The sequence below is a fragment of the Podarcis bocagei genome, assembly GCF_964188305.1.
Source record: "Podarcis bocagei genome assembly, chromosome: 7".
NCBI lineage: Eukaryota > Metazoa > Chordata > Lepidosauria > Squamata > Lacertidae > Podarcis > Podarcis bocagei.
In genome coordinates, this window is record NC_138132.1 from 74962637 (window position 1) to 75033783 (window position 71147).

Sequence of the window (71147 nt, forward strand, 5' to 3'; positions counted from 1 at the left end):
GGTTGGATGAACATCTGTCCTGGGTGATCTAGTTGAGATTCCTGCATTGCTGGGAGTTGGGCCATGGAGAGCCCGCTCCTTCACAATTTTATCCCATCCTCTTTTAAAGCCATCCAATTTGGTGGCTGCCTCCTGTGGGAGAGAGTTCCACAGTCTCAGAATATTTCTGCCTCCTTCATGCCACCGCTGTGGCATGGTCTTCCTGCTATTGCCCCCCTATGAACTTCTGCTCTGAAGCCCCACGGCACTGGCAGGCAACTCTCTGAGGAGGGATGCGGTATGTTGTCCGCTTATTTTTTTAAAAAATAAAAGTCAAAACCCTGAGGTATAGTCTCAGGAAGACTCAGGAGAGAGGCAGCCAGCTCCCTGAGGGAAAAGCTCCGAAAGATATACAAAGGGCCCTGCGTTTTTGCGCAAACCCCCTCATATGAGCTGACGATCATTCCAGGAAATTTGTTTTCATTCACCGGAGAACTTAATTAGCCACGGAAGGAGCTCTAATTACTCTTTTTTAAAAGCCCCCCCCCCAACACTAACGTGACCCCCGGCCAAATTCTTGCTCTGTTGTTTCTTAAGTAAACAGCAGAGGCTGAGGTAATTTTTACCCCCTCAGAAAAAGGATCTTTTTTTTAAAAAAAAAAGATCAAACGGCCTAGGAAAAGAGAATGACAAAGATGTATTAAGTTGATCAAAATATTGCCGCATTTCTCCCTCCCGATTTTGATGAGCCGTTTCCCAAGAGGGCAGCGGCTAAACGCTCCCAGCTTCGAACAAGCACGCACTTGCTGCCTTAGTTCTGAAACAAGACAGAGGCGAAGGGTTGCCTAGCCAAGCTTAGTCCTACTCAGAGTAGACCCACTGAGGACAATAGGCATGGTCCATTCATCTCGATGTGTCGTCTCTTAGCAGGGCTGAGATGGATGCAACCCCAAGTTTCCACTCACCTCCAGATTGGTTGGCTCCAGATGAAGGCAGCATTCCCTACATACACCTCCTGGGAACTGGAAGCCCCATACAGAAAGGAGGAGTTTCCCTGCCCTGCCTCTGCATGAGTGTCTGCTCGGGTTTTTTACAGATTAACACAGGGAGGGACAACCTTTGGCCATATGGATGCTGCTGGACTGCAAGAACCAGGTTCCCAGCACCATAGCAGGGCCCACTCCCTACTTATAGCTTTCGTGCTGCTTTGGCACTCACAGCCTGGGCATTGGAAATACAGTGGTACCTCGGGTTAAGTACTTAATTCATTCCGGAGGTCCATTCTTAACCTGAAACTGTTCTTAACCTGAGGTACCACTTTAGCTAATGGGGCCTCCCGCTGCTGCTGCTGCGCGATTTCTGTTCTCATCCTGAAGCAAAGTTCTTAACCCGAGGTATTATTTCTGGATTAGTGGAGTCTGTAACCTGAAGCGTCTGTAACCTGAAGTGTATGTAACCTGAGGTGCCACTGTAACAGGGATGGAGGTGAGGAAGGAGGATGGAAAACAACTTTAAGAACTCAGAATCACAGGGGGGTGGACTAGGTGGCCCTTTGGGCCTCTACCAACTCCACACTGGATGCTACAACAGCAAACTGTGCAGGCCCCAATTCTGGGATTTTAGATCAGAACTCGAGGGTTTGAAAAGCAGAGATCAAGCACTGAAAACTATAAAGTAAGGTTAAATTGAGGGTGTGTGTGTGGATTATCTTTATCTTTAACTATGTCCCTGTATGGACATGCACCGTGCGCACAGAAGGAGGCGAAAAGGTGCTTCGCATGATTCCCCCCCCCAGCCGGTCACCGAGGGAGCGTGCCGCGGATCGCAGCCTCCCTTGCGAAAGGCCGGTGCTTCTCCTGGAGCCGTGCGATAGAGGAGCCCCTTGCGCCTCCCAGCCTAAACAAGGGATAAATATTTAGAGTGATTTAAAAGCAATAGCCCGGGGGAGATTTAACTTGTCATGTCCAGCCAAGAAAGGAAAGCCGTCCAGGACGCGGCTCAGTGCAAGAATCAAATAAACAAAGGAGGGCTTGGAAGGAGGAGGCGGCTGAGCATCCGCCAAGCCCCTCACTCAGCCTCCTCTCGCAGGGACATCTTCCAAACGAAAGGGTGGGGGCTCCCCCCCCCCGACAAGGACCACATGCAGGTAGTGGACAGGGCCTGAGCTTGCAGTGGGTGGGGCCACCCCCCTCAGTCACTCATTTACCTCTCACAGAACTACAACTCCCAGCACCCGCAACAAACTAAAGTTCCCAGGATTCTTTTTTCGGATGGGGAATGGGCTTCAAATGTGTGTGTGTGTGTGTGCAGCTTCCCTCTCCTCCTTTCTTCTTCTTAGAAACAGATGAATCTGCCTTACACTGAGACAGACCATTGGTCCATTTAACTCAATATTGCCTACTCTGGCTGGCAGTGGTTCTCCAAAGGCTCAGGCAGGGGACAGCCCCACTCCTACTTGGAGATACCATTTTGAGATTTAAACTGGGACCCTCTGCATGCAAAGCAGATGCTCTATCGCTGTGTTTATGCTCCCCCTCCTCCGAAGTTTCTGAAATGCCAAGGGTTCCATACAAGGTGCATCTTAATGCAGATGTAGACAGTAGGAGATACAGCCGTCATCATTAAATATTGGTCCTAATGTCCTCCTTTTGCAGATTCAACCACAACTGCAGCCGCACAAGCAAGTTGTGATTGTTTTAAAAGGTAAAGGTAAAGGGACCCCTGACCATTAGGTCCAGTCGTGGCCGACTCTGGGGTTGCGGCGCTCATCTTGCTTTACTGGCCGGGGGAGCTGGCATACAGTTTCCGGGTCATGTGGCCAGCATGATGAAGCCACTTCTGGCAAACCAGAGTAGCGCACGGAAATGCCGTTAACCTTCCTGCCGGAGCGGTACCTATTTATCTACTTGCACTTTGATGTGCTTTTGAACTGCTAGGCAGGCAGGAGCTGGGACCGAGCAATGGGAGCTCACCCCGTCGCGGGGATTCGAACCGCTGACCTTCTGATCGGCAAGTCATAGGCTCTGTGGTTTAACCCACAGCGCCACCCACGTCCCTGATTGTTTTAGAAGTGCATAAATAAACAGTAAAACACACACACATTTGGGCCAGGCTTTTAGATTCTCCAAAACAGATAACAATACGAAAGAGCAGGAAGAAAGAAAAAGAGCAGGAAAGAAATATTTTTTGTTTGTCTGAGACTTGGGAGAAGAAACAATTGAGGAGGACTGGAAAAAATTTAAGGACTATTTGCAAAAGCTTTATAAGCTATATGAACTATAAAAATTTGCATGATTTGGAAGGTTAGCTCCAGCGATGAGAGCTGACGATATATGAAATTAGGTAACACCAATGGAAGGATTAAATGTTTGAATGTCTAAAATGATATTATACTTGTTATTAAAGTAAATGGATAATAAGTAATTTAAACTTAAAATGCAATGATTTGAAAGTATAAAAGAAACACATGAAACAAGGTTACAATTTGCTGATAATTTTATTGTTAAGAATGCATTGTGCGGGAGATGTGGGGAAGTCCGATAGATGATTGAAATAAGCTTTGAAACGATTCATTATTTTTTTTCTTTTATTTTCTTGCTGTTCTTGTTTCTTTGTATATCTGACTGGTTTCTTTATCTGGAAAAAATGCAATAAAAATTTTATTAAAAAAAAAAAAGAAATATTTTTTGTTTGTTTTCCGTTCTTTTTCACCCTTCTCTCTTTAGATCAAGCCCCGCTCTCTCTGCCACCCTTCTCTATCTCTCTCTCTCTCACTCTCAAATGGCCCTGCAGATTGCTGTTGGACTCCAACACCCATCGTCCACAGCCAACGTGGCTAACAATCAGGACTGCGAGAACCGGCGGCTGGACAAGATGGGCCTCCTGTTATGTTCTCATACTATTCCCAGAGACATCTGGCTTCCTGGTCCTGTCTAACGGAAGATACCAAGACTGAACCTGGGAACCCTTTTGTGTGCAAAGCAGAGGTTGTACCACTGAGCCCTTCACTAGACTGAGTCAGACCACTGGCCCATCTAGCGCAGTACTGCCAACACAGACCGGCAGCAGCTCTCCAGGGTTGGGGCCATTCTGAGCCCTAAGTGGAAAAGCCTGAGCTCCAACCTGGGGCTTTCTGCATGCAAAGCAGATGTTCTGCCACCGATCAACATTCCTCCCCCAAAATGCACAGATCTTCTGCACTGTTTCCAAAAGATGTTGCGGGAGAACTTCACTCGTATTTCCTTCCCTGCACAAGCAAGCTATCAAGTTTGCAAATGCACGGGCACCCTCTGCTGTTCAACGTGAGCCTGGCAATGCGTATGCCTTTCTGCTTCCCCACTTCTATATTCTCTCAACACACAGAATAACAGAATCACAGAATTTTAGAATGGGAAGGGGCCACGAGGGCCAACCCCCAGCAATGCGGGAATCTTCTTGCCCAACATGGGGCTCAAACCCTTGACCTTGAGATCTTAAGGGTCTCAGGCTCTACCAACTGAGCTATCCCACAGGCCAGACACGCCTAAAGGTAAAGATAAAGGGACCCCTGACCATTAGGTCCAGTCGTGACCGACTCTGGGGTTGTGATTCTCATCTCGCTTTATTGGCCGAGGGAGCCGGCGCACAGCTTCCGAGTCATGTGGCCAGGATGACTAAGCCACTTCTGGAGAGCCAGAGCAGCGCACGGAAATGCCGTTTACCTTCCCGCCGGAGTGGTACCTATTTATCTACTTGCACTTTGACGTGCTTTCGAACTGCTAGGTTGGCAGGAGTAGGGACTGAGCAACGGGAGCTCACGCCGTCGTGGGGATTTGAACCGCCGACCTTCAGATCGGCAAGTCCTAGGCTCTGTGGTTTAACCCACAGCACCACCCGCAACACATGCTTCAATTCCACACACAAACAAACACAATTGATCCTCCACACTTCAGTCGGGGCTGTGGTGGGCCTCCTGATATTGCTGGCCTCCAGATCCCGTCAGCCACAGCCATCATGCCCAGTGGTCAATGTTGTGATGCTGCTCTCCGACTAAATAATGTGCAGGGGAAGGGGCGTGAGAATGCATACGTATATGAAAGCAATGTGTAAAATGAATTATGTTAGGGGAAACCCCAGAGGCAGAGACATACTAGAGGAGAAGGCTTTCAACATCTGCTAGCCACAATGGCTACAAATGTCCTACTTCCTCAGCAAACCCTTCAAATATCCCTATTTTCCAGGGACAGCCCCGGATTTACAGAAGCTGCCCCGGTTTTTGATTTGATGCTGGAATGTCCTGCTTTTCTTTAGGACATCCCCATTTTCATTGGAGAAATGTTGGAGGGTCTGGAGTGATGCGACCCCTGAGCCAAGGAGATAAATAACTCTACAACCTTTAGAAGACATCTGAAGGAAGCCCTGTATAGGGAAGGGTGTTTTTTTAAAAAAACAACAACAACAACAACACACATGTTTGATGTATTATTATTGATGTTTTTATATATGTTGGAAGCTGCCCAGAGTGGCTGGGGCAAACCAGTCAGTCAGATGGATGGGGGTATAAACAACAAAATTATTATTATGGAATAAAGTAAAGGTAAAGGGACCCCGACCATTAGGTCCAGTCGTGACCGACTCTGGGGTTGCGGTGCTCATCTCACTTTATTGGCCAAGGGAGCTGGCATACAGCTTCCGGGTCATGTGGCCAGCATGACTAAGCCGCTTCTGGCGAACCAGAGCAGCGCACGAAAACTCTGTTTACCTTCCCGCTGGAGTGGTACCTATTTATCTACTTGCACTTTGACGTGCTTTTGAACTGCTAGGTTGGCAGGAGCAGGGGCCGAGCAACGGGAGCTCACCCCGTCACAGGGATTCGAACCACCAACCTTCTGATCGGCAAGTCCTAGGCTCTGTGGTTTAACCCACAGCACCACCCACATCCCTTTTATTATGGAATAGGACATGCCTATTTCCATCAGAGGAATGTTGGAGGGTATGCAGTTGCCAAGAATTGCAAGTCAGGAGAAAGCAGTGGTACCAAAGTCCTGCCTTTGGGCTTCCCATAATGGGCATCTGGTTGGCCGCTCTGAGAACGGGAGGCTGGACTGGATGGGCCTGATCCAGCGGGGTGCTCCTGGTGTTTTTCCCAGAGGCATCTGGCCAGCTGCTTATTCCAAAGAGATGGCTAGACGAGTTGGCCCTTTGGCCTGACCTCGGGCAGCCAGCCTTCCCCTCATTCCCATCTTTCTCAAGGCGTGCGCCTTGCTCTAATTTTCCTAATGATACGTTCTAACTTAGCCGTGGAGCCAGGCTGGAGCCACAAGACAGAGCAGGCGCTGGCACGAGGCACAGCTTGTCTCCCGGCTGCTGGCTTCCGAATGGCCTTGCGGCCGGATGGTTGATGTTTTTTCCTTTAATGCTTCTCAGCGATGGGATGGGAACGGACTGTGGGAACTTTGCGTGCGTGTGAAATAGCCCCCGCGAGATCACCGGAGATAAGTCAAAGGGAGAGAGGAACTGATGGGAAGGGAAGTCTGTGTAGCCACTTTTGTGCTGCTCGCAGCCAGGAACCTAGAACTTAGATGCTGGAGACTGGCAACACTTGCAATTTATGAACGGGCTGCTTATAGATGTAGACTTTGTTTGGATAAATAGGACAACATTTGGAATGAGTTCACACAGAATGTAGCAGGCTATTAACATCTATATCTGTATTAGGTTAATAACACCATATCCATTTATGTAAGAATGTTTGGGAGTATATTACATTGCATTTTTTTCCTTTCTTTTTTTATGCGCATCTTTGTTCTCCCCCCCTCACTTCCCCCCTCCCCCCTTTGTATCACTTTATTTCTTTATGATTGAAATTCTTTCAATAAAAATATTAATATATATATATTTTTAAAAGACATCTGAAGGACCAAAGGTTCCCCATGCCTAACATTTGATATCAAGAGGCACATTGCCTCTGAACCTGGAGGGTCTGCTTGTGAGCACATAGCTCCTTTATTGATCAAAGGCGACAATATCCCCCCCTCCCTTCCCCACAGGTGGGCAGGGTTTGTGGCACCAAGCGGGGCTCACCTGGGTGGGTGCCACCCACCTGCTTGAGCCGGCCTTTGACCTGCCCTCGGCCAGGGAGGACAATGGACGGCCGGCCGGGGGTGGGCCCAAGGCCAAAAGAAAAGAGGCTGACTCCTTGGCTCAAGCCTCTTTTGGTGTTTTTCCTTCCAGGAGGAAGGCGACAAAGTCATCCATCGCCTCTGAAATAACTAAGGCAGAGCAAAACCGCAACATCTGAAAACCACATCTGGGTTTCTCCCAGTGATAAAATGGCACAGGAGGCAGTCAGAGGCGAAGGTGAAAACATCACAGGTGCCCTGAAAATCAGCCCAGACGTCACCCATTTCCTTTGCTTGCAAATCTCTGTTACAACCCATTTAGCTGACAAAACACACACACACACACACACACAAAATGGGAAAGGGGTTGCAAATTGGTATTTGATGGCCTTAAGGGTTTGTTTGTTTGTTTGTTTGTTTGTTTCTTTGTTTGTTTGTTTAAGGCAGAGGCCCGAGGCATAAACAGAACTCTTGATTACATGTAAAGCAAAAGGGGGTCACATATTTGCTCAGGGAGAAAGGGGTGAATCACAAATTGGCTCCAATCAGCAGGAAAGGAGCAGGTCCAGAGAACAAGTTCATCACAGGGGAAATGCTGGCATCCTCCGTGGAGCTGACTACGGGCCGAATCACCCAAGGAGTGAGCTGGAAGAGGGGTGACTGATGTTTCCGTAGTCTTAGCTCGGGGGTGGGGGCAGAAATTTGATTCAACTTGCATATCAAAGGGAATAGGCCCGATTCACATTTCCCGAAACAATCCGCGGAAACGAAATGCAGTTGTCCCTTGAAATTTCGCGCTTTCCGCAAGCCCTGCAATGCCGTTCTCCGGCCAAGGTTTGGAAAAGGACAGCCAAAATGATCAAGGGCATGGAACGGCTTCCCGGGAAGAAAGCTTTGCTGCATTTGAGACTTTTTAGCTTAGAGAGAAGGCGAGTAAGAGGTGACATGATAGGAATTTATAACATTCTGCATGGCACAGAGAGAGGAAAGGTTTTCTCCCTCTCTCATAATGCCAGAACTCCTGGACATCCAATGAAGCTGAACATTGGAAGATTTGGGACAGAGAAAAGAAAGGAGTTGTTTATGCAGCATGTAGTTAAACTATGGAACTCACTTCTGCAGGAGGCAGGGAATATTTTTAAAAGAATAAGAATGTCTTTCCTCCATGGAGCCCAAGGCAATATACCTGGGGTTCCTGGTGATAGCTGAATCTGGCAGTCGTGATGTAACTGACATTAATATTTGACTGGTGCTGCAATTGACTTTTCAAAGGCAGCCTCATGTAGACAGTATTACAGTAATCCAAACTAAAGTGTGTCACGATGGCCACTGTGACCACAAATAATTCACATTAGTCAATTTCAGTTTCTGTTGTTGGTTCTCCACATTTCTGGACCCATTTGTGAAGATCTATCTGCTTTTTGTCTGCCTCTTCATGGACGTTCAGCACCATTTAAGTGCAAATTTCTCTTTATAACCATATTTTTGTATGCAATCTTTCCAGATCGGCACATTTTTCTTGTATTCAGTTTTCACGAACAGGTGGGTTGTTGAACTTTTACATGGCCTGAGCACTGCACTACAAAATTCAGAGAAGTTTCAAAGGACAGGTTGTGTTTCAGTTTGCCTGTAGCTTGGGGCAAGGGCATATGGGGTAGATTCACATTAAAATCCAGACAGAACCGAATTTCTTCCCTGAATCCTACCTGCCACGGAGCAGGCTCAAATCTGTTTAGTGTCAGCAGGATTGTTGCATCAGCAGCCGTTCCGCTCATGACCAAAGATCCAACAGGGGGCAAATTGTAACATAAGAAACAAGCTCTCAAGAAACAACAAGGGATGAAAGCAGGAACGTTCATCAGGTGAGACATCTCCAGGAGCCGAATTGAACCGGAGGCAAAACAATCACCAGTGGAGGTCTTTCTGATGTTCTGCCACTGAGCTCAATTGCTTAAAAGCCTGTTTTGGTCTTCAGTGGCATATTAGTTAAATCAACATCACAAACAAGCCCTCAGGTTCTCTGAATGTCTCATCAGACTGGATTTCACAGAGAAAAGCAAGAAAACAGATCCAACGTTAGTCCTACTCAGAGGAAACCCATTGAAATGAATGATGTGACTAACACCACTCCATTCCTTTCAATGAGCTACGTGCAATGCTAGCCCTACACAGAGTAGACCAATTGGATTGAATGGACATGAGTAACTTAGGGTCATTAATATACTCTTGAGTATTTATTTTTATGTATTTATTCCATTTATATCCCAGCTTCCCACTGAGTTCAGGGTTCTCTTCATCCCCAATTTATCCTCACAGCAACCCTGTGAGGTAGGTTAGGCTGAGGGACTGTGACTGGCCCAAGATCATCCAGAATTTGAACCCTGGTCTCCCAGGCCCAAATCCCACACTCTAACCAGTGCACCATTACTGTCTTAGCTAGCTACAACCCTTAGTCTCTGAAATCTCCAACTGTTCAGGGAACGTTTGTGTGAGCACATGTGAAACTCTATGTAATACATCTGCCGGACAGTCACAAAAACTACCTTGGCACCCCATTAAGCTTCTCCTCTGTGTCTGCAGACCTCTGACTTCCACCCAAAGGGAGACGTCTCACTGTCTTTCTCCAGTGACCCCCAACCCTTTTGGAATAGGATGGCTCAACTTTGGGTAGTCCCCCCTCCCATATATTCATTTCCTTCGCCTGGGTAGGACCGAGCGGGGAGGAGAGGGGCCCGTCAGCATTTTCTAACCGCTGCACTTAATTTGTCTCAGCTTTTAAGAATTTATTTCTGCTGCCCCGCAAGCCTCAGTGTCTGGGCCTCACGGGGAACACCAGCCATGAGCTGATCTTATCGGCAGCGATTGCAGAGGGACGAGCCACTCTTAGCCTCCTCCGGTGATCTGTTATTTCTAAGAAACCAGATTCCTGTTGTTAAGGCTTCCCGTTGCCCTAACCCGTCTTCACATCCCATAAACTTCATCTTCACCCTGGGAGCGCGCCTTCGGTGTGGTTTTACGGGACCCAGCTGGGATTCTTATTCTAATAAGGTAACAATCACTCTTTCAACTTATACAACGCTTCAACACCGAAGGACTGGCAGGCGTCTCCCGTCCCCTCTTGCCAGTTTCTAAAGGCCATGAGGTCTTTTTCGTAAACGTCTCAGAGCTGTGTTTTAAAGCACTGGGGTAAAAGTGCCGAGAGCTCTTGTCAGAGCCACAGGATATCCCAAGGAGCAGCTGAACAGTTTCCTCAGGAGAAAAGAGCGCTGGAGACTTGGATCATGCCCACAGACATTTCTAAAATGGCATGGAGAAAGCGTCTAGAGAAAAGTTCTCAGTCCTCTCTGATCATGCTAGAACTTGTGGCCTCGGTCCAGTATATCTGAAGGAGCGTCTCCACCCCCATCGTTCTACCTGAGGTCCAGCGCTGAGGGCCTTCTGGTGGTTCCCTCACTGCGAGAAGCCAAGTTACAGGGAACCAGACAGAGGGCCTTCTCGGTAGTGGCGCCCACCCTGTGGAACACCCTCCCACCAGATGTCAAAGAGAAGAACAAATACCAGACTTTCAGAAGACACCTGAAGGCAGGCCTGATTAGGGAAGCTTTTAATGTTTGATGCATTATGGTATTTTAATATTTTGTTGGAAGCCTCCCAGAGTGGCTGTGCTTGGTTGGTACACCTGTGAACATTACCATATATCTAAGACCTCAAAATTCCTATCACACTTCAATTTCTCATTTGGTTGCCATTTCCTCTTCCATCTTTAACAATCCCACTTTGCCTTTTGTCACTAGGATCGTAAGAAGCTCAAGTAATGGCCACTCCCTTCTGTGACATCAGGAAAGCTCAGCCAATCACGGCCAGAAGCTCCACCATCGCAGAATTTCGCATATTACCCAGTTTACATTGGGTGATTTTTTTTATATAAGACCCCACTGTGACATCCAGCTGTGTTTCTAGACCTAGCCCACCACGGCCACCCCATCAAACCATTCCTGCAATGCCCTTCCTTTCTTGCCGCCGCCGCCCCACCGCCTTCCGCCCTTGCCGCAGATTAATCATGTTATCGCTTCCAATTGCTTAATTCGCCAGGGCCCCAGCTCCCTCTGCAATAAAGGGATGGCTGTGTGTTTAATTAAAACCAATAATAATTTTCAGATTAATGAATAAAGGGAACTCCCCTGCCTCTGTGGGATGTTGCTGGGGACGGCATTAAAGTTTAATCTCCCTCTGAATTATTGAAAGCCAAATGGAGTGCTGATCTTGTAACTGGTATAACTGGGAGTCCCTGCGGAGCTCGATGATTGCCTCTAGAGCCTAGAAGGGTATAAGATGGTTGCTAGCCCCATTAAAGAGCATGCAGAGTGCAGAAATCTTAAGTATATGCATTCACAGGCAAACCTCCATCCGTTGATTCCAAGAGGCTTTTGCGATGCATCCGACTTCAACTGGGCAAGGAAGACTTTTGGATCAGAAGTTCTGTTTTCTTGCTTGTTTTTTAAAATATGGATAACTTTGCAACTTTGGGCTCCTTTGGAAGGGTAGGATATAAATTCAATAAATACATTTCAGTAGACCCCCTGAAATGAATGGGCATGACCAACTGTCAGTGGGCCTACTCTCAAATCAAACGTAGGATGAGTACACACTAAGCCATTAACTTATGGTCTCTGTGTGTGGTTTGGGAGCTGCGCAGTCAGGGGAAAAGCAATGTTGTCCAGGGATGTAAAGACTGCAGAGAGAATAATTGGGTGCACTCTCCCTACCTTAGATCAAATCTATGCTTCTAGGTGCCATAAGAAAGCTGCAGAGATAGTGCAGGATAGTGCGCACCCTGGAAATGATCACTTTCAGCTTTTGCCTTCTGGAAGAAGGTACAGGGTTATAAAGACTAGGACTAGCCGCCTGAGAAACAGTTTCTACCCAAATGCGATTTTGGTTTTAAACGCAGTGTAAGGTAGTCTCTGGGACGCGGGTGGTGCTGTGGGTTAAACCACAGAGCCTAGGACTTGCTGATCAGAAGGTTGGCGGTTCGAATCCCCGCCATGGGGTGAGCTCCCGTTGCTCGGTCCCTGCTCCTGCCAACCTAGCAGTTCGGAAGCATGTCAAAGTGCAAATAGATAAATAGGTACTGCTCCAGCGGGAAGGTAAATGGTGTTTCCGTGCGCTGCTCTGGTTCACCAGAAGCAGCTTAGTCATGCTGGCCACATGACCCGGAAGCTGTGCGTCGGCCCAGAGTTGGTCACGACTGAACCTAATGGTCAGGGGTCCCCTTACCTTTTTAAGATAGTCTCTATGGGAGTATATTGTATTTAATTATGGGGTATCAGAGTTATTAGGGAGCTAACCAGGCTAGGATAGCTGAGATAGCAGACTTGTTGGTTTCTGAATGTCTGGTGTAGATTTTCAATTTCCTTGTTCTGTACGGGACAATGACAATAAAGATTATTGTATCGTATTCCCCCCCCCCCGCCCAGTTCTTCTCAAATGGGAATCATGTAGGCTCACCCTCAATATGCTAACTTCAATCTAGATCGATTCCGGATCCTGCCACCCACAAGTGGTGGGTGTAGCTACTTGATAAGCATTTGATCATTCTCCCCTTAATTAGGTTATTCGTGCCGTTCCCTCCCTGCATAGTGAATCATAGAAGTGTAGAGTTGGAAGGGTTCTCCAAGGGCCATATAGTCTGACCTCCTGCAATGCATGCCCCAGCTGGATAAGGAGAGAAGTGGCGATTGTGATCCATAACATCCTTGGGCAGGTGTGGGTACCCCCATTCACCATCTGCCCTCAAATGATTACAGATGCCACTGCCCACTGCATTATTCTGGGTCTGCTATCCAAATATCTTCATGAAAAATACCTGTCGCAGTTTAGCCACAGGAGAAGAAGGGTTCCATCAACTGAGCTCACATGCTTTTTGCTGTTGCGCAAGGAAAATAATGTCACTTTGCCTGTTTCTCTATTGGCATTGGCTGCTGGGAAATTAAGACCCAGAATTGTGGTTCATGTCTTTTCCCTCTTTGCTATAACACAAAAATGGTTACTACTGTACTGTCTTTGAACGGGTACGCTCTGGGTTAATGCAGCATATCTCTCTGCAATGAGCTTTTTGGTTTTTTTGGGGGGGGGGATTTCTCAAGAAGCACTTTTCAGAGACAAAAATATATATTTATGCAATGGATCAAGATCAGTGGTTCCCAGAGCTTTTGGAACTACCCTCCACTTGGTTCCATAAACTTATCCTCACTGGCCCCTACCCTATAAAAAGCATTATTCAGCATTGCAGCTTGCACAGCTCACCAAGGAAGATAACGAAACAACAAAATTCAAAGCAGGAGCAATGAGTTGCCCAGTTATCCAAAATCTAGTTGAAACTATTTAGTTTAATTCAACAGAATTGGTGAACTTGATCCAGAGAAACCAGCTTTTCGAATTACAGATAGGTAGCCGTGTTGGTCTGCCATAGTCAAAATAAAAAAATTCCTTCCAGTAGCACCTTAAAGACTTCTTCACTTCTTCTGAAGAAGTGTGCATGCACACGAAAGCTCATACCAAGAACTAACTTAGTTGGTCTTTAAGGTGCTACTGGAAGGAATTTTTTTATTTCAGCTTTTCGAAGTCATTCACACCTCCAGCGCCCCCTGCCTCCCCCTTGTGCCTCCCCCCCAGGTAATTCCACCGCCCCCCACCCCAAGGGAGTGGTCCCACCCACTTCGGGAACCACTGATCCAGACTGTGTGAGGACTATGTAGACAAACAACAAGGACGAATATGCCACCTCCATTCGTTCCAGTATAAAATGTTGTGTGCAAGCAGCCCAAGTCGGATACAGCCCATCCAGTTTAGGGAGAGGCTCAGTATGGGCAGGCAGCCAGGCAGAGTGGCAGTTTCCTCGTGGGCCCCCGTGCCTGAAAAAGGAAGGAAGCAATAAGCAGACAAGGCATCGTATCCGAGTTCGGGCTGGCAGTATGCGGGACCGTGCTGCTCATGCATAATTCATGGTGCCTTCTAGCAAAGGTTGGTTTTTAAAAAGAAAACCAAAACGTATGCCAAGCCCAGAAAAAGAGAGATGCGGTGGGGAGATTGGGAAAGCCGACTCCCTTATCCTTCCTTTAACCTTAGTCCTTGAAAAGAAGGGGAGGACGGGCGCGCGCATGGGGAGAGAGAGTGGGGAAAAGGTTGCAAAGCTACCTCTAGGAGCAGAGGATGCTTTCATCCGTATCCAAATGCAAAGAGGAAATCGTAGGTATTTGCTTTCTTCCCCGCCCACATGCCGGCCGAGCTGTGTCTCCTCAGCCCTGGGGTAACGCAGCTCGCTTTCAAGGGTGTACTTAGTTACTTCTCAGATATTATCCTTGGGCTTTCTGGTGTACGTTACAGTTGCGTCTCTGGGAACCGTGCTTATTCCCCTGAATATGCACTCGGAAAAGGATACGAACGCTCAAATTCAATTAGAGTGGCTGGGTATAACATCGGCCCAGTGGCAAACTTAGTGCGCAAATTGCTTTGCAGTTATTTATGCATGCAAGCCTCAAGGGTATACCCTTAGGGAGGAGCCAAAACAGTGGCTGAGCACACCACCAGTGTGGCGCAGGGGCTAAGAGTGTCGGACTAGGACCTGCAAGACCAGGGTTCGAATCCCCACTCAGCCATGAAGCTCACTGGGTGACCATGGGCCAGCCGCTGCCTCTCTGCCCGACCTACCTCACAGGGTTGTTGTGGGGACTGAGAAAAGGGGAGAGATTCAAGAGGTGGCAGAAGGACATTTCAAAATTTGTCTGGCAGGGCAAAAAGCCCAGAATAAAATTTAAAATTTTAACGGATGCAAAGGAAAGAGGGGGATTTGCCCTGCCGGACTTAAAACTGTACTATGAATCAGCAGCATTCTGCTGGTTGAAAGAGTGGATGCTCCTCGAGAATACAGATATCTTGGATTTAGAAGGTTTTAATAATGCATTTGGTTGGCATGCATATTTATGGCATGATAAAATTAAAGTGCATAGGGCCTTCAAAAACCATATTGTTAGAAAAGCATTATATAATGTCTGGATAAGATATAAAGATCTGTTGGAAAACAAAACCCCTAGATGGTTGTCACCCTTGGAGGCTAAAGCGTTGAAAAAACTCAATATGGAGGCCGAATGGCCAAAGTATTGGGAAATCTTGGAACAAGATGGAGATAAATTGAAGTTACAGAGTCATGAGAAATTGAAACCCAAAGTACGAGATTGGCTCCATTATTATCAAATAATGGAGGTGTATAAACAAGATAGGAAAATTGGCTTTCAGGTGGAGAAATCAAAATTAGAAACTGAACTGTTAGAACCCAATACTAAGAATTTGTCAAGAATGTATAATTTGCTGCTGAAATGGAATACACAAGATGAAACAGTTAAATCAGCTATGATTAAGTGGGCACAGGACATTGGTCATAACATCATGTTTGCTGACTGGGAATGGTTGTGGAACACCGGGATAAAATTTACGGCATGTAATGCCTTAAAGGAAAATATTATGAAAATGATCTATAGGTGGTACACGACCCCAGTCAAGCTAGCAAAGATTTACCATTTGCCTGATAATAAATGTTGGAAATGCAAAGAAACTGAAGGTACTTTCTACCACCTTTGGTGGACGTGCCCAAAGATTAAGGCTTTCTGGGAAATGATATATAATGAAATGAAAAAGGTACTTAAATGTACCTTCCCTAAGAAACCAGAGGCCTTTCTCTTGGGCATTGTCGGCCAATTGGTGTTAAAGAAAGATAGAACTTTTTTTCCTGTATGCTACGACAGCAGCAAGAATACTCATCGCAAAGTATTGGAAGACACAAGACCTACCCACCTTGGAAGAATGGCAGATGAAAGTGATGGACTATATGACACTGGCCGAGATGACCGGCAGAATCCGTGATCGGGGAAAGAGACGGCGGAAGAGGATTGGAAGAAATTTAAAATCTATCTTAAAAACTATTATAAAATTGAGGAATGCTAAAATGTCGAGGTGTTGAGAAAGAAAAGGGAATCACAGCGACATAAGATTAAGTTGAAGGAAAGGTTAAGAGGACATATATTTGACAAAACCACTTAGAAGCTGCTGAAATAATTTTGGAAACTGGGATGCAGAAAGGGGAGGTATGGGGGAGTCCGAGAAATGAGGGTCATGAAAAAAGTTATGAAATTATACATGTTTGTATGTCTTTTTATTTGTTTGTATTGTGTAAAAAACGTTGTAAAACCAATAAAAATTTTATATAAAAAAAATAGAAAAGGGGAGAGTCATGCATGCCACCTTGAGCTCCTTTGTAGAAAAGGGTGGGATATAAATGCAGCAAACAAGCACATAGCTTTGCATGCAGAATACCCCATGTTCAGCCTCCAAGACCTCCATGTAGTTGATGCACAATCTAGGTCCATTGCATGTCTTTTGCCTCTGAAAAGCGCTTATTGGAAAGCTAGTTTCATTCTGAAAATAAAAGCTCATTGCAGATGGGATTCTAAATTACCCAACCTTGGTGGCTTTAAGAGAGGATTAGACCAGGGTTTCCCAGGGCTGGGCCTCCAGCTGTTGTTGGACTACAACTCCCATCATTCCTGGCTAGCAGGACCTGTGGTCAGGGATGATGGGAATTGTAGTCCAAAATCATTAGATGAACCCAAGCACTCACACTCTAGTCCTGTTTGTGGGCTTCCCAGAGGCATCTGATTGGCCACCATGAGAGCAGAACAACAACAACAACAACAACAACAACAACAACAACAACAACAACAACAACAACAACAACAACAACAATAATTAATACCCCGCCCTCCCCAGCCAAGGCCGGGCTCAGGGCGGCTAACAAGCAATAATAAAAACAAGTTGAATGACTACAACTTAAAAACAAGATTAAAATACAACACTGAAACATTAAAACATTAAAATGCAGCCTCATCACAGGAGAAAGGAAAAATACAGAACTAGGTGGCCTGTTGGCTTGATCCAGCAAGGCTCTTCTCAGGTTATGCTCAGTTAATGCCAGCAGGCAATACTTGGCTAAGCTGGACCAGTGGCAGCATCATTTGCCAAGCAGGTAAGAAAGAGGAAGAACAAGGTGTCACTAGGCGAACTCCACAGCCAAAGGAAGGCTGGGACCAGGAACCTTTGATTCTGTGTGTGCAGTGACCCCACGTGGTGAGCTTTCAGAATTGCAGCTTGGAGCATCTTCCTGGGCAGTGAAGTATTCACAGTCTCTGGGCCAGCCTCGTCAAGCTAGGTTGGCCAATGTGCTATCAAAAGCTTCCTGTTTGTGCTCCAATCCTGCTTGCCTGAGGCATTGGCTTGGCCAGTGTGAGATCAGGATGCTGGACTAGACTGGCCTTTGGGCCTGTTGCAACAGGTAGGCTCACAGCTGCCCATGGAGGCGCAGGTCAATTCTGGGTCCAGGGCAGCTGTCTACCAGCTCCATCTGGTATGCCGGCTGAGACCCCCACCTGCCTGCACACTGTCTCACCAGAGTGGTACATGCTCTGGTTATCTCCCGCTTGGAAGATACCTCAGGTTAAGTACTTAATTCGTTCCGGAGGTTCGTTCTTAACCTGAAACTGTTCTTAACCTGAAGCACCACTTTAGCTAATGGGGCCTCCTGCTGCCGCCGTGCCGCTGGAGCACAATTTCTGTTCTTATCCTGAAGCAAAGTTCTTAACCTGAAGCACTATTTCTGAGTTAGTGAAGTGTGTAACCTGAAGCGTATGTAACCTGAAGTATGTAACCAGAGGTACCACTGTACTGCAATGTGGTCTATGTGGAGCTACCTTTGAAGGTCTCTCAGAAATGACAACTAATTTAGAATGTGGCTGCTGGTGACTGGGAGCAGCCGCCGAGACCATATAACCCCGGTCCTGAAAGACCTACATGGACTCCCAGTATGTTTCTGAGCACAATTCAAAGTGTTGGTGCTGACCTTTAAAGCCCTTGGCCCAGTAGACCTGAAGGAGTGTCTCAATCCCCATCTTTCAGCCCAAGACACTGAGGTCCAGCTCCGAGGGCCTTCTGGTGGTTCCCTCACTGCAAGACATGAAGCTACAGGGAACCAGGCAGAGGCCTTCTCGGCAGTGGCGCCCTCCCTGTGGAATGCCCTCCCATCAGAAGTCAAGGAGATAAATAACTACACAACGTATAGAAGACATCTGAAGGCACCCCCGTATCGGGAAGTTTTTTGTATGTTTGGTGTTTTATTATAATTTTGTATGTGTTGTAGGCAGCCCAGCTGGATGGGCAACTTATAAATAATAAAGTTGTTGCTGTTGTTATTGTTGCTGCGTTCCATCTTATAAATGCCCGCTATCAGAGAGTCTGCTGTTGCATGAACAGCAGTAGCATAATGCAGCTCATTTCTTACAATGGATCACACAGAGCACCCCCAGAATTCATTCCCACAAGATGTGGGGCAATAGCCAACTTTACAATTCTACGATTGTCCCTTTCAGTTCTGTGATTCTATGATTCTGTTTGGCCGCATGAGAACAGAATTCCAGCAATTTACGCAGGTACATTGCACTGGGGTGGGGTGGCAATTAAGGTATAGCCTTTGTGATGAGTGAATGGAAAGCGGAAGAGTTCTGCTAAAAGCTCAAGCATCTTTTTTCCCCCTTATGCAAGCAGAAAGCAGGTTACATCCAATCCCCAGATAGTGAAGTGCTTCTGAATTATTAATGCACCCTTTGGAGGGGGTTCTGTCTCCCTCCCCCCTCCCCCAACCCCGGGCTCCTATTTATTACACCGTGATTTGCCTCCCACACTTCAGCAAATCATTCCATTGTTTTAAACGCTTAATGCATATGTAGGAATTCGCCTAGCATCTGATGCACCTTGCCTAATTGGGTCAGGGCAATTCATATTTGCGTGCCGTTACACCACACTCAAAATGCGACCATACGGCTCTGCACGTCTTTGAGCGTTTTGCTTTTAGAGGGCAATTAAGCCTTTTAGAATATATGTTTCTTGAAAGGCATTAGCTTCCCGAAGACGATACTTGATCTAACGTACACAGCACTTTCTGTTCACATGGACATCCCAGCATGTGAATTAGCTCGGTGATGCTTACAGGAGTACATAAAATGTACCACTAACTCCCCCCCCCCCATTTTTTAAAATTGATTTTCCAAAAAGATTTTTTAAACAAACAAACATAAATCGCCACCATATTAAATCAAACTTGTTTACATTTTTTAATGACTTCCTCGTGTCCCCCTGGTTGAGTTAAGTACTTAATTTGTTCCGGAGGTCAGTACTTAACCTGAAGCACCACTTTAGCTAATTGGGCCTCCTGCTGCCGCCGCGCCGCCAGAACACGATTTCTGTTCTCATCCTGAAACAAAGTTCTTAACCTGAAGCACTATTTCTGTAACCTGAAGCGTATGTAACCCGAGGTACCACTGTATAGCATTTTAACGGTTTTCCAAATCCAGCGTTCATAAAAAATTAACTTGGTCACTTAACATCTTTCTTTCTTTTCATTTCAACATTTGACATATTAACTCATCACATTGTATATTTAAATCCTAAGCCTATCCGGTATTTGCAAGCTTTTCCAATTAATTTAACTTGAGAAATTTAACTAAATAGTCTTTAAATTTCATCCACTCTTCCTGGTACTCCTCCTCCTTCTGGTCACGGACTCTTCCAGTCAAGTCGGCTAGCTCCAAAAAATCCATCATCTTCATCTGCCATTCTTTGACCGTTGGTACTTCTTGTGTTTTCCAATTCTTAGCTAATAAAATTTGAGCAGCAGTTGTGGCATACAAAAATAATTTGACATCTTTCTTGGTCAATTCCAAACCTAAAATGTACCACTAACTTTAATCCAGTTAGATAACCAGAGAGATGTGGGAAGCTAATGGCACAACTAGATGACACGGCAAATATGGAGACTGCGTGTCTGTGCCCCACAGGCCTCCCCCTCCTTGCACCCAAATTAATATCAGCTATAACTTATCTACGTCTAGAGAACTCAGATGGGAAAGAAAATGGGAGCAGAAATTGCTGATCACTTATTCGAACCCTCCTTCAGGAGTGTAGCCAGCTAAGTTTTTATCAGAGTAGACCCACTGAACTGAATGCACCTGAATTAGTTGTGAACATTAATCTCAGTGGGCCTCCTCTGAATCGTACCAGCAACCTGGCTGCTGAGTTTTGCACCAGCTGAAATTTCTGAACTGTCTTCAGAGGCAGCCCCAGATATCGGTACAATGCATTGCAGGAATCTAAAGTAGAGGTTTTTTTGATGTTGTTCAAAAAAACTAAGATCATGGCCACTGGTCCCATCACCTCCTGGCAAATAGAAGGGGAAGAAATGGAGGCAGTGAGAGATTTTACTTTCTTGGGCTCCATGATCACTGCAGATGGTGACAACAGTCACAAAATTAAAAGACGCCTGCTTCCTGGGAGAAAAGCCATGACAAACTTAGATAGCATCTTAAAAAGCAGAGACATCACCTTGCCAACAAAGGTCTGTATAGTTAAAGCTATGATTTTCCCAGTAGTGATGCATGGAAGTGAGAGCTGGGCCATAAAGAAGGGTGATCACCGAAGAATTGATGCTTTTGAATTGTGGTGCTGGAGGAGACTCTTGAGAGTCCCATGGACTGCAAGAAGATCAAACCTATCCATTCTGAAGGAAATCAGCCCTGAGTGCTCACTGGAAGGACAGATCCTGAAGCTGAGGCTCCAATACTTTGGCCACCTCATGAAAAGGGAAGAGAAGACTCCCTGGAAAAGACCCTGATGTTGGGAAAGATTGAGGGCACAAGGAGAAGGGGGTGACAGAGGATGAGATGGTTGGACAGTGTTCTCAAACCTACCAGGATGAGTTTGACCAAACTGCGGGAGGCAGTGGAAGACAGAAATGCCTGGCGTGCTTTGGTCCATGGGGTCATGAAGAGTCGGACACGACTAAATGACTAAACAACAACAAAGTAGAGGTGGCCAGAGGACAGACAACAGAAGTTAGGTTATCCCTGGTCCAGAGAGGGGTGCAGCTGTGCCACCAGCCGAAGCTGATGGAAGGCACTCTGCCCAACCGAGGCCACCTGAGCCTTAAATTACAGCAAAGGATCCAGAAGTACAGGGTCACTCTGTGAGAAATGCAGCCAACAAGTTTAATAAATCATAATAATTCTATTGTAATGGTAACGTAGCTTTATATTTAACAACATAAAATTCCAGCACAGTGGACCGTGAGCCGAATAATGTAATTTTTGCCAAACTGCAGCAGGTGATGAACACAGATCAAAACAGAAATTGGTGCCTTCTTACATCCCTGTCCCACTGTTACCCATTGGGTTATATTCTCTTCTCTGAGATCTCACGAAGAGCTTAGAGTTCCTGTCGTCTGCAACAGCACACCAGACTCTCCCCAGGACTGGACGCCTAGAGTTTCACAGGTCAAACTGTGTGCCATATAGATAACTCTTCTTGTGCATGTTTTTAAAAGCTCCAGCATCATTTGATCTGCTAAGATGCTCCAGGAGTTGCACGCCAGCCTCCTGAAGGCTACCTTTGAAGCGTCTCGGCTGGCGTCAGAGATTTAGTAAAATGATCTGTTGTGCTTGGAACATGGGAAGCATAGATCCTCTGACAAAAATAAAGGATTAGAGAACACGATTAGAGAACGTGAGTAGAACATTAATGCTTGGGTGTGTGGAAAAGTCGGCAAGGGAAATGGACTGTTTCAAGAAGTGGCAGAGAGACATTTCTAGATTTGTCTGGCAGGGCAAGAAGCCCAGAATAAAATTTAAAATATTAACTGATGCAAAGGACAGAGGTGGATTTGCCCTTCCAGACCTTAAACTTTATTATGAATCAGCAGCATTTTGCTGGCTGAAAGAATGGCTGCTTCTTGAGAACACAGACATTTTGGATTTAGAAGGTTTCAATAATGTTTTTGGGTGGCATGCATATTTGTGGTATGACAAGGTTAAAGCACATAAAGCATTTAAAAACCATATTGTTAGGAAAGCATTGTTAAATGTTTGGATAAGATATAAGGACTTACTTGAAAATAAAACCCCAAGGTGGTTGTCACCGATGGAAGCAAAGGCTCAGAAAAAGCTCAATATGGAGGCCAAATGGCTGAAATATTGGGAAATTTTGGAACAAGAAGGAGACAAATTGAAACTGCAGTTTTGAGAAATTAAAAGATAAAGTGCGAGACTGGCTTCATTACTATCAGATAATGGAGGCATACGATTTGGACAAGAAAATTGGCTTCCAGGTGGAAAAATCAAAATTAGAAACAGAACTGTTAGAACCTAAAACTAAGATTTTGTCAAAGATGTATAACTTGCTGTTGAAATGGAATACTCAGGATGAAACGGTGAAATCTGCTATGATTAAATGGGCACAAGATGTTGGACATAACATTATGTTTGCTGACTGGGAACAGTTGTGGACCACAGGTATGAAATTTACGGCATGTAATGTCCTAAGAGAGAATATTATGAAAATGATATACAGGTGGTACATGACACCAGTCAAGCTTGCAAAAATCTATCATTTGCCCGATAATAAATGTTGGAAATGTAAAGAAAACAAAGGTACATTCTTTCACCTTTGGTGGACGTGCCCAAGGATTAAGGCTTTCTGGGAGATGATTTATAATGAAATGAAAAAGGTATTTAAATATACCTTTCTAAAGAAACCAGAGGCCTTCCTGTTGGGCATAGTCGGCCAATTGGTGTCAAAGAAGGATAGAACTTTCTTTATGTATGCCACAACAGCAGCAAGAATACTTATTGCAAAGTATTGGAAGACACAAGATCTACCCACCTTGGAAGAATGGCAGATGAAGGTGATGGACTATATGGAACTGGCAGAAATGACTGGCAGAATCCGAGACCAGGGAGAAGAGTCGGTGGAAGAAGATTGGAAAACGTTTAAAGACTATTTACAGAAATATTGTAAAATTAATGAATGTTAGAATGATGTTGGATAGAAACTAAGTGGTTTCTAGCTGTAATGTTATAAGGGAACATGAGAAAATGGACTATTAATAGGTAAAAATCTAATGTTACAATATTTTAAGATTGAAGACTAGGATGAACAAAGAGGGGAGGGATTTGCTGAACTAACAAACTGAACTGGAATACAGAAAAGGGAGGCGTGAGGAGGTCCGGGAAATAAGCAAATGAAAGATAAGTGATTGAAAGACTGAATTGTTTTTAACTATTTGTATTTTGTATTTTTCTTTTTTTTCTTTTGTAATATTTTGAAAATCTTAAAAAATATCTTTTTTAAAAAAAAAAAGTCGGCAAAGGCAACGGAAGGCAATTCCCATGGTCTCCGGAGATTGGCAAACACGTTTATTAGATAGAGGATCAGTGCCATCCCATATCTGTTAAGATCTCGGGGAAGTCTGATACACCCTGTATCATTTGTTCCAAGGTGCGTACCGTGAAAAAGAAGAAGTGTGTTTGCTTATGGGCGTCTCCTAGCCCACTAGGGTTAGGACCCCTTAGTGGTTCATGGACCCAATTCAAGGTGGGTCGCAACAGGAGCATTACCACCAGGCAAATACAGTGGTACCTCAGGTTAAGTATTTAATTCGTTCCGGAGGTCAGTTCTTAACCTGAAACTGTTCTTAACCTGAAGCACCACTTTAGCTAATGGGACCTCCTGCTGCTGCCGCGCCGTTGGAGCACAATTTCTGTTCTCATCCTGAAGCAAAGTTCTTAACCTGAAGCACTATTTCTGGGTTAGAGGAGTCTGTAACCTGAAGCATATGTAACCTGAAGCGTATGTAACCTGAGGTACCACTGTATATGGTAAAGGATTAAGAAATGAGTCCCCAAGCAAATGTTTGGATTAAAAACAGATCCTGGGTCAAAATGGCCAAAGACTACTGCCCTAGCCTGTAATGGCCTGACTGACACTGGCAGACTGCGAAGGTGGACAGGAAGTTTCCTGAAGAGGTACTTCAATGTTCTCACTTCAATAATATCTGAAAGGCAAGGGAAGAATCCAGTCAATGATAGGTGCCGTCTTTGCAACTATGTAGAGCATGTGTGGGGAACCTTTGGCTCTCCAGAAGTTGCTGAACTACAACTCCCATCAGCCCCAGCAAGCATGGCCAATGGCTGGGGATGACAGGAGTTGCAAGCTGATCAACATCTGGAGGGTCAAAGGTTCCTTATGCCTGATGTATGAGCTTGAAGCAGTCTCTCGTGTGCTCTTCTTCTGAGTTTCCTCCCACAATAGGTGAAGAGAATGCACACTTACAAGGTAAATTCCTGGCTGATCCTTAAGAAACCCTTTTGAGTTTCTTCCTTGAGAGGGTCTACTGAACGCCAAACAGGTGGCAATATATCTGAAGGTTGTAATAACTCTCAGGCTGTTTATGATCACGAGTCCCTAACTTGTCACCTTAATTAATAGTCGGCTTTGCCAAATCAGTGACTTTCTATTATTTTCAATTTCATACTTTTGTTTAACTTCAGGAAACATCTGGTTGACTGACAAAGGAACAAAATCCTGCAGACAAGCAGCCCAGGTAAGTGTCAGATAACTAGAAAGGAAATGAAAACCTGCCTCGGTTTCTCCACTGCAGCAGAAGTGTTCTATATAATCTGGCCTAAGTTGTCACCCTTGTTCCTAGATCAGCCTGTGGAGGTTAGCCATTTAGAGCCTTATTAAATTGTTTAGTAGTACTTCAAAGACACCCAAGTCGGTGGCCATCACTACCAGGTGTCATAGCTCAGTGGTAGAGCATCCGTCTGCATGCAGAACGTCCCAGGTTCAGTTCCCAGGTGGGGCTAGGAATGTACCCAGTTTGGAATCCTAAAGTGCTGCTGCCAGCCAGTGTAGACAACACTAACCTGGATAGACCTGGGGTCTGACTCAGTATAAGGCAGCTTCCTATGTTGCATGGGGCGAATTCCATGGTTTAACTCTGCACTTGACCCTTATTTTGTCCATCCTGAATCTTCCAACATTCAGCTTCTGCATATCTGAAGGTCAACTGACCAATTAATAACCATATTTGATTGACCTTTTTTTTTTTTACTGTGCTCACAATTCAGACTGCTTTGTATGAAACGAAAGGGTATGTGGTTCTTTTTCCCTTGCTTTCCCAGCCTAGCAAAATTAAGCTGCTCACAGCTTTCATAATGTCACCCATTTCATCCCGATGTTGTAACCAAGCAGGAAATAAACAACTCTTGATTTCCCATCTGGCGAGCTCAGCGCTGTAAACTAGCAAGGGAGTTTGATAGATTTCAACACACACACACACAGCGCAGAACACCACATCGCCGATTTCTTCCAAGGAACCCTGTCCATCTTTGCAAGGTCCTAGCTTTCAGGAAAAGAACTGTTGAGTGGCTTTTGTGGTCACTCTCACCAAATGCAAGATAATGGTGGAAAAAATCCAAACCGGTCTTCTCATAGCATGCTTAGCAATGTCCAAAAGCAAAAGTGAAAAATACGACGATTCAAGGTTTTGTCATGTTTGAACAGGAGAGGCGCACAAAAACATTTGCCCATCCTGCACTGAACAGAATAAGCCATGAAGGCTGCCTGTGCCTGGACTAGTGAGCATGTTTCTCACCTCAAAAGGAAGGAGGAGGGTACCATTTTTTACCCAAAACTTACAAAAATTCCTTCCCGACTGCTTGGCACCGAGTCTTATTTCTTAAAACACCAAGCTAAAACAGTCACCATTTTCCAAGGATGTTATTGCTGTTCTCATTGACATAGAATCATAGAATCATAGAATCATAGAGTTGGAAGAGACCACAAGGGCCATCGAGTCCAACCCCCTGCCAAGCAGGAAACACCATCAGAGCACTCCTGACATATGGTTGTCAAGCCTCTGCTTAAAGACCTCCAAAGTAGGAGACTCCACCACACTCCTTGGCAGCAAATTCCACTGTCGAACAGCTCTTACTGTCAGGAAGTTCTTCCTAATGTTTAGGTGGAATCTTCTTTCTTGTAGTTTGGATCCATTGCTCCGTGTCCGCTTCTCTGGAGCAGCAGAAAACAACCTTTCTCCCTCCTCTATGTGACATCCTTTTATATATTTGAACATGGCTATCATATCACCCCTTAACCTTCTCTTCTCCAGGCTAAACATGCCCAGCTCCCTTAGCCGTTCCTCATAAGGCATCGTTTCCAGGCCTTTGACCATTTTGGTTGCCCTCCTCTGGACACGTTCCAGTTTGTCAGTGTCCTTCTTGAATTGTGGTGCCCAGAACTGGACACAGTACTCCAGGTGTGGTCTGACCAGAGCAGAATACAGTGGCACTATTACTTCCCTTGATCTAGATGCTATACTCCTATTGATGCAGCCCAGAATTGCATTGGCTTTTTTAGCTGCCGCGTCACACTGTTGGCTCATGTCAAGTTTGTGGTCAACCAAGACTCCTAGATCCTTTTCACATGTACTGCTCTCAAGCCAGGTGTCACCCATCTTGTATTTGTGCCTCTCATTTTTTTTGCCCAAGTGCAATACTTTACATTTCTCCCTGTTAAAATTCATTTTGTTTGTTTTTGCCCAGTTCTCTAATCTGTCAAGGTCGTTTTGAAGTGTGATCCTGTCCTCTGGGGTGTTAGCCACCCCTCCCAGTTTGGTGTCATCTGCAAATTTGATCAGGATGCCCTTGAGTCCATCATCCAAGTCGTTGATAAAGATGTTAAATAAGACCGGGCCCAAGACAGAACCCTGTGGCACCCCACTAGTCACTCTTCTCCAGGATGAAGAGGAACCATTGATGAGCACCCTTTGGGTTCGGTCAGTCAGCCAGTTACAAATCCACTGAGTGGTAGCAGAGTCAAGACCGCATTTTACCAGCTTCTTTACAAGAATATCATGGGGCACCTTGTCAAATGCCTTACTGAAATCAAGGTAGGCTATATCCACTGAGTTCCCTTCATCTACCAGGCTTGTAATTCTGTCAAAAAACGAGATCAGGTTAGTCTGACATGACTTATTTTTCAGAAATCCATGCTGACTATTGGTGATCACAGCATTCCTTTCTAGGTGCTCACAGACTGTTTGCTTAATGATCTGCTCCAGACATCACGTTGCTGAGAATTGTTGCAAGCAGTGGCATAGCAGAGAGTGAGGCAGGAGAGTTTTTTTCAAGAGTTGGAGAAGTAGTTATCACCTGCTGGAATGCCAGGGTCCTCTCCTTGCTCTAGCAAGGCCTAGGAGGCCTTTGAGTTTTACCATGAATGACTAATAACAGCCTGCTGGATCAGGCCAATGGCCCATGAAATCCAAAATCCTGTTCTCACAATGGCCAGCCAGAAGCCTGTGAGAAACCCACAGCCAGGAGTCAAGTAGAAGAGCACTCTCGCCTTCTACGGATCCCCAGCAACTGGTATTCTTCCAACCGAGGAGGCAGAGCATACCCACCATGGTTAGTAGCCTTCAATAGGCCTACATGAATTTCTCTAATCCTCTTTTAAAGCCATCCAAGTTGGTAGTCATCACTACCTCTTGTGGGAGTGAGTTCCACGGTCAAACAATGCACTGCATAAAGAAGTCCTTTATCTATCCTGAACCATCAACTTCTGAACACAGCCCTTTGGGCATCTCTATGTGGCTCCTGAAACTCTTTCCAAGCCACAACTCTTCTCCCCAGGGTAAAGGTAAAGGGACCCCTGACCATTAGGTCCAGTCGTGGGGTTGCAGCGCTCATCTCGCTTTATTGGCCAAGGGAGCCGGCGTACAGCTTCCGGGACATGTGGCCAGCATGACTAAGCCGCTTCTGGTGAACCAGAGCAGCGCACGGAAACGGCGTTTACCTTCCTGCCGGAGTGGTACCTATTTATCTACTTGCACTTTGATGTGCTTTCGAACTGCTAGGTTGGCAGGAGCAGGGACCGAGCAATGGGAGCTCACCCCGTCGCGGGAATTTGAACCGCCAACCTTCTGATCGGCAAATCCTAGGCTCTGTGGTTTAACCCACAGCGCCACCCGCATCCCTCACTCCCCAGGGTACTTACCTCACTATTTCACGTTTCACCCTCAAGATGCTTTTGCCTGGCTGTAATGCGTCCTTGAGGACGTTTTCGTCAAAGGCTTTCCCCAAGTTCACTTATGGAATATTAACTGCACATCAGCCGAAATTCGTTCCCTCCCCCCCCCCCCCCGAATTTGTGGAGATGGTTTTTATCACTTGTTGAAATGGTTTTTGTTTCTGAAGCTTGCCCTTTGGAGTTTTATGCTATTGTGCACCATTTCAGTGGCTTTGTGCTATGAAATGCTTTATCTAGTACAGTGGTACCTCGGGTTAAGTACTTAATTCATTCCGGAGGTCCATTCTTAAACTGAAACTGTTCTTCACCTGAAGCACCACTTTAGCAAATGGGGCCTCCTGCTGCCGCCGCGCTGCCGCCACACGATTTCTGTTCTCATCCTGAAGCAAAGTTCTTAATCCGAGGTAATATTTCTGGGTTAGCGGTGTCTAACCTGAAGCGTATGTAACCCGAGATATCACTGTAGTCTGTGAAATAAATCTGATAATGCCTCTCTAGCCTGCGTGGATGTTAGAGGAGGAAACCAGCACATTGTACGAAGATAAAGTTCACATCAATTGCTCCACCCACTTTTCCCTGACCCCACCCACTCCTGGCATGTGGCCCTCAGAAAGTTACCCTGAAGTGAATGCGGCCCTCGGGTTTAAAAACACCCCCCACCCCTGGGACAGCGGAAGTCAGGGAATGAGAACAGCTTGCTATTCTATTACTGTCAACTGATCCTACTAAATTGGGTATTATGCTATTTACTAATGCTCTTTGCTTTGTGGTGTGTGTGTGTTTAATGAAGCACCCAGCAGCCTGCATATTTTGGACTCTTTGGGAGCTATGGAGCTGTCATGATGGGCTCCCGCTTTTCCAAATTTTCCAGTACACTATCTTTCTCTTTCAAATGGTTTTTACATCTACAATTAACTGTTTCAGTGTATGTATTGGTTTTAAATTGCTTTTGCGCATACAACTGTTTTTACATATGCAATTCTTGAAGGTATACTTTCCCCCCCTTTGTGTTGTGAAACCACTCTGAGGTGCTTCAAAGGAAGCAAATCACAAATGACCAATATTAACCATTCCTCGCAAGAATTTCCAGACCCTCTCTGGAAGTTCATCGATGCCCAGCTTAAAATGTGGCACTCAGAACCAGGCACTGTACTTGACGGAATATTCGCAATGCATAAATGTTTAATGTAGCAGAAAGTAACCTATTAAAAAGACTCTGGTGTCCCTGTAGCGCTGTAATAAATTAGCACATTAAAACGGCCTAGGTGGTCATTAAAAAAATAAAATAAAATAAAACAGGCTAAAACATCCCTACCCTAGCTTAGTCCCATTGCTTTAAGTCAACGTGCCTATATACACGACAGAACACAGGCCCTAATCCTTCAAACGCAGGTAGCTGACAACCACACAGCTTTCTATAAAAAGCCTCAGAGCCATCAGCAGGGCTCCTGTTCGCCTTCCACTGTCACATTTCATTTGGCAATTTTCCATTTCTTCTGAAGCTTAAAATCCAATCACTGCAGGGGAGTTATGGGAAAGGGGAAAGAGGACTCTTTTCTTTATTAAAAAAAAAATGGAAACGAGAACACACAAACGTTTTTCAGAAGCATTGCTATTTCAACTAAAAGGAGTGATTGGTACATCGTTCTTACAAGCTCCCGAGACACATGCAAGAAAGGGCTTGGGATTAAAAGTCCCAGTAGAGTTTAAATAATAAGCTGTACGGCAGGAAAAGGCATTTCAATAATAGTTACACAAGCGCCGACACGCTCCTTTTAAATAATTTAAAATTACCGTTGACACGCGGCTGTTTCCGAGCCTATGTAACTATACACAGAACATTTACAATATTTATAAATAAATTATCACCATTGTAAACACATTAATATTATGTACAATATACCAACTTCCCTCTGAATAAAGAAGACAAATATTCCTGACTTTTCCTGAAGTCAGCATCAGAAGAGAAAACCTGCGTGCCTGGCGAGACACAGAACAGAGTCTGGCAGCCATGTATGTTGGACCACCAGGAATTCAATAATAACATGTTCTTGCACCTTTCCAGAACAGGAAAAAACCAAGGCAGAAGCAATTTCAAGGCAGGTGGGCGTGGTTCAGCTCAGTTCACATAGGTCAGACTTCAGAACAAGGTTGTGTCATATAGTTTTCTTCTTTGAAGATCAACACTAGGGCTGGGGAACCTGCGGCCCTCCAGCGGTTGTTGGACTCCCAACTCCCATCAGCCCTAGCCAATATGGTCAGTGGTCAGGGATGATGCTGGATACAGCCCATCAACATTTGGAGGGTCACAGATTTCCCAGGCTTGATCTAAGCATCCTGGACGACATCTCTGTCCGGAGGGTCTACAAAGGATGGATAACTCAGATTTTCCCCTTATTAGTACTTTCAAGACTCCTCGGGGAAATGTAGGGTTTAGATTATGGAAAAGGAGTGGATGAGATAACTCCATCTCCACACTGCTCCTTACTCTCTTGTTTGACACACCTCCGAAGCTTTCACAACTCATTCTCTCCACCTCTGAGTCTCATGTTGTGCAAAGAATCCCCGAAAGCAAGGCAATTAAATATGTTTACATCTGCCTGCAAGTTTTTTTTCTGGCTCTAAATTTACCTATTTGTTTTTTAGTACAGGAGTCTTACTGCTTTGGGAATAAACTACAGAGAGCACTCAGCCCCACAAAAGGGAGAACTCGATGGCTGTCCTGGTGACATCCCAGAAAATTACTCAGGAATAATTGATTGGAGGGTTAAGACCCACTCAAGGAACTAACCCACTGGTAGACCCCGAGAAAGCTGGTCTAAGGGAAAGCAACATACCAATTGAAAATCCCAACTTTTTTTACAATTCTCAATCCCTAATCCCTTAACTCTGGAGCAGTTCATTGCCTAGGCAAAGAGGGATTGGTTCAAGGAAGGTACCGGTATCTGTACAAAGCCGTCACCCCACTGTATGCTAATTGGCTCACAGTTGCATATTCCATGAGAAGGGACACACACTGTTTCTTGACAAATGATATAATGGAGATGGACAATAATTGTAATAGGCTGTATTCAACATTCGTCATACTCAAAGTAGACCCAATGAATATGACTAATGAAGGGGGGGGATTAATGCGTCTACTCTGTGCAGGACTATTGTTGGCTACAATACAATGGGTTGTATCCAACTGAATCCTACTCAGAGTTGACCCATTGAAATAAAGGGGCCTAAGCTTATCATATTGGTTAATTTTGATGGGTCTACTTTAGGTAGAACTAATGTTGGATACAACTCAACAATTCTAGAAGCATTTAATTCCAGAAACTAACAACACTACATTGGGAGCAACTGTTGCATGATTTTCAATCAAGACCAGGCTGTCATTGTGGATTCCTTCTAATAATCTATTCTTCCAAATATAGCTAAAGAGTTGCATCAAATGTTCCTTCTCAAAGTAATGGTCCATTGAAAATATTGGACATGAGTAACTTGGCACATTATTTTCAATGGGTCTATCGTTGAGTATAACTTAGTTGGATACAAGTTGGAGAACACCCACTGAAATTACTGAACCAGGTTAATTAACTTCACTGAGTCTGCTCTGAGTAGGATTAATGATTTTCAAAGGTTTCTCCCTCTCTTGAGGTACCTGACATAGAAAGGGGTCTGAGGGATTTCTCTCCAGGGATAGAAGTTATACAAGCCACCCACTTATAATAAAAATGTTTAAAGGTCAGAACATTTCCTGCTAGAATGGACATCTCCTACCTCTAATACACCATAGCTAGTGCAAAGGCTTGTCAATGACAAAAGCAGCCCCTTCTGTTTAGAAACAGCATTATGGAGCACACTAGTAATCTCTTCCACTGGTGCTGGGGACCAAGTTACCCTTCTGTTATTATTTCACTTTAAACTTGTCAGAATCCTTGGCCAACGTCCACTTATCCTTTCAAAGAAAGGAAACAAACCACAGCTCTGTGTCTAACACTTAGTACCGTAGCTTAAAGAGCCTTTAAAATCCTTCATTTCTTTGTCCCAAAGTACATAAAAACTGTTCCTTTTGCCAATTCCTGCCTTTCAGGTACTATTTTTCTAGACCCCCGTTTGTTCCATGCTCTTCCCCTATATCCTTCATATGCCACACTGGCAAGGGTGATGCAATATGGCCTGATATACTGTGGAAAATCTTGGAATAATTTAAAAGTTCCAGCCGGAGGAGGAATGATTTCAATGTGACACACATCCATCATCACCAATTTCCTCCCGCCTGGTTGTGTTCCCTCTCCCTCTTATTTGCACAGTTGCCAAGGTATACCGTATTCCCTCACAGTTTTCAAGGTATACCATCTTTCCTCTGGCAGCACTGTGAAGGAGGCACACTCCAGTCATACGTGTAAGACAGTCGGAGTTTAATCTCTTCTTTACAGAGCTTCCCTTCTTTGGCTAGAGTCTGATGCTTCTCCAACATGTCCTCAATGCTCTGTTTATGAGTCACAATGTATTTATTGTTGCAGCCCCGCGATTTATACTCCGTGTCGAAACGAGAGTCGTGAACCCTCTTCACATCCACCGGAGCAAGCCAGGCACCCAGGGATACGTCTTCAGCTTGCCATATGTTGAGATAGTCTTGCGTGAGGCGCAAGTAGTGCACCAGGTCGGCTGAAACCACGTAGCCCCCACCCAGAGCATAGGGCAGGTAGTAGTCACAAAGGAGCCAGGCATTCTCTTTCCATTTCCCGCCGGATTTCACACGGGCGCGCCCAGAGAAGAAGCCCCAGTAGAGGCGGCGTGGCTCCTTGGCCCTCAGCTCCTCCACCAGGACATCCAAGCGCACAAATGTGTCGTCATCAGCTTTGAGGACAAAGCGGAAGTCCAGGTGCTGGTCAAGCCACACAAACATAGCCAGGACCTTGGCAGTCAGGTTCTCATAGGAGTCTCGGAGGTCAGGGAGGAGCAGAAGATCCTGATGGCGGCTCTGCTCCAGCTCCAAGGTGTGGAGCTCCTCCCCGGTCAGGCCTCCGGTGCCCACCACAAAACGGAACCAGACGTCTCCGGTGGGGACACGGCCGGCCACCGAGAGCCACGTGCTGCGGATGATGCTCCGTCGCTCTGTGTATTTGGGGCCGCTGGCCACCAACACTGCCAGGAAGGCGCTCTCCTCGGGAGGAGGAGGTGGGGCGGCTGCTGGAGGGTGAGGCCCACTCACACCCCCGGTCCGGGCGGGAGACTGTTGCTGAGGCAGCCCCCAGCCGTGGGAGGGCTTGAGGCCTTCTGAGGTGCACTTGGCCAAGTAGAGGAGCACCACGCCAAAGAGAGACAGGCCGCCGAGTCCCAGAGCCGTCTTGTGGCGGCACAGCAGGCGGAGGAGCTTCATGGCAGCAGGAAGAAACGTGGTGGCAGCTAAGGGGCGGGGCAAACACCACTTCCCCTGGGGCAGCTTCCTCAGCCCCTCCCTCTTTCAGGAGGTGGTCCAATGAAAGGGCTTCTCCCTTTTAAGGGGCGGCTCCAAAGACTTCTCAGGCAAATAGCCCCCACAATGACCCTAATGGCTCCTCCCTCTTTGGTGGCGATAGTCCTGGCTCCTTCCTCCCTCTGGGATTGGTGGTCCCAACGCTCTGGCTCCTCCCCTTTAGGGGCTGCAGTGACGTCTCCTTCAGCCTTCTAGGGGGCGGGAAGCGGCACTAGCTCCGCCCACACATTCGCCTCGGGACAGCAAGGCCTCGAGGGTTGGGGATCAGCCCCGCCCCTTTCTCCTCAGGCGTGAGGCCGCGGGCGGGGGCTGGGGTCCCCGCTCTCTCTCCTCAGAATTTTTGGCGGGAACAGCCCTGCCGGCTACGGGTGGCGGGTTGGGACAAACGGCCGCCGCCACCACCACCTCGGAACGTTTCCGAACGCGCCGCTGGGTCCTCCCTCAGCTGCCTCAAGCGCGGGGTTCATTGTCTTCTGTCAGATTTTCAATTCCTCTCCCGCCCCCCCCCCGCCCCGTTTCTCCTCTTCTCGCGCGCGTTCCCTAAATAGAGATATGTGAAGGGAGCGCGCGCGCGCGCGATGGTTTCCGGAGCGGTACTTATCCTTTTCTGCAGCTCCGTCTTCTCCTGAGGCGGCGAGAAAATGCGAATGAATAGAAATGTATGGGGGAGGAGGAGGGGGCCGAACAAAGTGGAGTCACGTGACTTTCCGTCTTCGCATCACCCCCTCACGCCATGTCTTGTCAGGGCTGGGGAGGCGGAAGACGGCGGCGCCATTTTTGAGGGCATTTCATGCCCTGCCGTCCCTCCCTGCGAGTTAATAGTGCGTATTCGCCACCTTGTGTCCGGGCACTTGAGGCTGTGGCTATTACCATCTTAGCTAAGGGCTCCGCTGTGTCCTTATGTGGCCGTGAGTATCGGTCATCTTGTGTTAGGGCAATGGAAGCCGCGGCTGCTCGCCATCTTGACTAAGGGCGTTTCCCTCGGGTGTTCTTTTTTCCTGTGCGAGTTTTTATCTGCCATCTTGCCTTAGGGCAGCTGAAGCCGAAGCGGTTGCCGTCTTAAACTTGGGGGAAAGGCCCTGTCAGCCTTTCGTTTTTGGTACACAGACACCTATCCCACCTAAAGAAGTTGCCATTTAGTGAAATTCAGTGAAACCGCACAGGGAATAAAAATGCAGCAGCCGCACGGCCCAAAACAAAAATGGCTACGTAAGACTCACGTGCCCGAAGCAAGCATGTCTTCCCTTTTTTTTATAAAGGTCCTTACATATATAAATATAGCTTCCAAACAAGGTGCCTGTTTTGCTGTTGCAGTAGTATTTAACAAGAGGTAGAGTTGAATAGGCACTATTTTATTTCAGATTTTATGACGGCGAGTCGAAAAGAGACAGACCAGCTGCTTCCCGCCGCGACTAATTAGTCTTTATACAACTGGAGAGGGAGGTCCTCGCGTTGAATTCCGGCAGGTCCGGGAGGTCCGGAAGAGGCGGGCTCAACTCTCGTCGGAGCGGCGAATGGCGTTTCCTGTTTCCGGCCAGCCTCCCTCCCTCTGGCAGGCGCGCGGCGTGTGTCTGTCTGTCTGTCTGTGAGTGGGAGGCGGAGAGGCAGCCCTAGAGGAGCGAGGCGGGGCTGGGCATGAGGAGCCTCCGTGGCCTGCGGGGCAGGTATGGAGCCGGCATGGGTCAGGGCAGAAGGTCACGGCAGCCTCTGAGCATACGCAGAGCGCAGGAGGAGCGAATTGGGGCGGGAAAGACAGCGAATGAGGGGCTTTGCCAGCTCTTTTAATGGATACCCTTGAACGAATTTTCCGTTTTATTTGTTTCTCCTGCATGCTTTTAAAAACTGATCTATCTATCTATCTATCTATTTATTTATTTATTTATTTATTTGGATTGTCAGCTACGTTTCAATTCAAGGGCGTTTGAAAACGATCCCAGCGGGATCGGTTATTGCGCCTCCTTAATTACCGGTTTTAATACCTGCTTTGGGAATCATTTTTTTGGGTATCTGTGTGCAAACAAATTGCGGAGGAATAAACAGCTGTAAATAACGTTCGCGGGTGCCACGTAATGCCCATTTGGCATTTATAAGAGAAGTTGGTCGCTTTGCGTGGCAGCGCTTGCACTTTGGAACTCCCTGTCTATTGAGATCAAGGAGGCGCCTTCGCAGGGCTGCTTTTGGAAAAGTTATTGCTTATGCAGGCCTACCCAGGTGCTTAGAAAGTTAATGTGAAATTTTAAATTATTATAATTATTATTTGTTTAGTTGCTTTATGTTGCCCAGGGAAACCCAATGCAACATATAACCAGACAAATAACAACCTTCCCCATTCCCAACAGACGCATTAAAACCAAGGGGGACAGGGAATACATAATAATTTTCATCTGTTTAAAATTTTTAGCTTTTGTATGTTTTAAAGTAGTCTTGTGAATTTTTCTCGGCTTTAACTTTCTGTAAGCCACTTGGAGGAGTTTTTTTTTACAGTCAAGCAGTGTGTAAATGTTATGAAATAAATATCCACTGTTAGTGCTGCTACTCAGGGTAGACCCATTGAAGTCAGTGGGCACTGGTAACTTAGCTTCATTTATTTCAGTGGGTCTGCTTTTGAGTTGGGCCTAAGTTGAATACAATCCATACGGATATTATTATTATTTTATTTTAAAATTTGATTCTTTGTGCATGAATAGACTTGTCTCTTCCCTGGTTTTACTGTTTGGTTGCTGGGATATTTTTTAGATTGTTTCTCAGAGCATGTGCAGAATTTATAGCATAGACAAAAAAAAAGGCATGTGAAGGGTAAAAAAATCCTTTTATAAAAGCAACAACTGTTCCTGTTGGAACATTTGGACAGAGCACTTCTTTACTGAGCAGAACAGAAGTATAGTTCCCTTTTCCTTTTATAAGAAACATATTGCAAAGTGACTTTCCTATTTGGCATGCAAAAAATGTCAGGTGTATTAGAAGTGTCTTAACTTGTGAGCAATGAAAGAAGCTTTGTCGGAAACAAGTGACCCAAAAATCTGAATGGAAATGGCTAGCCAAACAGTGAGCTCTTATTTGGACACAATTCTAAGCCATACCATGGCTTGTTACCCAGCAGGAGTGAGGGAGAAGTGAGGTGCCCGCTACTTCATCAGAGTGCAGTAATATGCTGTGCATTCACATTAAACCATAGATCGTTTTAAACTGTGGTTTACTATGCTGTGGCAACCGGGTCACTGAGATTTTCAGCCTGTGTCAGTGCTTCAGACTGTTGGGGGGGGGGAGTCAGGAGGAAAAGTGCATAAGACAGACTTCTCTAGTTTACAGTGGTGCCTCGCAAGATGAAATTAATCCATTCTGTGAGTCTCTTCGTCTTGCAGTTTTTTCGTCTTGCGAAGCACGGCTATTAGCGGCTTAGCGGCTATTAACGGCTTAGTGGCTATTAACGGCTTAGCAGCTTTAAGAAAAAGGAAACAAACTCGCAAGAACTCGCAAGACGTTTCGTCTTGCGAAGCAAGCCCATAGGGAAATTCGTCTTGCAGAACGACTCAAAAAACGGAAAACTCTTTCGTCTTGCAAGGCATTCATCTTGCGAGGTACCACTGTAGTCTTTTTCTTAATGTGCTGGAGTCTGTAAAAGAAGTAAGTGAAGCCTTTTAATAGACCCTGAAGCAGAAGACATACTTTTAATAGCGCTTGGGATCTGGGACTGAACTTCCGTTAATAGGGTATTCTCCTTACAAAGCAGAAGGACCACAACAGTTGGGGGGAAGAGTTAAAGCCTGCTCTGATGCCATTAATTATTAGCACCTGCCTGGTGAAATTTGCCTTTTAAATGCATCTTGGATGCAAAGGGTATCCAATGAGTCACTAAAGAACATGTAGTTTGAACCTTGTCTCTTACGTAGACCAGTTGGACAAGTTTTGAGTCTATTGGAATCTGTTGAGGGTGAAACATTAGAAGTTAATATGGCAAATTCTTCTGAGGAGCAGTGAGCTAGTGACACCTCTGAATATCGCTTATATTTATATTTCCAATAAAAAAATGAGCAAAAGTGTGTGTGAATTGTGCATGAATTCTGTTTCATGGTGTGGGTGGGTGGGATGGTACACTGAGTAAAAGTACCAGCTTAAAAGTACCAGTACCTACCTTTGCGGTTCTGACTTGCTCCAGGAGCAGTGTTCGAAATTAGCAGGGTGCCAGACGCATTTTGTGCCTTAGAAAAATCTCCATTTGCGAGCACCTCAAAAGGTCTGGGTGCCATTTTTTGCACCTGGCTGACACTCAAGGATTACTGAAATGTATGTGCTTTGAAGCCTCAAAGTATATGTTAAGGAAATATGTTAATAGGTTTTTGTTTTTTGTTTTTTTGTTTTTTTAAAAAGACTTGTCAGAATAAATATATAAAATATTACCTACTACATATTAAGTTTTTTGAGTATTATTTATTTATCTACTACAAAATTAAGGGGCAGCTTTTTGTTCACCTGACCGTAGACCAGAATGCGGAACTGAATTAGTTACATATTTATTGTAGTTATATCCCACCGTTTTTCTCCAGGGACCTCCAGGGGGTGTACATGGTTCTCCCCCTCCCTTCCTCATTTAATCCCCACAACAACCCAATGAGGTAGCTTAGACTGAGAGGAAGTGACTGATCCAGGCTGAATAGGGATTTGAACCCTGATCTCCCAAGTCCTAGTCCAGCACTCTTAACTACTATGCTACGTAGACTGCCTGGAGGGCCAGATCTTTATCTCCCCCCCCCCCGCCCAAAAAATGGGCCAGTTTTGACAGGTGGTTGGTGTCACCTACTTGCCCATCAGCTGATCAATGCTGAGAGCAAGCTCCTTTGAAGGTGTGCTGCTTTCTGCAGCAGTCAGCTGATGACCACCAACAGCACACTTCCAAAGTCCATCTGCAGGTGTGGTGTTCTACTGCAAAATGTGGTTACGGCTGCCAACCTGAGACAGCTTTAATGGTGGTGTGGAGGAGTAAGACAACTTTGCAAGGTTGTCAAAGGTTACCTGTCGTACTGGAAAGAAGGGCACCTGGCTTCTGAATTCCAGTGGCTTTGGGCCACAAATGGAAGAGTGCTCTTGCACTTGTCTCCTGTTTGCAGACTTCCCATCACCATTGGCCTTTGTGGGAACCTAGGAAGCTGCCTTATGCTGAGTTAGATCATTGGGTGTTGCCAGCTCTGACTGGCAGTGGCCCTCCAGAGTTTCATCCCAGAGTCTATTGAAGATGCAGAGGGGTTCAACCAGGGAGCTTCTGCTTGCGAACCAGACGCTCTGCCACTTAGCTATAGCCTTTTCGACAGGCATCTGATTGGTTGTTGGGCTAGGTGGACCGTTGGCCTGATCCAGCAGGGTTCCTGAATTCTTAGCAGGATGTTCGGTATGATCCAGCAGGACTGATCTTATGTTCTTAATAATTAGATGCTATGAAAATATTGCCCAAGGTTAAGGCAGTGGTCCACGTTTAGGACTAACTATCCAGAGCGAAATGTTGTGTCTAATGGGGAATTACTGAGCTCAGCCTCTGAGCTCATAAAAACCGCCTGGAAACAATGGATCATGTTCACCTGTTGGTTTTCCTCCCAGGGTATTGCATCACCATACCAGTATTACAAGCTGCTGACGCTCAAGGGGAGGAGCGATGGTTTCGAAACGGGCCTTCATCTGCAGCCTGGGCTCCATCTACCTGTCCCTCCTCTTTGTTTTCCTCCTCATGGACGTCTATGCACGGCCTGCCAACAACTCTGCCTTGAAAGAGAAGGCGGCGGCTGAGAACAACGATGAGAACGAGATCCTGCCCCCGGACCACTTGAATGGGGTCAAGATGGAGATGGACGGGCATCTCAACAAGGAGTTCCACCAGGAGGTCTTCCTTGGGAAGGAGATGGAGGAGTTTGACGAAGATTCAGAACCACGAAGGAACAGGAGGAAGCTCATGGTTATTTTCTCAAAGTGAGTGTTGCTCCAAATTGAATTGAGGCAGATGCACAGAGGAACTTGGGTCCATCTAGCATAGACGTCATCAGCTCAGTGCATTCCAGATGTTTTGTAGCACCACGAAACGTTGGCCATGTTGGCTGGTAGGGCTGTTCAGAGTTGTAGCTTCTGCAGCGCAGGAGGTTTGAGAAAGCTAGTCTAACTCACTGCCTGCACCAGCTGGCAGCAGCTCTCTGAGGTCTCAGGTGGAGGTCTTACCTGGCTGTACCTGGAGATGCCAGGCCTTGGACCTGGTGTCCAATAGGGGGTTAAGCCATTTCCCTGATGTGATTCTTTCCACTGCAGGGATCCTAGAAGCTTCAGGGTGCAATTTAAATTGGGTGAGTGGTGTATGTTAACATCGACCAATGTCACTTTTTAATTTGGAGCTGATGCAATTGCTTCAGGTAACTGAAAAAGCGGGCAGTTCAGTCACCACTGTTTTCTTGTATAACGCCTTTCCATAGCAAATCATGCCCGAGGCAGGTTACAACACCAGAGGATTTACAAAATTACAAAAACATAGCAAAGCCTAAGAAATCGTGAACAATGAATGAAAACATCTCAATAAGTATACAGCAAAGTTAAACCATTTCCACATAATTTATAATAAGGTCCAGCAATAAAGATTCAAAAACTCGATACCAAATAACAGCAAACATTAAGCATCCCCAAAATTAAATCTTCACCCCAGCAAAAACTGCCAACCAATAGCCCACCCTCATAGTCTCCAGGTCTTGCAGAACTCTCAGCCCTACAATAGTCTTTGCCCTCAGCCAGTGTCTCTGAATGAGGGAATCAGCTGTGAGTGTGCAGATGTCACTCTGTCCAGCCACCTTTGCTTGAGAATAATTTATCACGTGTGTCTGATGCGGTTGGGTCGGTAACCACTTCCCAGACATCCTGTCTGCAAATTAAAAGGTTTATTGTTAAGTGCATCGCAGATAAGCAGCTGGCAATAATGAATTCAAAAGCTGATTAGAGCTCTTGCTGGCCGATTAGTGACTGTATGTCATTCCGGAGCCCCCTATCCCTCCTCCCTTCTCATCTCAGAAAGGGCAGGTCACAAGCAGTTTGCCTGCCTTTGCCTTGACCTTGCAAATGATCTTGTGCAAAGGGCAAGCACTTTTTATTCTCCGGTATCCCCTTGGGAGCAGAGAGAGGAAATTTGACCAGCCAGATCTCAGGAAGCAAATGGTTTTTTTTAAAAAGAGAGAGAGAGAGGAAGAGGTAAATCTCAACAGTTGGGGTGAAGAGTGGCAGGGATCTTTCCTGAGTAAACACGGTATATAAAACATAAAATTTCCAACACAATTCATGGTGTGTGTTTTTTAAAAAAAACTCAGTATAAACGGTTACTGACATTTGCTCTCTGATTTCATATTGAGTTTTTCTTTTGATTCATGCACTGGTCAGTAATTTATGTGGGTGTGCTCTGCACAGTAGTAGAATTGAACCCCTTGGTTTTAATTTTTTTTGAATATATATATATAAATAAAGTCAAAACATTTTAAAAATCCATTCTCAAGGTTTTCAGGAGGAAGCCTTTTCCACATGGAAAATCCCAGGGATTTAATCTGGCACCAGTGATCTTAGATGTTCCCTACATGTGCTCCAGTCTTTGATCTCCAAGGGTGACTAGATCCAAATGCCACACAGGTTTTCTTTGTGGCCAAGTAGAGGCTTGAACCGCAGTTATTCTGGCATCAGAACTAATTGTCTTTCTTCCATTCCGCATAGATTAGTTGACTGCATTTCTATCCCACCTTTTTTCACCCAAGGTGGTGTATATGGTTTCTCTCTCCGGCTCCCATTTTATCCTCACAGCAGCCTTGTGAGGTAGGTTAGTCTGAGAGACTGTGACTGGCCCAAGGTCACCCAGCGACTTTCATGGCTAGACGGAGATACACACACACACACACACACACACACACACACACACACACACACGGTCTCCAAGGTCCTAGTCCGTTCCCTTCACCTCTGGAGCCCTAACTTGACTCCTTTCCTATCTCTGGGAGCCAGTGTGGTGTAGTGGTTAAGAGCAGTAGACTCGTAATCTGCTGAACCAGGTTTGCGTCTCTGCTCCTCCACATGCAGCTGCTGGGTGACCTTGGGCTAGTCACACTTCTTTGAAGGAGGGGAGGAAGGGAAAGGAGAATGTTAGCCGCTTTGAGACTCCTTCGGGTAGTGATAAAGTGGGATATTAAATCCAAACTCTTCTTCTTCTTCTCAGCCCCACTCGCCTCACAGAGTGTTTGTTGTGGGGGAGGAAGGGAAAAGGAGAATGTTGGCCGCTTTGAGACTCCTTCGGGTAGTGATAAAGTGGGATATTAAATCCAAACTCCTCTTCTTCTTCCTCCCTGCCACAGAGTCGACATCAACAAGGACAAAAAGATCAGTGCAAAGGAGATGCAGCGCTGGATCATGGAGAAGACAGAAGAGCACTTCCAGGAGGCCGTGGAAGAGAACAAAATGCACTTCCGGGCCGTGGACCCCGATGGTGATGGTAGGAGACGGATAGATGGGGCAGCTTCGGTCACAAAAGGAGTTGTCATGGCATGTGTCAGCGCAGCACAGGCAACCTGGTGCCCTCCAGGTTTGTGGGGTTCCAGCTCTCACCAGCCCCAGCTATCATGCCCAATGGGCAAGGGTGATGGGAGCTGCTGTCCAATGCACCTGGAGAGCAACAGGTTGCCAACCCTTAGTTTACCAGCTGCCAGGCAGCTGCATGGTGTGCATGTAGCGCAAGAAGCATCCATGCAGCCCACCAGCCATACAGTTGTCTGTCAGGGGCTTCCTGGGCCAGGCAGGGAATCTTTTCCTGCTGGGGAAACAACCTGTTGATGAGCTGGGAATGACCAGCGCCAAAAGTGGGTTTGCCACCTCCTCCTCTCTGGCTTAGTGTCCTGCACAGACGAGGCTGGAGAGACGTGGGGACGTCTCTCTCTTACATGTGCCGAGATTTGCCAAGGCACAGTTCAGAAAACCCTTTTTTCTTTCTTGACCTTACTCCGAACTGCCGTGCAGGCGAGAGCCTGGGGTAAGGGCTGGTGGAGAGTCAAGGCCACTTGCTCCTAGTAGACCAGCGAGTGGATTTTGTGGGCACCTTTGGGGGCCAAAATACCCAGCTGTTGGGTCACCTTAGGCCTGGTGGGTCACATTGATGCAGGCACACTCTAGTTTCTGTTAAGGGGAGGGACCAAAGTGTTGGTGTTGACCTTTAAAGCCCAAAACGGCCTTGGCCCAGTATATCTGAAGGAGCATCTCCACCCCCATTGTTCAGCCCGGACACTGAGGTCCAGCACCGAGGGCCTTCTGGTAGTTCCCTCACTGCGAGAAGCTAAGCTACAGGGAACCAGGCAGAGGGCCTTCTCAGTAGTGGCACCCGCCATGTGGAACACCGTCCCATTAAGTGTCAAAGAAATAAACAACTACCTGACATTTAGAAGACATCCGAAGAGAGCCCTGTTCAGGGAAGTTTTTAATGTGTGACATTTTAATGTATTTTTATTCTTCGTTGGAAGCCGCCCAGAGCGGCTGGGGAAACCCAGCCAGATGAGCGGGGTACAAATAATAAATTACTATTACTATTACCATAGTTTAGTGGCAGGGGACCTGCTTTGCATGCAGAATGTGGCATCACCAATTCAAAATAAAGAGGTCCTTCCCCAGTGTCCTGCAAGTAGGACTTGGCACAAGAGCCCTCTCCCCTCCTGCTGCTTCCAGCAACTGGTATTCAGAAGCATGACTGCCTTTGACTATGAAAGTAGAACACAGCCATCAGGGTTAGTAGCCAATGACAGCCTTATGCTCCATGAATTTGTCCTTTTTCAAAGCCTTCCACATTGATGGCCACCAGTACCTCTTCTGGGAGCAAGCTCCGTAGTTTAATGGCGTTCTGTGTGACGTCCTTTTTTTTTGTTTGCCCTGAATCTTCCAACGTTTAGCTTCGGTAGATGTCCCCAAGTTCTTGTGTTTGGAGAGGGGGGAAATCCTATATCCACTTCCTTCATGCCATGCATTAAAAAGAAAAACAGTTTTTGTCTGCTTGGATATTCTTCCTTTGAATTGGTTCCTTCCCCCCCCCCCCAGGTCACGTGTCCTGGGATGAGTACAAAATCAAGTTCTTGGCAAGCAAGGGGATGAACGAGAAGGAGGTGGCTGAAAAAATCAAAAACAACGAGGAGCTCAAAATAGACGAGGAAAGTAAGTGGTGCTGGTCTCTCTCTCTCTTGGCCCACCTCCCACAAAGACCACATGAAAACTGTCATGTTCTGCCTTCAGTTCCTGGAATGGGTTGAAATGATCGCTTGGGCACTGAGTTTTAAAGTAGACAAGATCTCTGCAGATTTTACTGGTTAATAGCTGGGCTGCTCATTTTAGAGCAGCTGCACATAAAATAAAATAAAAATCAAGTAAACTGATCCTGCTCTTCCTTCAGAAAGCTCAGAAGGGGGTACAGTGTCATCCTGCCCCCCCCCAAAAAAACTAAACACCTTATGCTTGCAACAATCCTGTGACTGTGAGATGATAGTTCAGTGAAAGTTTCCCCAAAATGTAGTCAAGGAAGCTTCCTGTGACTTGTGGTGTCTGAATTGGGAAGGGACCACAGCTCAGTGATAAGAGCATCTGCTTTGCCTGCAGAAAGTCGCAAGGTTCCTTTTCCTTCACATCTCCAGGTGGGGTTGGGAATGTCCCCTGCCTGAAATCCCGGAGAGCCACTGCCAGTCAGTATTAATATGGAACAGTAGCATAAGATGCTGTCTGCACTATACATTTGAAGCTGTATCATGCCGCTTTAAGCAGCCATGGCTTCCCCCAGAGAATCCTGGGAACTGTAGTTTAAGGGTGCTGAGAGTTGTTAGGAGATCCCCTATTCCCCTTTCAGAGCTTCAATTCCTGGGCAGAAATATTGATCGTTAAGCCACTCTGGAAATTGTGGCTCTGTGAGGGTCTTCTGAGAACTCTCATCAACCCTAACAGACTACAGTTCCCAGGATTCTTTGGGGGAAGCTAACACAGAGGGAGGAAAGGAGCTCCGCACTTAACCGTTCTCAGCGGTGTTCATCCACCCCACGGGCTTCTGAGAGTTCAGCAAGCATTGCCCCCCACACACACTTTGCAACTGTAAGAGCTAAGATCATGCATCTTTTTAGAAAAGATTCTCTGGAAGCTGAATTATTGGCCCAGTATCTCAGTTGCCTGCAGAGGAGGCAAGGGGTTGAGAATGGGCTAACGCCACTCACTCACTCACTCACTCTACTGGCAGGAAGGAGACTCTTTCAGAGGGGCTACCCAAGTGGGCTGCACAAGAACTCTCTGCCAAGCTCAAAGGGAGAAAAGGAAGGAACCGGGGGGGGGGGTGTTCTCCTCCTTTGCCTTCGGATGAGGAAGCGGGAAGCCAGATCACTCGAGCTGGATGGCCCGGGTTCTCCCCGCAGATGCCTGCATTTCCTTCTGCAAGAGCGGGGACTCTGAGCACCCAAACAGAGGGGTTTGGGAATTTCATTCTGTGCTACTGCAGGATTACAGCGCGCACATAGCAGTTGTATCTTTGTGGCAGAGGACACACTTTTCATACAAAGGTTGCCCGGTTCAGTCCCTGGATAGGGCTGAAACCCCAGAGAGCCCCTATCAGATAGTGTATTCTGAGCTAAAGGAACCAGCGCTGTAGTCTGGCTTGGGTTCAAACCAGGGTCAGGTTACAACAATCCAGAAGTGTGCGATAAAGCATTTTCTGGTAATCGGTCTGTGTTCTTTTGACACAGTCTGATAAACACAGCCTCCTTTCGTTCCCTTTTCCCAAACCAAAACATCCCAGATGTTTTAACCCTGCTGCTTTTTCTTTTAATTTGATTGTTTTAATTACCCACTTTTTTTAAAGCACCTTTACTCTTTCCGTGATACCCATTCTAAGATGGAACAGTCAGAACTGTACTCTATATAAAGCCATAGAACTCTGAATGCACCCTGCCCTTAGCAGCTGTTTCAGGATTTCTAACACTTTTATTATGAATAGCATCCCTGTGTCCACTGGCATTTCTACCAGGGCTCTGAAACTTATTCATTCATTATTTTATTCATTAGATTTATTCTACCGCACTTTCTCATAAGATCTCAGGGCGGTTCACTGAACGCATTAACCACGTGAACTGCTAAACTAGAGACATGTCCTTTCACAAAGTTCACTTCCAGCAGCATTATTGACCAAAGCAGTATTTCTTTGGAGGAGCGTATCGCTAGAACTGGAACAGGCACGGTCAAATTTGAAAACAGGCACACGCGTACGCAAGTATATTGTGCCATCCAATCTCAAGCGAGGCTGTCGGCGTTTGTTGCATGCAAGCCTTTAATCTCATCCGCATGCATTACGCACACGCTGCCTTAATCAACTGTGTCTTGAGCAGTGCGCCATATGGAGCAGGGAAGCGCATCTGCTGCCACTCCAGCATGAAAGGAAGCCGGCTGCCTCCTCTCTAGACTCTTCCCTCTTCCATATTGCTCCCCTTAGGGGTTTGCCGTTGCTCATTTTGCCAGAGCCACTCGGATGCAAGAAGCTTGCTGGAGGCGTAAGACACTCCTTAAAAGACGGAGCTTAAAAGTCAGTCTTGCCCAGAGCTGACCCGCACCACAGATTTGCAGCACACCAGCTCCCCCAAAGAATCCTGGGAACTATAGGTAAATTAACAGTGGGGCTGTGAATTGCAGCTCTCTTGGATGGGAAGCTACAGTTCCCCAGGTTTCTTAGGGTGGAGTCATAAATGGTGTGGATCTGTCCTTCGATGCATAGGCCCCCTTCAAACATGGACCAGGGAGTGTGGTTTCCAGGCCTCCTCACCCAGCCCAAAGCCATCTTTGGGGAGATCTGGAGCTCTTTGGCATGCTGCGTAGCTTTCTGCTGTTATCTCGTCCCCACTTCTGGAGAGGAGAAAGGAGAAGAACACCTTTATTTATAAGTTATAATACATATGAACCATCTTTAATCAAACCCAGGCCTGCAAAGAAGTTAGCCATCGTAGTAAAGTAGTTATCTCCCGCTTGGACTACTGCAATGCGCTCTACGTGGGGCTACCTTTGAAGGTGACACGGAAACTGCAATTAATCCAGAATGTGGCAGCTAGACTAGTGACTGGGAGTGGCCGCCGGGACCACATAACTTCAGTCTGAGAGATCTGCATTGGCTCCCAGTATGTTTCCGAGCACAATTCAAAGTGTTGGTGCTGACCTTTAAAGCCCTAAACGGCCTCGGTCCTGTGTACCTGAAGGAGCATCTCCACCCCCATTGTTCAGCCCAGACACTGAGATCCAGCGCTGAGGGCCTTCTGGCGGATCCCTCATTGCGAGAAGTGAGGTTACAGGGAACCAGACAGAGGGTCTTCTCGGTAGTGGCGCCCACCCTGTGGAACACCCTCCCGTCTGATGTGAAGGAAATAAGCAGCTATCCTATCGTTAAAAGACATCTGAAGGCAGCCCTGTTTAGGGAAGTTTTTAATATTGAATGCTGTATTGTTTTTAACACTCGTTTGGGAGCCGCCCAGAGTGGCTGTGGAAACTCATCCAGATGGGCGGGGTATAAATAAATTATTATTATTATTATTATTATTATTATTATTATTATTATTATTATTATTATTATTATTATTATTTAATTAATTAAAGCAATCCACTGCATTAATAAAAAAGGAAATAAAAGGCCCCGTCTGCACCATTCACAGCCATGGCTTCCCCCAAGGAATTATGGGAAGTGTGGTTAATTAAGGGTATTGAGAGTTAGGAAATCCCTGTCCCCTTCACAAGCCTACAGTTCCCAGTGTTTCCTGCTAAAAGTGGTTGGCTGTCAGATCATTCAGGGGATTGCAGCTCTGGGAGGGGAATAGGGGTCTCTTAACAACTCTCTGCTGTGGTGGTCAGGTGCTGTTGCGGACCTCTCTCTGGGGCTTCTGGTTGGACACTTTGAGAGAAATATGCTGGACAATACGGGCCATTGGCCTGACCCAGCAGGCACTTATTTTGTTCTTAGGCCAGGGATGAAGCCTGGGACCTTTTGCACGCAAAGGAGGTGTCCTGCCACTAAGGTAAGGCTACTTCCAGCATTATAGGGCATATATCAGGGTTGGGGAAATTCCAGTCTGCAGGCTACATTGGGTCAGTCTTGATCTTGTTGATGTTTTTTTTAACCATGGTATTTCGCAAGAAGAAAAGCTATGCAATACGTATTCAAAACTTCAAATTTAAAGAGAATGTGATTTTTAAAACGGAAAGAAAGAAATCTGTGTCTGTCCCCGATCTGTAGCACAGGAAGTCCTTGACAACTTGAAAGACCGCTGGTATCAAGCCGACAATCCGCCCACGGACCTTTTGCTGAATGAGGAAGAATTCCTGTCCTTCCTTCACCCAGAGCACAGCAGGGGAATGTTGAAGTTTATGGTGAAGGAAATCGTCCGGGATCTGGGTACGTTTCCAAGCCGTCACGGGCAGAATCTCATGAAAGCTTGACCTCATCCCTGCTTACTAACGTTGCTGGAGTGCCTCCTGGAGAGATGTCCGATGGGGACGAGATCCCGGAGGATGCTGAATGGTTACTCCTGTTGGCTGCTGGTATAGTGGGCAGAGGGAGACTTGGGACACAGAGAGGGGAGTGTGGGTTGTCTCCTGTGAAAGGTAGCATTGGGCACAGAGTTGTGGAAGGGCCATAGCTCCCTGGAAGAGCATCTGCCTTCCATGCAGAATGTCCAGGTTCAGTCTGTGACATCTCCCACTAGGTCTGGGAATTAAAAGCCCCGAGAGCCGTGCTGCCAGTCTGTGTAAACAATAAACAGCTAGGTGAGCCGATAGTCTTTCTTCATTCCAAGGCAGTAGGCTATGTTCCCAGTAAGGGAATAATAATAATAATAATAATAATAATAATAATAATAATAATAATAATAATTTATTTATTTATACCCCGCCCTCCCCAGCCAAGACCGGGCTCAGGGCGGCTAACAACCAATAATAAAAACAAGTTGATTAAAATACAATTTAAAAAACAAGATTAAAATACAACATTAAAACATTAGGATGCAGCCTCTTCACAGGAGGAGAAAGGAAAAAGAAAGAGGGGGAGGGAATCAAACTGATTCTAAGCCAAAGGCCAGGTGGAGCAACTCTGTCTTACAGGCCCTGCGGAAAGAAATCAGATCCCGCAGGGCCCTGGTCTCATGAGACAGAGCGTTCCACCAGGCCGGAGCCAGTGTTGAGAAGGCCCTGGCTCTGGTTGAGGCTAATCTGACTTCCTTAGGGCCCGGGACCTCTAGGGTGTTGCTATTTATGGACCTTAAGGTCCTCCGTGGGGCATACCAGGAGAGGCGGTCCCGTAGGTACGAGGGTCCTGGGCCGTGAAGGGCTTTAAAGGTCAAAACCAGCACCTTAAATCTGACCCTGAACTCCACCGGGAGCCAATGCAGCAGGAAAAGCACTGGGTGAATATGCTCCCATGGCAGTGACCCTGTGAGGAGCCTCACTGCAGCATTCTGCACCCGCTGGAGTTTCTGGGACAGCTTCAGGGGCAGCCCCCACAAGAGAAGGGAGTTGGTCCCTCATCCCCATACCATCCCGACCCAGCCAGAGGACCTCTGTCTTCGAAGGATTTAGTTTCAATCGGCTCCCACGAAACCATCCAGAGCCCATAGTTCAGGGGCAGGGCGTCATCTTCTCATGTAGTCAATCCCCTGCAGCTCAGTTGGTTAGAGCGTGGTGCTGATAATGCCAAGGTTGCAGGTTCGATCTCCATATGGGATGGCTGCATATTCCTGCTTTGCAGGGGGGTAGACTAGATGATCCTCAAGGTCCCTTCCAACTCTACAATTCAATGATCTCCAGGAATGTCTCCTACCTGAAATCCTGGAGGGCAGCTGCAAGCCAGAGCTGAGGAACCTTTGGCTCTCCAGATGTTCCTGAACTCCCATTGGCCCCAGCCATTGGCCAGGGTTGATGGAAGTTGTTCAGCAACCGGTGGAGGGCCACAGGTTCCCCATCCATGCCGTAGGCAGTACAGTGATACCTCGGGTTAAGTACTTAATTCATTCCAGAGGTCCATTCTTAACCTGAAACTGTTCTTAACCTGGAGCACCACTTTAGCTAATGGGGCCTCCTGCTGCCGCCGCGCCGCTGGAGCACGACTTCTGTTCTCATCCTGAAGCAAAGTTCTTAACCCGAGGTACTATTTCTGGGTTAGCGGAGTCTATAACCTGAAGCGTAGGTAACCTGAAGGTAACCCGAGGTACCACTGTACTGAGACCTGTGGTTTCACTGTGTGCAAGGCAGATTCCTACATTCCAGTTTCCAGCTTTTGGAGACAGCTTCCATACCTGTTGAAGTCGAAAGGGCAGCTTTCGGGGATATTTTCATGGGGTGAGGGAGCAGACAAGTTTTTTAAATTTGTCAGAGGCAAGGGGGGGGGGTTACAGCCTCCGTGGCAGAGCCGTGATGTGGCCTCATTTGGTGGTCTTTGTTCCCACAATGCATCTGGGGCTGTGCTGCACCACGCCATGGCTTTCGGAATGAGGGATTGCGGGAGAATACGGCAGCCAGGCTGGCTGCCACGCTGCTTCAGTGCCTGCCGTGAAGGGCAAGCTAGCGCTTTCCCATTGCAAAATCCAAGCAGGCAGGCAAGTGTATCTCGGTTCAGCGCCAGCCGCGTCATAATCTGCGGCTGAAGACAGCAGCCAAGCGGAGCACGGGCAGCCGCAGGGGGAACATGGCTCTGTCTGCTGCCTGGCCCTCAGCAACTGTCGCCTGAGGCTGTGGCCTCTCGGGTAGATCCAGGCCCATTGAAGAAGCTGGGGATATTCCTTCAGAAGAAAAATAAGAGTTTAAAAACACTTCTCCCTCTTCTGGCCACCTGCAAAACTCTTAAAAATTTCACCTCCTTTCCAGAGATAATAGAAATTTCACCTCCTACATTTCTCATGTAAAATGGTTAGAATTCCAAGTAGGGATTAATTAATTGTTATTGTTGTTGTAGCACCCTCCTTGGCCAGAAGGTGGCACCCTAGTCCTCCTCTTGGCTCCAGATCCCACTGGCTCACTTGCATTACCTTGTCTTTGTCTTCTATGGAAAAAGTTGCTACCCCCCACCACCCCCTCTCAAGATTACTAGATTCTACCCAGCTAAATTATACTTCTGAAATTAATGACCCTAAGTTAGTCATGTCTGTTAAGATAACCCTACTCTCAGTAGGACTAGAATTGGCTAGAACTCTAAAAAAAAATAGCATAGCAAATATAACAAAAAAAATATTGTCAGCTTGCATTATTAATAAAAGAAATCTAGCCAGCCTGACGTGAATTCTTATATTAATATAAGCTGTTCTGTAGGTTGTATCAAACTAAGCTCTACACAAAGTAGACCCACTGGAATTAGTGGACCTAAGTTAGTTGTGTTCATTAACTTCAGTGAGTCTGTTCATAGTGGAATTAACACTGGGTACAACCCTATATCTCCAAACAGAGGTGGGTGATTATAGTTGTTGCATTTTTATCTTTTCCTTTTATCCATGGAGCTTTGGCCAGCATTCATAATTCTGTACCTTCTGTACCTTGCTATGAAATTGCAACAAACCTTAAATTTAAGCCAAGGGTTGCTGGCTTCCAGATGTTGTTGAACTGCAGCTCCCATCATCCTTATCTAAATTAGCTTGTTTCCAGGGATGATGGGAAATGTAGTACTAAAACCACTGGAGGGCCACAGGGTCCCCCCAGTGCTGGTTTTAAGACAAGAGGGAACCATTTAACCTGGATTTACTCTGAGGAGAGCGGATTTGAACTCTGGTCTCCCCAGCCCAAGTTCCAACTCGCTATCCATTGGCAGAAAGTATATTGGGCCTCTGGGTAAATGCCCAGCTGATAGGCAGAAGCGGTGAAGAAGAAGAGGAGGAGTTTGGATTTGATATCCCACTTTATCACTACCCGAAGGAGTCTCAAAGCGGCTAATATTCTCCTTTCCCTTCCTCCCCCACAACAAACACTTTGTGAGGTGAGTGGGGCTGAGAGACTTTAGAGAAATGTGACTAGCCCAAGGTCACCCAGCAGCTGCACGTGGAGGAGCGGAGACGCGAACCTGGTTCACCAGATTACAAGTCCACTGCTCTTAACCACTACACCACACTGGCTCTCGGTGATGCTTCCTTTGCAAATATTCTTAAAGGTTACTGTCCCAATCCAGTTTACAACCTGCTGGAAGCAATGAGCTACCTACACATCATACATTTATAGCTCCCCGCTAAAAAAGTAAAATAAAGTTTCTTGGGAACTGTAGCCACAGAGCAAAAATCACCAGCACACTAAACAAAGCACAGTTCCTAGGATTCTTTGAGGGAAGCTATCCACTTTGAACATGTGGTAGGTACCTAGTCCGGAATGGTGGGACGTTGGTGGCAACTCGCATGGTGAATTCTGTGTGTCCTGTTATTCTTACTGTCAAACGCTATAATCTTTGCAGATCAGGACGGCGATAAGAAGCTGACCCTTTCCGAGTTCATCTCCTTGCCCGTCGGCACCGTGGAGAACCAGCAGGCTCAGGACATTGATGACGACTGGGTGAAAGACAGGAAGAAGGAGTTCGAGGAAGTCATTGATGCCGACCACGACGGCATCGTCACTATGGAAGAGCTGGAGGTGAGTGTGTCCTGGGAATTGGCTGTGGCTGCATATGCTCAAATTGCGAATTTTTTCACGTATCTTGGTTGAAATCCCATGTGAGAGGCACACACACTGTTACATGTCCCCCGCTTCCCCCGTTGCCCTGATCCTTTTTAAAAAAATAATAATAATACAGATTTTTACTTTAAAAATAATTAAAAAGATATTGTGCAATATATATTTCCAAGGAACACTAAACAAAATATTCTATATATACACAACGTTACGCAATTCTGAGTTTTTATACCGTGAACTGCCTTGTGATCCTTAGAAGAAGGGTAGTACAGTGGTACCTCGAGTTAAGTCCTTAATTCGTTCCAGAGATCCGTCCTTAACCTGAAACTGTTCTTAACCTGAAGCACCACTTTAGCTAACTGTATATATAAATATAGTTCATTAAATTTCCACAAAATTCAATACATAATATTTTTTTTGCGTCCTTCCATTCCATTTCCCGTAGTGTGTTTTTTAAAATTCTATCTCATTGCTGTATCCTGTGACTTCCCCCTTTTATATCATGACCATAATATAATCATCTCTCATTATTTCTGTTGCTGGTAGTTCAAATCCTGCTCGCGAATTCATCACGTTACGATATTTCTCTAAATAGTCCAAAAAAGAGGCCTCCATTCTTCCATTTAAAAAGAGGCTACCGTTCTTCCATAAATGAAGGGCGGTATATAAATTATAATACAGGAAACTGAACTGTATAGTTATCTCAAATTAGCATCCAACATTTATTTATTTTTTTAAAGGCGAAGTCAAGATTAGAATTATAAAGCTGCATCTAACAGTTACCAGGTTCACAGTGTCAAGTGATGTTCTGACCTTTAATCAAGCTTATTGATTTCTGAATTCTGAAAAAGCTGCTTCCCACCCCCCACCCCCTTGAAACAAGCAGGCGCACCCCCCTGCTGGTCACGCACCCTGCTCCACAAAGAATTCACATGCCAAAGGGAGATAAAGATCTCTACCTATAACTTCCTACTGTCTCGCATCTGAGCTGTATCGCAGCAGGTGATCAGCGCCGCCGTGGGCCCCCTTCGCTTCCTGAGACGTTGCTTAGGAACGAGGTTTGCTTGGTGCTCTTTCTGACGTCACTTTAACCCTTTCTCAGTTCCACCTTGGAAAAAGTGAAATTAGCGCACTGTCTGTCACGGAGGCAGTTAGACCTTTTTCGGCTATGTTCTGAAACAAAGTTTTGGGTATCTGAACCCTGGGCGAATCTGCACATTTGTGTCCTTCCATAACAAAGCTCTTTGTGTTTCGGAGAAGGGAGACTCACAGCAGGAAGTTTGGGGACTTTTCTGAAATAAATACTTTCTGATAATGTGACTCTGAATCTGATAAAGTGTTTTCCTGCAGACGAGGCCACTGAGGCTGTGGCTTAGGGTTTCTTGTATATCTCGCTGTCAGTGGCGTAGCATGGGGGTGCAGGGGGGGCCGGCCGCACCGGGCGCAGCATCTGGGGGTTAGGGTTAGGGGGCGCAAATTACTTGCCTTGCCCCGGGTGCTGACAACCCACGCTACGCCACTGCTCGCCGTACATTTCATTTTGGGGGTTTAGTATTCTGAAGAAAAGAAAGTCTTCCGTACGCACAGATTTTTTTACTTATAATCAAGTTTCTCTCCTCTTCTCAAGCTCCACACCAAAGACAGCCAAGTTCTGCAAGTACACCACATCAGAAGCAGAATTAACTCAGTCCAGATTTTCAGATTAGTGGTACCTCGGGTTAAGTACTTAATTTGTTCCGGAGGTCCGTTCTTAACCTGAAACTGTTCTTAACCTGAAGCACCACTTTAGCTAATGGAGCCTCCTGCTGCTGCCGCGCCACTGGCGCATGATTTCTGTTCTCATCCTGAAGCAAAGTTCTTAACCTGAGGTACTATTTCTGTGTTAGCGGAGTCTGTAACCTGAAGCGTATGTAACCCGAGGTACCACTGTATCAGGTTGTGTCCAGCGTCGGTCCTACTCAGAGTAAAACCATGAGTTCTAGAAACACACCTCAGATCGAGATGTGGTTACTACTGACCTGTCCTGGTACAGCGAAAATCAAGGCTTGATTTTCTTAAATCATGTGGGAAACAGCCTTATACAAAGTCAAAGCACCAGCCAGAACAAACCTCTGTTTTGGCGGTGACAGCAGCTCTTTCAGAGAGGCCTTTCCTATCACTCAACAGCTGGTCCTTCTTACCGGACATGCCAGGGTATTTCAACCTGGGTCATTCTGAGGTCCAGCGCAGAGGGCCTTCTGGCGGTTCCCTCACTGTGAGAAGCCAAGTTACAGGGAACCAGGCAGAGGGCGTTCTCGGTAGTGGCACCCACCCTGTGGAACGCCCTCCCACCAGATGTCAAAGAGAAAAACAACTACCAGGCTTTTAGAAGACATCTGAAGGCAGTCCTGTTTAGGGAAGCTTTTAATGTTTGATGATGCATTACTGTATTTTAATATTTTGTTGAAAGCCGTCCAGAGTGGCTGGGGAAACCCAGCCAGATATTGTTGTTGTTGTTGTTGTTATTCTGTGTGCTAGTCAGGTCCTCTGCCAGTTACGATAACTTCGGCTAATCCCCTTTGTCCAGAAAACTCTGAGTAGCTATGCAAGGGCACCCAGCTCCCTCCCATCCTGCCTCTGACCAGTTTTTGCCGATGCTGCTCCAAAGTGGCCCTCCCCTTCTGGCTTGGTTTTGACGCAGCCATTTTACCAGTCCATCGTTGGAGGCAGCAGCACTTCTGAACCTCAGTTTCTGGAAACTACAGAGGGGGAGGAGAGTGGTTTTGTACTTGGGGACTGCTTGATGGCTTCCCACAGGGTGGCTGCTGTGAGAACAGGATCCTGGACTAGGCGGGCTGTTGGCCGGATCCAGCAGCCTGCTCTTACGCCCTTTGCTTTCTCTCTCCCTTCCCCAGGAATACATGGACCCCATGAACGAATACAACGCCTTGAACGAAGCGAAGCAGATGATTGCCGTGGCCGACGAAAACCAGAACCACCACTTGGAGCAAGAGGAGATCTTGAAATACAGCGAGTATTTCACCGGCAGCAAGCTCATGGACTACGCACGAAATGTCCACGAGGAATTCTGAGGGCTTGGCCTGATAGGGGCTCTCACACACACTCTTTCTCTCTCTGTCTCGATGCACCTTCTTGCTTTCCCCCAAAAAACAAAGGTTACCTTTTGCTGCTATATCTGTGTTCTGTGTGTATACAGTGCGGTGTTCTAGACTTACTTTTTTATTTTTGAACGAAAGCCGTCCACAAATGAAAAAGAGCTACAGCTCGCTTGCCTTCAAGAGGAAAGTGCTCTCTGATTTCTACAGGGAAGGATCCGCACCAGTTCTTGCCTGTGCTGTCGATCGGCAACTTTTTATTTCCCTCCTTCAGGACACTCGGTTGTACCCTGCAAATGCCACGCCCAGTTGTTCTGCTCTACTGTTTGGACTTTGAGAAGGCACCTTTAGTATTTGAGGACCATTATCTTTGCCTGGGGGCTGGGTGGGGGGGCGAGGAACTCACGGGCTCCTTTGTTTGGTTTCGCATTGGTTTGAAGTTTCTGTTTTGGCGATTGCAGCGGTTTCCCACACCCAGTACATCCTTTCAAACCAGCATTGGGTTCCCTTTGCAAGCAGCCGGATGGTGGGCCAGTTCTGGGTTAGAATGCAGACTTTCCCCCAGCAAAATTAGCAAAGTCAGCCCTTCAGTGGATTGTGTCCTTCCGCTTGCCCAGGCAGGAGCCCACATGACCAGCTGGTCCAGCACTTTCTCCTCCCCTCCCTTTACTCTCCGTTTTCCTCCTGGCTCAACACACGCCAAAGCTCAAGCGATCCTAAGCCACAGTGCAGCAGGCTTCAAGGAACGACAATATCTTGCATAGATTTAGTGCTCGAGCCAGGACACTCCAGCGGCTGCTTCTGCTGGAGTTAATATCACACAAGTCTCACGAACAAGTCCCACTCGCATGCCAGCTGAGGCGTTCTTTCCTAGGCAGCAAATGTCTCAACAGAGGCATCTCTTCAGGGACCTAGGCACACGGGCGTAACTACAGTCTTCATGGCTGAGCTGCTCACATGCCAGCATCTCACACTGCGCGGCCTGTGGAAGAGGCAACACTCAGCGTTTATTGGCTGGAGTTTGGCAGCAGCTCCCCTTGCTATCAAGCACTCCCCCCCCCCCCCCAGCATATAGACCTCAAGAATGTTCTCTTGCTCATGGACAAAAGCACCATGAAAGTGCATTTTAACCATCTGGGCCGATCACAGCCCAAGTCACTGTGCAGGGAGGCAGAGGACCCCTTCCAATGGGCAGAAGTCCCATCTTGAGTTGTATAGCACAGCAGATCCAGGGGAAGGACAATCCGGTAACAAGTTCCCTAAGCAGGCCGGCACCAGGTAATGCCAGGGACATGGGCTGCTTTTCTAGAATGGGGTCTAGGGGTATGTTTGAATAGCATCTGCTTCTCGGTTAAATAGAGGTGGGTGCACCTGTCTCTTAATAAAAACGATTTGTTTGAGGGAAAAATGTGCAAGCACAGGTTGTCAAGGAGAGAGCTGCGAGCGCTCTTTTATATTTCAGCAGTGCCTGAGAGTTAATACACTGCAAGCGACAAACGTGCCCCTCATCTTTGTTCGAAGATGGAATAAGGGTGGGTCGGCGCCTCTGGCATTATCCCAAAATGGGCAGCAGGATATGGTTAAGCTCTAAACCGCAGCATTCATTAGGTACATCCTACCTTGTCATAGGACCTAAAAGGGGTATCACATAATTGTAGAGTTGGAAAGGATCCTCAGGATTATCTAGTCCAACCCCCTGCAATACAGGAAGATGCAGCTGCCCATACAAGGATCGAACCTGCAACCTTAGTGTTATCAGCGCTGCGCTCTAACCAACTGAGCGATCCAGGGTAGCTTCAGAGGCACCAGTTTGTTCCGTACTCCTGTGCATGCCCTGTTAACCTGCGCTTGGAGGGTGCACTTGTTTATATAGGCTATGCAAACCCAAGTTGCCTGGACCATGGTGTCAAATCGGTGCCCGCCACAGAGAGTTTGCTTTATGCCGAGTATAGGTGCATGCTTGGGAGCCGTTCAGAATGCAGTGGTGCAGGAAAAGTGGGTGGAATCCAGCTAGGCTGAGGAAGAGGTCTCATGAAGATCTCTTGCTAGCAAAGTGGAGCAGCCCAGTGAACCCAGAACTGCGAAAAGTGAGAGTTGTAACCAAGAGACTTCCTGGTGTGTGTTGGATCTGACACAAGGATAAGCTTAAGGAGAGGTCTGGAGGAAAGTCATCAAATCATAAAAAGTCACAGGTAGTGAATTGGAGGGAGATTACAAGTGAGTCTCTGGCCGGTCAAAGCTTAGTCGGATGATGGAGTTGTTCCTCAAGAATACATAAATTCAAATAACCCAGTTACTGGTGGAAGACTATTTCTACAGGAAGACTGAACGATTCCCTTCTTCAGGTTCAGAAGTTGCTTCCCTGATGAGGGTTACATTCATGAAGGTTTCGATTTTCATTTAAATGGGTTTATTCCACTCCTGTCCTTTATACAGAAACACCAACACAACCCTGTTCTTTTAAGAATTGCAGCTTAAGGTGTCTGATGTTACCCTCCTTAATAGAATGTAAATACATGTAACTGTGTGTGTGTTTTATTATTCTTTCAAACACCCCCTGCTTTATTTAAACAAGGAACCTGTAGTCCTCTAGATAAGGTTGCTGGATCCCCATCAGCCCCAGCCAGCATCACCAATGGTCAGGGATGTCGGGAGTTGTAGTCCAGCAATGTTTGACGTGACGTGGCAAATAAGGACAAAAGGATTGGGAGGGAGAAGGAAAAAATGCAAGCCCAGGCAGCAGTTCTTAAAAAGTCACAGCTCTTATTAGAACCAGCTGGGATTGAAATGCTTCATGGAGCCTAATATGTTTCACCAGTTTTTAATTCTCAGTTTTAAATTACTGTAACGTAACCCATTCTGGGACCTGCTGGGGAAGGGCACATCATAAAAATTATAATAATAATTTGGAGGGGCACAGGCTTTCCATCTCGGGACTAAAGGCTCCTGGGAAGGGGGAAGAGCCATTCAGAAAGGAGTCTCCCTGCTGTGTCTCTGCATGAGTAGCTGTTCTGCCTTCTGTTAAGACTAATTAAAACAGGGGCTGCTGTTTACACTTCCAAATCGCATCAGCCATGGCCAGCATGACTAATGGTTGATGTCGACATGAATCGGGAGTCCAGCAACTTCTGGAGGGCCACAGATTTTCATTCCCAATTTTAACAGCTTGTATAAATGCTTTAGGGGGTGCTCCTTTGGGCATATGGGGAAGAAAAGCACACTTGAGTGATGAGTGCATGCAGAGCCTCTGCACTCGCTACTGTTCAGGTGGGAAGAGATGGGGGTGGCCATTTTCTGCCTGAAACTCCAGTGAGCTGCTGCCAGTCAGAGCAGTAGATTATCCTGGGCAAGAGGGTCTGATCTAGCAGGCGGCATCTTGTGTTATTGCTATGACTCACTGCTTTGCAATTGTCTCCTGGCTGGCTGCATACAGCAGCCTTGCTCTGTATGCTACTGGTTTTAAACCAGTTGCCCCAGTGTCTCAGGGCTCGTGGGTTCACCTGCAAACTGGAGAAACTTGTGGAAGTCTTTTTCACACGCACCAAAACCAAGTACACATTGCAACCTGTCAGCTACCATAGGATACTTCTTTCAAGCTTATCTCCAGCAGAAGGCAAGGTGACGCAGCAAGCACTACATTGGTGAAGCTTTCAAAAAATGAAAATACAGAGGAAAGGGGTCAGGGAGGTAAGGTTGAGTCTTAAATGCCCAGATGGAGCATTCAAAAAGATGGCACTGTCCCCTCTCGGGAACACACACTGGGCAGTCCTTCCTTTGGGTAGCGCTCCTTATCGATGTCCCATGAATGGTTGTAGCTCAGTGGGACAGCATCTTCAGAGGGTCCCAGGCTCAGTCCCCAGCACTACCAGGTAGGGTTTGGAGGGTCCTGCCTGAAATCCCGGAGAGCTGCTGCCAGCCTGTGTCGACAGTACTGAGCTAGATAGACCAATGGTCTGAATTGGGGTAAGGAGCCTCTTGTTTTCCTATTTAAAGGAGCCCTTCATTCAGAACCATGAAGACCACGCTTCTTCTTTTAGTTGCCGGGGAAGAGCTGTTGCATGTTAGCAGAGCACCTGCTTTGAGTGCAGAAGGTCCCAGGTTCAATCCCTGAAATCCTGGAGACCTGTTGAAACTGAACCATATGGATTGGAAGGGAAGGGCAATGAGGCCAAGGTTCCCCATGCTGGCTTTTGAGCATCTGGGCTGCCTTCAACATTTGTTTTACTCAGAGTAGACCCATTGAGATGAATGGGCATGACTAGCTTGGGCCCATTAATCCCAGTGGGTCTGCTCTGAGTAACAGTGGCGGCTGGTCCATGAGGGCAAATGGGGCACTGCCACATCAACCTATTTGCAGACAGCACCCACCTTGTTGCATTTGTACAACTGAGGAGGAGGAGGATGAAACTAGAATGAGTTTCCTCTGCCTGCCGCAGAATAATTGGGACTTTACCTTTCTAGAAGTGCTGGTATCAGCATAATTTCTCTTCCGGTCCTTTTTCTCTGGCGAGGCCTGCAAACTTTGCTCTCTGCAGAATGAGGCTTCCGAGACAAGCAGGGACTTCTATCCAAGTTCGGTCAAGGGCACCAGAAGATCTTACTCAAAGTCCACCTAGCTTAGCGCCCTGCTTCCAAGGGGGCCCGGCCCGGTGGTCCTACAAAGACCACACTCAGCGCCTGTAGGGCAAATAACCCCTTTCTGCTGGTACTGCACAGCAGTTGACATTCAGAGGTATGGAATAGACAAATCTCAGAAAACCATAGGATCACAGGGTCTTCTAATCCGCTCTCTGCAATGCAGGAATTGCAGTGAAATAACCCCTGACAGATGGACAATGTGACCCTTATTTTGTTGTTGTTTAGTCGTTTAGTCGTGTCCAACTCTTCGTGACCCCATGGACCAGAGCATGCCAGGCACTTCTGTCTTCCACTGCCTCCCGCAGTTTGGTCGAACTCATGCTGGTAGCTTCTAGAACACTGTCCAACCATCTCGTCCTCTGTCCCCTTCTCCTTGTGCCCTCCATCTTTCCCAACATCAGGGTCTTTTCCAGGGAGTCTTCTCTTCTCATGAGGTAACCTCCAATTAAGGAGTGTTCGCCACCTTCCCAGGTAGTTAGTCTTAATGTTTAGTTGGAATTCCATTTCTTATAATTTGAATCCATTGGTTTGAGCAGCAGAAAACAACCTTGCTCCATATTCAGATAGTTGAAGATGGCAGTCGTATCTCCTCTTTTCCAGGCTAAGCATGCCCAACTCCCTCGACTGTTCCTCATAAGGCTTGGTTCACAGACCCTTGATCATCTTGGTCGCCCTCCTCTGCACACGTTCCAACTTGTCAATATCCTTCTTAAATTGTGGTGCCCAGAACTGAACACAGTACTCCACGTGGGGGTCTGACCAAGGCAGAACATAGCGATACTATTATTTCCCTTTGTCTGGACACTATACATCTGTTGATGCAGCCGAGAACTGGGCTACCTTCCCCGTCGCCCCCCGCTGCATCACATTGGTGACTCATGACAGCAGTCACGATTTTTTTTTTTTAAATTTTAAAACCTTTATTTTATTCCAACATCTAAAAGCGCATGTACATCTTCAATAAAATAAAACAAAACAAAAAAAGAAAAAAAAGAATTATACAAAACCAAAATCAAATTCCAAACTGTTTAGATACAAAATAATTGTACAAATCTGTTACGTTATTTGACTTCCCACCACCACAACGTGAGCTATATCTCAACAATATGTACAGCAGTGTCTTTTGCTAACCGTCATATTCTACCTCGCGGTTTTTATATTATACCTACTGAGAATTTGATGTTCCCTAATGTCGTCTCCATGTATGAAAAAAATTTATTCCAATCATTAATAAATTTGGTGTTTTTCTGATGCCTGATCTTCTGTGTCATCATTGCTAAGTCAATATATTCAATTAACTTGGTTTGCCATTCCCTAATTGTTGGGATGTTGGGTATTTTCCAGTTCCGCGCTAACAGTATCCTAGCGGCTACTGTTGCATACTGAAATAGAGTTTGGTCGTCTTTCTTGATCTCGTTCCCCACCATTCCCAAAAGGAATGCCTCAGGTTTTTTAGGGAAGGTGTACTTTAGAATCTTTTTTAGTTCATCATAAACGGAGCCCCAGAACTTCTTTACTTCGTCGCAGGACCACCACATATGGAGAAAATCTCCCTCTTTCTTTTTGCATTTCCAACAGGTCTTATCCCCGGTTTTATACATTTTAGCTAATTTTGTTGGGGTGATGTACCAGCGGTACATCATCTTTTCCATGTTTTCTCGGAGTCCGACACACGCTGAAAATTTCATATCCTTATTCCATAGTTTTTTCCATCTTTCATAGTCTAGGGGGTATCCTAAGTCTATGGCCCACTTGATCATGACCTCTTTGACCTCCTCATCCATGGTGTCCCAGTCTAGTAGTTGGTTGTACATTTTGGTTAAGAGTTTAGACTTCCCTTCTATTATTTCTAGCTGGAACTTAGACTTGTTCTTACTCATTCCGGCTTTTTTATGTTCATTCCATAAGGAATTAATTTGATGGAAATTTAAAGACGCCTGCTTTTTGGGAGAAAAGCAATGACAAACCTAGACAGCATCTTAAAAAGCAGAGACATCACCTTGCCAACAAAGGTCCGTAAAGCTATGGTTTTCCCAGTAGTGATGTATGGAAGGGAAAGCTGGACCATAAAGAAGGCTGATCACCGAAGAATTGATGCCTTCGAATTATGGTGCTGGAGGAGACTCTTGAGAGGACAGATCGTGATGCTGAGGCTCCAATACTTTGGCCACCTCATGAGAAGAGAAGACTCCCTGGAAAAGACCCTGATGTTGGGAAAGATGGAGGGCACAAGGAGAAGGGGACGACAGAGGACGAGATGGTTGGACAGGGTTCTCAAAGCTACCAGCATGAGTTTGACCAAACTGCGAGAGGCAGTGGAAGACAGGAGTGCCTGGTGTGCTCTGGTCCATGGGGTCACGAAGAGTTGGACACGACTAAACGACTAAACAACAACAAGACCCCTAGATCCTTTTCGCATGTCCTTGGCTCTGGCTCCCCCTACTGTTGGGCTCCCGACCTGTTGCAACGCACACCAGGCACTGCTGGTTGAAAACAAACTACAGTAATGTAAGCTGGTGAGAGAGAAGAAATGCTGATCACTACAATTTACTCAAATAAACAGAATGAGTGTGAGCTGACTCAGAAAGAGGAAATGGATTTTGGTCTCCATTTAGAAAGAAAAACCCAGCAACAAAGGTCTTCTGCTGGGAACTTCCCTCTGGTTCAAGGCTGAAATTTGCCAGTCAGCCTCCAGAGTCTGCATGCTTTTCTCTTCCTGCTCTGCTTCGATGAAGACAGCAACTGGCACAGCCATGCTGAAGCTGGCCATGAACTACAGCCTGGGACTCGCTCTGCTCTTGATCTTCATTTTGCCCATGCAAACCGTGGGGGGCTTAAAGTGTGCCCAGAATGAATACCCGCTTTGGAACTCGAAGTGCTGCAGGAAATGTCCAGCAGGTAACTTAAGGCTGAAGGTAGGGTGTCAGGTGGTTGCCAAAGTCAGGTGGATGCTGTTGGACCCCAACTCTCTCGCATCAACCCCCAACCAGTTCGGCCCAACAGATGGGGAAGATGGGTTGTGCGATCCAACATCATCCAGGGATGTCTGGCATTTGGAGGAGCCATACGGACTAGAATGTTAGTTAGCAAAAAGGACTCCGAAACACAACAGGGGCAGGTAATCTGTGGCTCCCCAGATGTTGGGCTGCAATGTTCATCATCCCCGCAGCCAGCTTGGTTCAAGGCAACACCTGGTGGACCACAGATTCTCCAGTTGAGGTTAAATGGCAAAGTGTGTGTGTGTGTGTGTGAGAGAGAGAGAGAGAGAGAGAGAGAGAGAGAGAGAGAGAGAGAGAGAGGAAGGTTGCTTTCAGACTTGTTTATTGAGCACCCATCCTGATTTGTTTGCGGGGAGATTAGACCAGAGGTTCCCAAACTTTGGTCTTCTGGCCACCCATGCCTCACTCAGGGGATTCGCACCGCATCTGTGGATTTGCGGTTGAAGGAGGAGCTGACACACCCTTCGTGTAAAAGATCCCCATTGATTTTTTAAACTGTGTTGTTATTGCTTCTTTCATTTCTCTTCTTGCATTACGGTCTGAAGTCTATTGGAATTCAAGTTGCAATACAGTGGTAACTCAGGTTACATACGCTTCAGGTTACATACGCTTCAGGTTACAGACTCCGCTAACCCAGAAATAGTGCTTCAGGTTAAGAACTTTGCTTCAGGATGAGAACAGAAATCAGGCTCTGGCGGCGTGGCGGCAGAAGGAGGCCCCATTAGCTAAAGTGGTGCTTCAGGTTAAGAACAGTTTCAGGTTAAGTACAGAGCTCCGTAACAAATTAAGCACTTAACCTGAGGTACCACTGTACAATCAGATTCAACATCTAAGAGATGTATTTGATGCAGCAAAAATATAATGAGAAATGATACAGCATCTAGCACAGTGCACTGCAATTGGTGCAGGAGGAGAAGGGAAAGAGGGAGTGGTCCAGCAAGACCTGTAGCCATTTTTCCATGGGTGGGAAGTAGCAGTGAGAGCTGGGGAAGCACTGGATTAGACAACGCCAGGTATTTACCGAGCAATTCCTTCCGAGTTGTTTGTGGGGTGGTTAGATGTTACGTCAAGCAGATCTTTATCCCATGCCTTTCTTGTGTTTCCCCATCAGTTTCTTCATGGCAAAACCTCTGAACCTTTTATTGGAGTGGGGGGGGGGCAGGTTGCAGAAAGAAGGTTTCGTGCATAAGAGCGCCAACTATGCAACCTTTATTTGCCGGCATGTGCTTAAATCCAAAAATAGTGATAATCTGGATTACAGGGAACAGGAGGGAAGACCCTATAATGGAACGGGATTTTGGTACTCATTTATTTATTGCAATGCACTCTTTGTGGGGCTGCAGTGGAAGAAGACTGAGAAACTTTGATTGGTCCCAAATTCAGCAGCCAGATTTCTGGTTAGCTTTCTGTATAGATTACCCCTGTTTTAAAATGGCTTTAGTGGCTGCCATTTCATTTCTGGGCCCAATTCAAGGTGCTCACATTGGTGTTTAAAGCCTTCCGTGGCCCAGGCCCCGAATAACTAAAAGACCATTTCCTTCCCTGCAGACCCTCTGAGTTGGTCTGAGGGGGACCCTCTTGGTAGTTCCTCCGTCCTTAGAGGTTCAGTGAGGGTAGCAGCCCAGGAGAGGGCCTTCTCTGTGGTGGCCCCTCAGTTGTGAAACTCCCTCCTCGTGGAGGTGCGCCTGGTGTCTTCACCGCAAAGCTTCCACTGAATGCTGAAGACACACCTCTTCACCCTGGCTTTTGAGGTGTACAGTATATTTTTCAGGCCCACTTTTTGTGATTCCACGTTGTTCCAGACTGTTTGGGCGAAAAGACAAGAATCCTAAACATCCAGCTACATTTGAAACGTTTGGGGATTGTTTCACCAGTGTGTGTCTCTGCCCTTCGCCCCTTTTCCTCAGCACCCCTTTTTCTTCTGTTTAGGAAAAGAGTTGGCAAAACGTTGCACGGTGTCTACCGACTCAACCTGTGAGCCATGCGACCACGGCTATTACAATGAGGGCTACACCGAATCGAGGTGCAAGCGTTGCACAACCTGCTCCAAAGGTGAGGTCCTGTTTACAGACACACACAAATGTGCCTCAGAATACGTGGGGAAATGAGCATGACTGGGAATGGGAAGAAATGAAATTGACATATCTGTTGCCCCAGAAGACAGAGTAAGGCCAGACTGAACTTCAGATGATGATGATGATGATCATCATCATCATATCTATGAGTTGGGGTGCTAAGATAGGTGCTAGACCCCTCTAATCCCAGCAAGCATTAGAATTTAATCAAGGTGTCTAATTCTTGGAATAGCCAGGCTAGCATCCTGGTGAGGCTTGGTGTGAGATAGCAAATCCCTCCCTCAAGGGCAGAGTTTGGAGTTGAAAGGGGCAGTTGCATGACTTAGAAATAAAGCAGCAAACCGGAGAGAGAGTCAGAGCAATGTTTGATTTCTGTTTGAATCCAAGGCTGCGGCTTTGGAAGAAACAAGACCCTTTTGTGGTGTTAATGCTGTGAACCCCTTCACTGCAGGCTCAGCTTGTAAATAAACCATAGATCATAAAGACACCACAGTCTCCGCTGTGCCTCATTCCAAAGGGAAACACGAACACTGGGATATTGCGCTGCTCAGAGACTGGGGTGGAATACAGCATATTATTATTTAGACTGGTGGGTTTTCTTTCAAAGAGTGGTGGATATCTTCAACAAACACACCATTATGATGTTTGAGGCAGCTTTACTTGGACATAATAACAGCAGACATTGGGGAGGTAAAGGGATAAAGGGGACGCCTGACCATTAGGTCCAGTCGTGACCGACTCTGGGGTTGCGGTGCTCATCTTGCTTTACTGGCCGAGGGAGCTGGCGTACAGCTTCCGGGTCATGTGGCCAGCATGACTAAGCCGCTTCTGGCGAACCAGAGCAGCGCACGGAAATGCCGTTTACCTTCCCGCTGGAGTGGTACCTATTTATCTACTTGCACTTTGACATGCTTTTGAACTGCTAGATTGGCAGGAGCAGGGACCAAGCAATAGTAGCTCACCCCGTTGCGGGGATTTGAACCACTGACCTTCTGATCATCAAATCCTAGGCTCTGTGGTTTAACCCACAGCGCCACCCTAGACACCGGGGAACCCCTCCCCCCCCACAAAAGGCCTGTAAATTACACAGGCTTTTATAGAGGCATTCACAGGCCTTAGCTTTACATGTGCATAGAAATTAGGTTAGGTTCTCAGAGGCAAAGCATGCTTGCTATATCAGGGTTGGACGCCTGATTCAGCGGGAAGAAATGGTGCCTACTTTCTGTCAGACTATCTCAAGGCACAGTCCTTCCTGCACAAACATTCTTGACATGTCCTTAAGACACTCTGGGTAAGGAGGTTCTCCTAAAAATATCCTATCGCACACTCATGTGCACCTCTCATCACATGTAGTCTATCTATCCCAGCATATACTATAATTCCCACTACATCTTCCGGGACCGGAATGGAGATTCAGAATCAGCCCTCCAGACTCCTAATGGGACCTTCTCTGCAAGTGCCTTACGCTCTGTCTGCTCTGAGCATAGGCTCTCAGCCAAATCCTGATCCCTGTGACCTCTTTTCTGCTGCCACTGATCTATGGCATCTTTCCCCCCAAATCTGCTTTCCACCAGATCAGGCCAGTGGTTTATCGCCTACAGGAGCAGGGAGCCTCCTTCTTTTCAGCTAGCACATCTCGTTCCATCTTCATTTTTTTCTTTTTTCTTCTACAGACAAGGGACTCCAGGAGAAGGAGTCATGCAAAACAACCTCCAACACAGTCTGCACATGCCTCCCAGGCCATTTTCCAGCCAGTGGAAATTTTGGCGAAAAGAGTGAGTACTGAGTTTTCTGAAGTCCAAGGCCGGTGGTGGCCTGTCTAAATATATTGCTAGTGGAAGCCACTTCTTGACTGTTCCTAGCCAAAGTAGGAAGTGACATGCCCAGCACGAATCCAACCTGCTCCAGTATTGCCTTATTTCTTAGGGATTTATTGCAGATATTAATATCGCACAGTTTGAAGCGACTGGATGCATAAGAACTGACTCCTTTCGGGAGAAATCATTCTCCAGACCCATAAAGATATGATTCAAAGTTTTACTGGCAGAACTTTCTTCGTAACAGAATTAAAATATCAAATGTACATAAAAAATGTCTTGTGCTGTCCAGCACATGCTCAGCATCTTACAAAATATGAAATAATTTCAACTGACCTAGAAGCAGAGGTCTGTTTCTTCCCACAGCATCCATTTCTAGCCTAGAGCTGTTTGCTCTCTCTCAGCCAGAGAGGGTCTTTCACATGTTCTTATTTCACAGAGCCTTGAGACAAAAGACACAAAGGCAACTCCTCACAAAATGGAGATTTGCAACCCAATACCTTCATCGCATGATCTAAGGTTACAACACTCACACGTTCGCTACCAAAGAACATCAATTAGTTAGTTAATAATCAACTCAGCAAGAGCTCAGAGTGCTCTTCTGGGCTTTCATAATGGGGGATAGTCCCCACGTTAAACCTTTTCACCAATACACATTTAGGCATTCTAATTTCAGTGTCAGTTATTAAACTATTAAAATTAACAGGGCTATCCACACTTACCTTTCCTCTGTACTTTGCAGGCATGAGCCAAGCACTTGTTTGTTTGTTTGTGCAGTTTTCCCCACAAAAACCTGCACCTGAATGGGAAGAAACGTTAATCCACGGAAAACCTGAATTGCTTGTTTGTTGTGATTCAGCTTTAAAGAGCAGGTTTTTGCAGTGAAAGCTCTGGAGCTTTAAAGTGTGGCCCTGTGTCTGCAAAGTGCAGGGCAAAATTAAGTGTGGACAAGCCATTAGTTTGCTTTTTAAAAACTGTTTTGTTTCTTATCATTTCAGTCTGTAAACCTTGTCCCAGTGGGCAGTTTCTCAAAAGAGGGGATGTGAAATGTCAATCTTGGCCAGAGTAAGTGTTGTCCAGCAAAAGATCATGTTTAAGGGCAGCTGATGTTGGTAGGGTCAGCAGAACTGGGATAGATAGATGACAGATAGATAGATAGATAGATAGATACTCAGATTTACATTTATTTATTACATTTATGTACATTTTCTTATAAGGAATTCTCCTCTCCCCATTTCACCCTCACAACAACCTGGTGAGGTAGATTAGGCTGAGAGACAGTGACTGGCCCAAGGTCATAACCATTTTATTTTATAAAACAAAACATATACTTGTTAATGGCAAAATAGACTTCACATGTATAAAAGCTCATAAACCTCCATAATTAAAACATATGTCAATAATAATAATAATTTTGTAGTCATTTTTATAATGACTTCAAAAGTTTTAAGTTGTTTAAAACTGTTCTAATATTGTGTTTTCATACTAATGTCATGTTTTACTTGTAATTGTAACTGCTGTAGTCTTAAACATACACACCCTCCGGTATTAAAAGTAGTAAGGCTTAGCGCCTTAGGTCGGGTACCAAGAGAATCCAATGAAGGCATTAAAATATATGCATTTAAAAACGTAATTGAACAATCCCATTAAAACAAAATATATAAAATTAAACTGGAGACTTAGGGTCATGAGATCAAGGGAACACCTGTGCAAATGGGTACATCTTTGAAAACTGGCAGAATGCCAATACAGATGGGGCCTGAATTATCCTAAAAATATTGAAATGTTGTTCTTCTTTTTTTGCTCGCACCTTTTCTCTGTGGATCCAAGAGTGACGACTGTCACACGTCAGCCTAGTTCAGAACGAGGGCGTGGTGTGTCGACTACGGACCCCACATTTACTCGCGCTGTTTCGTCCACTCGTGTGAAAGTGATGGATCCAGGAGTATCCGGAGCATTTGGACCCGAGAGCCGGAGTAAGGGGGATAAATGCTAATTCCTCTGCTAATTTCTCTTGTTCCGTTGCCTTCAATTGGGGGGTCACCAACATGGTGTCTGTAGGTGCAATGGTGCCCTTAAGGTCTTTTCCTGGTGCTCACAAAGACTCTGAGCCCCACCCCCTTGAAAATGATGCAGAGCTGAAGGAGGAAGTTAGAAATGCGACACTCTTCCCCACTTCCTTTTTCAGCTCTATGTGCTTTTCAAGGCTCAGGTTAACCCGGCTGGCTCCGCCAATCACCCAACTCACTTTTCCAAAGGATGTGTGTGTGCTCACTTTCTCTCTTTCTGTCTCTTGGGCGAAGGGAGAACCGACCAGAGGAGCTGCTCAAAAGTCCAAATGTACCCCCCAACCAAAAAATGTTGGCACCCCCGCTTCTAGTTTTCCATGGGCTCACTCTGGCCTGTACTTCATTCTTTCTCAATCCCATTTTAAAGTAGATAATCTACACATATTCTGCAAAATATACATTTCTTTAAACTTACCCCAAAATGACTTAATAGATGCAGCAATTCCAAAACATGTAGGGTTGGGCCCAGACTGTGGGTTATAGCCAATGCTACCCTACTCAGAGAAGACCCATTGAAATTAATAAATCTTAGTTAGCCATGAGTGTCATTGAGCACCTGCCCTGAAGTTATCAGACCCACTAAAGTTAATGGATATAACTTAGGGCCATTCATATTAATGTGTCTCAGTATCCATGATTAAATGGGACGCGGGTGGCGCTGTTGGTTAAACCACAGAGCCTAGGGCTTGCCGATCAGAAGGTCGGCGGTTCAAATCCCCACCATGGGGTGAGCTCCCGATGCTCGGTCCCTGCTCTTGCCAACCTAGCAGTTTGAAAGAACGTCAAAGTGCAAGTAGATAAATAGGTACCACTCCGGCGGGAACATAAATGGCATTTCCGTGCGCTGCCCTGGCTCGCCAGAAGCAGCTTAGTCATGCTGGCCACATGACCCGGAAGCTGTACACCGGCTCCCTCAGCTAATAAAGTGAGATGAGCGCCACAACCCCAGAGTCGGCCACGACTGGACCTAATGGTCAGGGGTCCATTTATCCATGATTACCAGCAATCCATGATTTATCCATGATTACCAGCAATCCTATCCATGATTACCAGCAAATAATCCCCATTGAACTAAATGGGGCTTGCTGCTGAGTCAATAAGCATAAGCTTGTATTTAGGGGCACTTTGCGCCCACTGAAACCATAGAATGGTAAGAGTTGGAAGGGGCACAAAGGGACATCTAGCCTAACCTCCCACAACAGGACTTAAGTCATGTTTCCAAACTGAATTTGGAATCTATTTCCCCTTTTTCAATCATCCACACCTTTTTTATTTTTTAATGGGGAATTCGGAACTTCTCTGAGTCACTCCGAGGTGGCATTTGGAGAGTTAACTCCTAGCTTAATAGCTGGTGCAATGAGCCCTTAAAATCTTCCCCCTGACAGCTTTAATGTTTGACCTCTCTCCTCTGTCTTTTAGTGTTGGTACTGATCATCTCCATCACTGCAGTGCTGCTTCTTGCAGTGGGAGGGGTGGCCTATTTTCTAATTTGGGGAAAATCCAAGAGGAAAAAGGTGGAGGTCAAGGCAAGGACTGAGGCGCTGTCAAGAATGCTTCAGGAAGGTATGTCCAGAGCGAGAATGAATGACACAAAAATCAAACATGTTATGTTTGCTTCATGTTACTTTCTTTCAGGTTACATCCCGTGGTGACCCGGAAGTACCGGAAAGGGTTACTTCCGGGTTTTGCCGCTCGTGCATGCGCAGAAATGCTAAATCGCGCTTCGTGCATGCGCACAAGCACCAAATCGCACCGCGCACCAGCACAGATACGGCGCTTCAGGTTGTGCTCTTTTCATGTTGCGAACGGGCCTCCAGAACGGATCCCATTTGCAACCGGAGGTACCACTGTATTTATTTATTCATTTGTTTATGTATTGCATTTACATCCCACTTTTGTCTCCAAGGAGCTCAAGGTGGCAATGCATAGTTCTCTCTTCTGCTTCCGTTTAACACCCCCCACACACACAACAACCCTGTGAGGTAGGGTAGTCTGAGAGGCAGTGACTGGCCCAAAGTCACACCCAATGAGCTTTGTGGCTGAGTGGGGGATTAGAACCCTGGTCCTAGCCTGACACTCTTAACTACTAAACCACACTGGCCATGCACTTTCTGAAACAATATGCAAACCGAAACACAGCTAGCCTTCAAAACTCCTACGGAGAGCTGCAATTCCAGGAGTAGTTTAACCGTCAACCCCTATCCTC

At 46.3% G+C, this 71147-nt stretch overlaps 3 protein-coding genes across 3 annotated transcripts in view; 2 read left to right on the forward strand and 1 right to left on the reverse strand.

The window, feature by feature from the left end:
- Positions 1-29631: 29631 nt before the first annotated feature.
- On the reverse strand, positions 29632-34223 carry B3GALT6 (beta-1,3-galactosyltransferase 6). The gene has a single exon (XM_081201657.1). The coding sequence runs from the start codon at positions 33475-33477 to the stop codon at positions 32437-32439; it is 1041 nt and encodes a 346-aa protein (XP_081057783.1). The 5' UTR covers positions 33478-34223; the 3' UTR covers positions 29632-32436.
- An 883-nt stretch (positions 34224-35106) lies between these two features.
- SDF4 (stromal cell derived factor 4) lies at positions 35107-57865 on the forward strand. Its single transcript, XM_081201646.1, has 7 exons — positions 35107-35237; positions 39163-39528; positions 41925-42061; positions 43648-43761; positions 47849-48007; positions 52034-52209; positions 55143-57865. The coding sequence occupies exons 2-7, from the start codon at positions 39218-39220 to the stop codon at positions 55317-55319; spliced, it is 1074 nt and encodes a 357-aa protein (XP_081057772.1). The 5' UTR covers positions 35107-35237; positions 39163-39217; the 3' UTR covers positions 55320-57865.
- A 4747-nt stretch (positions 57866-62612) lies between these two features.
- TNFRSF4 (TNF receptor superfamily member 4) overlaps positions 62613-71147 on the forward strand; it is a 10365-nt gene continuing 1830 nt past the window's right edge. The window contains exons 1-6 of the mRNA XM_081201692.1: positions 62613-62879; positions 64910-65032; positions 66729-66830; positions 67871-67937; positions 68703-68848; positions 70361-70504. Coding sequence (XP_081057818.1) covers positions 62684-62879; positions 64910-65032; positions 66729-66830; positions 67871-67937; positions 68703-68848; positions 70361-70504 — 778 coding nt within the window. The 5' untranslated portion in view covers positions 62613-62683. The remainder of the gene's footprint in view (positions 62880-64909; positions 65033-66728; positions 66831-67870; positions 67938-68702; positions 68849-70360; positions 70505-71147) is intronic.

Coding starts and splice junctions, on each gene's coding strand:
- SDF4 (XM_081201646.1), top strand. CDS start 39,218: ATGGTTTCGAAACGGGCCTTCATCTGCAGCCTGGGCTCCATCTACCTG. Junction 43,762..47,848: donor GCTCAAAATAGACGAGGAAA/GTAAGTGGTGCT, acceptor CCCGATCTGTAG/CACAGGAAGTCCTTGACAAC. Junction 52,210..55,142: donor TCACTATGGAAGAGCTGGAG/GTGAGTGTGTCC, acceptor TCCCTTCCCCAG/GAATACATGGACCCCATGAA.
- B3GALT6 (XM_081201657.1), bottom strand. CDS start 33,477: ATGAAGCTCCTCCGCCTGCTGTGCCGCCACAAGACGGCTCTGGGACTC.